Source organism: Hylobates moloch, unplaced genomic scaffold (assembly GCF_009828535.3).
Source record: "Hylobates moloch isolate HMO894 unplaced genomic scaffold, HMol_V3 SCAFFOLD_2, whole genome shotgun sequence".
Classification (NCBI taxonomy): domain Eukaryota; kingdom Metazoa; phylum Chordata; class Mammalia; order Primates; family Hylobatidae; genus Hylobates; species Hylobates moloch.
The window spans coordinates 82044318-82116406 of NW_026652277.1; positions in this window are offsets into that span (position 1 = coordinate 82044318).

Genomic DNA, 72089 nt, shown 5'->3' on the forward strand with positions numbered 1-72089 from the left:
TAAAGTAAAGTTCACAGATTGACTATTCTTAAATTTGAGAAGATAAAGGAGTTTGCTTTTTTTTTTTTGTCAGGCAGGAAGTTATACTTAATCTCTTTTAGGATTAGTTGCTTAAACTGGGTTGGGAATACCTACACATATTGGTCAGATGCTAAATAAATCTATAACAAAAGATCTTTTCTTGGGGATATTTTTATTTTTATAAAATTGATCACATAGTTGTAGATTTTTCCCTCTCAACTCTGAGGTTTTTTGGAATCTACAAAATATGAAGGACTCATTCTATACTGTGAAGCAATAAAAATGCTAGCGATCTCCTTAATACTTCTGTTTACTCGAATTACCCAACAATTATTTTAGTGCTTAAGATCACCAGATTATCATAATTCTCCTAGTAGTCTTTGGAATACTTGAAATAATGGGGGATTTCTATTGTTATATATTTATTTATACATAAGCCATATAGGTTTATAATCCAGCAAATAACAACTGAGTATGTGGAAAGTTTTCCGTTTGGACTTTCTTGGTGCTTGGCATGTTTGTTACACTGACACTCAGGTGAGATATCCCAAAGATTGTCTAGTTTTCAATGGATATTTATGCTTTTATCATTTCTTTAAAAAAAATCTTACCATGGGCAACAATTTTCCAAAATATTTTTACTGATTGTTGTCACTTGTTATTGAGCCTTCTTTTCAGAGCTACCTTTTTGAAACAGATATGAACTTTATGAGTCATTGGGTGATTTAAGTTAAAATGAATTTGATAGCTTTGGGGAAGTTTGCTCAAGGGAAAAAAGGAGACTATGTTTTTGTCTACAGGTATTGTCAAATCAAGACATAGGAGAGCCAACTTTATTCTCCCAGAACAGATATGGTCAAGATTGGTTTCAGCCTATCTTCTATCTTATATATATATATTTAAAAGAATTTGTTTTTTCCACAGATGATTTTGAATAAAAAGTTGTCAATTCTTTTCATCATTATTAATCTCAAGTCATAGTAGTAGAAATTGTCATTCCACGCTAGTCAGCTTAGGTCTATAATATTGCTTGCTCTAATAATTAATGTGGCAACACATTTCCAGCAGTGTCAATGAAGTTAATATTAAGTTTTAGGAAATCATTTCACATTTTAGCATTTCCAGGTGAAGATAGTGCAGTGAACTGAGTTTACACATTTAATAATATTAACCCCTTAAAAATGTATGTGAAATTACATTTCAATTTATCACAGAGATTGCATTTAATATGGTGAAGTGATGAAGATGCATTAGCTTAAGAAACTGTGCTCCATTTTTTATCCGCTTTGCAGAGAAAGACCTGGAAAGAATATGTGCAGAATAATCTAATAAATTTAGATTTAAACTTGGATGAGCAGTCCAAGATAAAGTATATTACCTACCAGCATTGTGCTATTGCCTAATGAATATTTGGAGGATATAATGTTCAGTTATTTATTACATTGATTTCACACACAAAAGTGTATCTTGTCAATCAATATATAGAAATTAAGACTCATCATTACTACTGTCTTCTGGAAACTGGAAAAGTACCAAAGAAATATGATCTTGTTATATCAATTCAAGAGTTTGAAGACTCCCTTTGTGATGTTGGCTGAACTTTGATGTGTATTAAATTATTATTTTTTCTGTTAGCTTAGGTTTTAAAGGGGCCTGACCGTTTGGACATGGCAAAATTGTTTTCATGAATACTTCAGAGATTTAAATATTTTCATTTACTTTCTGTATTAGTTCATTTTCACGCTGCTGATAAAGACATACCTGAGACTGGGCAATTTACAAAAGAAAGACATTCAATGGACTTACAGAAGCTGGGGAGGTTTCACAATCATGGTGGAAGGTGAAAGGCATGTCTCACATGGCGACAGACAAGATGAGAGATCTTGTGCGGGAAAACTCTCCATTGTACATCATCAAATCCTGTGAGACTCATTCACCACCACAAGAACAGCACAGGAAAGACCTGCCCCATGATTCAACTACCCTCCATCAGGTCCCTCCCACAACACATGGGAATTCAAGATGAGATTTGGGTGGAGGCACAGCCAAACCACATCACTTTCCATATTGCTGTATTCTGAGAAACAATATTTAGTCACTGAAAGATTTGATTAAAACACAATTTTGGTCAAATAATATCCATTTATTTTCGTGGGGGATTTGGATTATAAAGTTCCACAGTTGTTGGGTTATTGATTGTGTCACTATTCCTGACACTTGCCAAGCTCAGTTGGGATGGGTTGAGATAAAGCATAATAGTACAGTTATTTTATTAAGGGAGTTAAGGGGCTTGAGATTTTATATTTATTAAGGAAACTAACTGGAATCTAAGGAATAGGAGGATTTAGAAAGAAGTTAGCTGAGGCATTGATTATGATCTATCCTTGGGGGGAGTGGTATTTGATGAAAGTCTCTTTACTGGGTATATCCCCAAAAGAATATAAGTCATTCTATTATAAAGATATATGCACATGTATGTTCATTGCAGCATTATTCACAATAGCGAAGGTATGGAATCAACCTAAATGCCCATCAGTGATAGACTGGGTAAAGAAAATATGGTGCATATATACCATGGAATACTATGCAGCCATAAAAAGGAACAAGATCATGCCCTTTGCAAGGAAATGGATGGACTTAGAAGCCATACTCCTCAGTAAACTAACACAGGAACAGAAAACCAAACACTACATGTTCTCACTTATAATTGGGAGCTGAATGGTGAGAACACATGAACATATGGAAGTGGGGACAACACACACTGGGACCCGTCAGAGGTAGGGTTGCGAGAGGGAGAGCATCAGGAAGAACAGCTGATAGATGCTGGGCTTAATACCTAGGTGATGGGATGATCTGTTCAGCAAACCACTATAGCACACTTTTACCTATGTAACAAACTTGCACAGCCTGCACGTGTATCCCAGACTTAAAATAAAAGTTGAAGAAAAAAAAAAGTCTCTGAAGTATGACCAACCAGAAATGTAAAGACCAGCCAGAAAGAATCTTGATTGAAAAAAATATATGGAGGAACATGTTGTCCTTAAAATGTTGTCACATTGAAGTTCACAAATGGAGACAAATTTCCACTCCAGGGTGTGAGCAAAGTAAAAATGAACAGAATATTATGGTGATCAGAAACTTTGGGGAGCAATAATAATATAATTCATACCAGCTTCCTGACTTAGATCCTACATATTGGTCAGTTTTGTAAGGTTTTAAAGAATTTCATTCATTTATTTAAGGATTTTTAAAAATGTAATATTAGTCTTAGAAGGATGTAAAAGAGATTCAGAATATACCTCTCTGTAATATCCTATATAGAAAGATAGGACCTAGAAGAATAAGGATTTGCATTTTTAGGAGACCTCATAAAGTCTTTGAATTATAACTAAGTGTTGGTTTTCACAGTCAATGTTGGACTCTTCCAGATGGAGATTGGGATAATCTCACCGATTTCTAGCACCCTTCATTCTATGGACCATGCTGAGCTTCTAGCCCATTCGAAGCAACATCTTTTTATTTACAAAAGAATAAAGAGGAGAAAAGTGAGGAGTTCAGGCAGTATAAGAGATTTCTTCAGAAGTGCTGTCAAGTTGAAAGCTAGGCAATTTTTTCTTCAAATATTTTGAAAGCTTGGTACTTTTTTTAGGTTTATTCAAAAATTGAGTATTGTGAGAAGGACTCTCATAATAAACCTAAAGATACTATATTTAGTGCCTCATCCCAAATCTCATAGATTCAGAACTGCTGTTTGTTTTCCTCTTCTATGGTCATCCTTAGCCATGGCTTCCCACCCATTTCCTTCAGGTGAAATAAGAAATCTTAGTGATGTACTGCACATGTACCCTGAAACTTAAAGTATATGTATATATAAAAGAAATCTTAGTGAAGTAAAAAAAGATTGAAATCACTCAGAAACAAATGAAACTTGATACATGGGCCAGAAAGAATCTAAATGCCAAGGAGATTATGTAGCAGATGTCCTAAGGCAATTTGAGAAATTGATGCTGAATCCCTTAAAAGGCACAAAGGGTAGAATTTCCCAAAAAGTAGAATATTAGCATCTAGAATACAAGCTAGATAACTTATAGGAAGGAGGACATAGAGAGAACCTTTGAGTTTTTCTTCCCCTTTTCCCAAAATGTGTCTGAACGTTGAACCAGAGTCAGAGGCTTTCTCATGTTGTGACTGTAGGAAGCCAGACCACATGAACAGCTCCTCCTGCTATCACCTGGTCTCTTGCAAATTTCTAGTTCCTTGCTCCTCAAATAGTTCTGAGTTTAATAATGTTCAACTCAGGGCCTTGAATATTATAGATTTATATGCTGAGATTTTTGATCTACTAAATTTATTTCAACTGAAGATCAAATGCTTTTGGCTGGTGTTACAATTGGGCTTTTTTTTTTTCTTCTGGGAATAAAAAGTTAATGTCACCTCTCAATTCAGCTTCATTCTTCAACTCACCTCTCTCTGCTAATGAACACAGCCCAGGCTTTTCAGCCACCGAATTTCACCTTGCTGAGTTTTAGCAGACATCCAAATGCAAATTGCAAAATATCAATAGCACAGCTGGTGCTTGGGTTTATGATTGTAGTGAAAAGAGGAGAAATGGGAACCGTTCTTGCAGCATCTAATGTCAGAAGTGGGGCCCAATAACTTTTCTAGTTTTTCTCTTTTGATACAGCATTTATGTACAATGAAATGCACAAATCTTAAGTAGACATTCATTAGTTTTGATCAATGTATATATTTGTGTAACCCAAACTTTTTTTTTTTTTTTTTTACTACCACTCCAAAATGTCCTGGAATGCCCCTTCCCAATTAATCCCCTACCCACCCCTCAGAGGTAACTACTTTTCTGATTTTTTTCACCATAGAATAGTTTTCCTGTTATAGAACTTCATATAATTTGAATAATTCAGTATGTACTCTTTTGTGTAAGGCTTCTGTATTAGTTTTCTAGGGCTGCCATAACAAAATACCATAGATTGAGTGATTTAAACAACAGAAATTTATTTTCTGACTTTTCTGAAGGCTGGAAGTTTGAAATCAAAGTGTCAGCAGGTTTGGTGTCTTCTGAGGCCTCTCTTCTTGGTTTTCAGATAGCTGCCTTCTCACTGTGACCTCAGATGGTCACTCTCTGTTTATATTTTGTCCATGTCCTAATCTCTTCTTCTAATGACACCAGCATATTGGATTAGGGCCTATCCATGAGACCTTATTTTTCCTAATAACCTCTCTAAAGGCCCTGCCACCATACATGGACATATTCTGAAGTGCTGGGGATTATAACTTCAACATATGAACTTTTGGCAACACAATTTAGCACATAACAGCTATTTCAATTATCAAACTGTTTTTGAGATTTATCTGTGTTGATTTTATGAGTAGCTTGTTCTTTTCATTGCTGAGTAGTATTTTATTGTATGAATGTATCACAGTTTACTTGTTATTTTAACAGACACCTGGGCTATTTCCAGTTTTTGGTTATTGTGAATGAAGTGACTTAAACATTATGCTACAAATCTTTTTGCCAATGTATATTTTCATTTATTTTTGCTAAATACGTAGAAGTGGAATTATTGGCTATAGGAGCAAGTGTTCATTTAACTTCATCAAAAACTTCTCCCAAATTTTCCAGTGTGGTGGAAAATTTCTCACTATCGGTTTATGAGAATTGCAGTTTCTCCAAATCCTTAGCAACATTTAACTCTATAGGTATTTTAAAATTTTATTCATTTTGGTGGATGTATACTAGTATCTCATTGTGGGTTTAATTTGCATTTTCCCCCAATGACTAATGATGTATTAGGTTGGTGCAAAAGTAATTGAGGTTTTTGCCATTAAAAGTACTTTTTCATCAAACTAATAGAAACAAAATTACTTCTTTGTTTCTATTATTTGTTCCATTACCAACAAAATTACTTTTGCACCAACCTAATAGAATACTTCAGCATGTACTCATTGGCCATTTGTGTGTCAGCCTTTTAATTCACATTAAGTAGAGGGCAGCTGGGGGCACAGGCAACATTCATGTGAAGCAAATGTTCTCAGCAGGTTTATCACCTAAATCCTCGAAAGATCCAGTTCTCATATTTCACCTGATGTTTGTGACCTCTCTGATCATTTCATGTGTGACTTGAAGAAATTCAGGCATAAATTACCTAAGAGCATGACATTGACCTTAAAAAAAGAAAGAACAGAGTGTGTGTATGACACCACATTTTCAAATTTATTGGTGTTCCTTCAAATTACAAATATGTGAGAAGAAAGAAAGTACTGTAATTAAAATTGGCCTAGATAATAACTGGACAGGCAGTTGGAAAACCATGATGTTTAGATCTCTATTTCACCCCACTCACAATATAAATTCCAGATGGGTAAATAATCTATTTTAATTATTTTTAATCAAATGCACATTCATTTTTATGAACTCAAATATTTCTTAAAAGTTTGTAATGGAAATATTAGTCTTTTACTCCACCTCTTTTCTAGCCTCCAAGTCCTGTTATCCACAGGCATTTCAAATATGCTTAGCTTTTTTTTCTATATAATATGGCTATATCGCTGTTTTGGCTTATCAATTTTAGACATTGTCTGTTGACTTCCCTCCATAGTAAATGAAGCCTTATCTTTCTGAAACACCTCTCACTCCCCTTAGCCCTATCTCCGCCCCCCCAACATAATAATAGAATTTTGGTTAGATCACATCAGTGTTTAAATATTGTAACATGAAAATATTGTTTACTGCTTTAACAAAAGGTAGTTTATAAGAACATAACATTTCATTTATAATCTCTCATTAAGTGATTTTCTTTTGCTCAATTATATCCTTAAATTTCAGTTAAGCTTTCTGAAAGTATCTGAAAGTATGAATTGCTAGAACAAGGAAAATAATGGATAAATGCCAAAGAATAAAATAAGACAAGGATGAGTGGAGAATCAGGCCGTACTGGTACATGGGCTCAGCAGACAGACAGACTTGAGATGGAATTTCAGCGTTGCCTCTTGCTAGCCGTGTGACCTTGGGAAAATTATTGAACTTTCTAACTTGTCTCAGTTTCTTAATCTGAAACATGAGAATGATAGTAAATATAATTTATGGAATACCTATCGTGCACCAGGCATAACATATACGTGCAAAGAGAGAGAGAGGAGGTGCACCAGGTCGAAGGTGTACTGATTTTGTTTGTAAGCTATACAGCATCATTATAATGGAATTTCATTCATTAGAAGTGAGTCACTAAGTCTGGATCATGTTCAAGAGGAAGGAAACTAGATTTCACCTCTTGAGGGGGAATGGCATGCTTCTGGAACAGCATAGGGAACTAAAAATATTGTTGTGGCCATTTTTGGAGACTACTCTGTTTCTGTTTTCTGTGTGTTTCATAGTGGAAGGGAAGAGGTGAGGGCAGAGATTGATGAAAGAGAAGTCTAAAGAGGTAAGCAGTCGTCAGGTTATGTATGGTCATTTAGATCATTCTAACAGAGTTAGACTATATCAAGAAGTCAGTGTAACATTTGGAAGGGGAATGACATAATTAAATGAAAGATTTATCAAAATTATGTGGATTGTGGCATGAAAGAGGCAAAAGTGAAAGCAAGAATTTCAACTGGAGGCTGTTGTAGTAATCTAGTCAAGAGGTGATGCTGCCATAAACTGTTGATTTGGAGAAGGGTGGAAGACAGTTTTGAGATATTTTGGAGGTAGAATACTTAGTACTTAGAGAGTGACTGGGGCCAGAGTGATAGAAAGCTTTCTGTCTTAGGCAACCATAACAAAGCATGTTGGGGAGGGTGATATAACACCATTTACTAAGATGAGGAACACAGGAGAAGGAGCAGGTATGAGAGAGGGTGAAGAATAAAACATAATTTAGTTTTGTTTATGTGAAGTGGGGGCAACTGTGCAATGTCCTATTGAGATATCTTGTTTGTTATTAGCAAAAGCTGTGGAGCCCAGCAACAAAATAAAGTTTGTTATTCATCAGTCTATAAGCTTTAATTTAAGGAATAGAAGTGGTTGAGGTCACCCAGAGTTTGTGAAAAGTGAAAAGGGAGTTCTAGAAAAGACCCCTGTGAAACATTGCAACTTAAGAAAAATTATAGCTACCTAAATCTAAAAACTAAACATCTTACCAAAACTATACAGATAAGGAGAGCAAGTAAAACTCTGTGGACCCATGCCCACCACATAACTAGGAGATATAGCAGCATGATTTATAGTCCTTTGGGTATATACCCAGTAATGGGATGGCTGGGTCAAATGGTATTTCTAGTTCGAGATCCCTGAGGAATCGCCACACTGACTTCCACAATGGTTGAACTAGTTTACAGTCCCACCAACAGTGTAAAAGTGTTCCTATTTCTCCACATCCTCTCCAGCACCTGTTGTTTCCTGACTTTTGAATGATGGCCATTCTAACTGGTGTGAGATGGTATCTCACTGTGGTTTTGATTTGCATTTCTCTGATGGCCAGTGGTGATGAGCATTTTTTCATGTGTTTTTTGGCTGCATAAATGTCTTCTTTTGAGAAGTGTCTGTTCATGTCCTTCGCCCACTTTTTGATGGGGTTGTTTGTTTTTTTCTTGTAAATTTGTTTGAGTTCATTGTAGATTCTGCTTGAGTCTGGCGCCTTAGACCACTCGGCATAAATCATGCTGCTATAAAGACACATGCACACGTATGTTTATTGTGGCACTATTCACAATAGCAAAGAATTGGAACCAACCCAAATGTCCAACAACGATAGACTGGATTAAGAAAATGTGGCACATATACACCATGGAATACTATGCAGCCATAAAAAATGATGAGTTCATATCCTTTGTAGGGACATGGATGAAACTGGAAATCGTCATTCTCAGTAAACTATCGCAAGGACAAAAAACCAAACACCGCATGTTCTCACTCATAGGTGGGAATTGAACAATGAGAACTTATGGACACAAGAAGGGGAACATCACACTCTGGGGACTGTTGTGGGGTGGAGGGAGGGGGAGGGACAGCATTAGGAGATATACCTAATGCTAAATGACGAGTTAATGGGTGCAGCAAACCAACATGGCACATGGATACATATGTAACAAACCTGCACTTTGTGCACATGTACCCTAAAGCCTAAAGTATAATAATAAAAAAAAGAGAGAAAAAAAAAAAACAAAAAAACTAGGAGATAAAAGATACGAAAAATTTCATTTACATGACAGAGGGGAAATAAACTAACCAGCAAAGACAACTCTGGAGCACACATCAAAATGGAAATCAAGTGCAGACTTCATGGTAAAAGGAAGGCAGGGGTGTTTAGTGGTGATAAAACAATGAATTAAAAAAAAATCACCTCATATGTCAGAGTGCTGGCTGCAGGAATTCAAAAGGAAGTGGCTCAAAATGCAGGGGATCTAAGATGGAAATCTTGGAAGAGTCCCATTTGTGGGGAATTGAAAGGACTTGGTGGTGAAGAAAGAGAAAAAAATCAGTGGAAAATAGGATCCAAATAAACAAAAGAAGATTACTTAATAAAAAGTCAAACTGACCAGGCGCGGTGGCTCATGCCTGTAATCCCAGCAGTTTGGGAGGCTGAGGCAGGTGAATTACCTGAGTTTGGGAGTTTGAGACCAGCATGACCAATATGGAGGAACCCCGTCTCTACGAAAAATACAAAAATTAGCCAGGCATGGTGGTGCATGCCTGTAATCCCAGCTACTCAGGAGGCTGAGACAGGAGAATTGCTTGAACCCAGGAGGTGGAGGTTGCAGTGAGCCAAGATTGTGCCATTGCACTCCAGCCTAGGCAGCAAGAGCAAAACTCCATCTCAAAAATAAAATAAAATAAAATAAAATAAAATAAAATAAAATAAAATAAAATAAAATAAAATAAAATAAAAATAAAGTCAAACCAATTCTTCTCTTAACAAATGGCGCCATTTAATAAAATTACATTTTATTATATCAACAGAAGAGGGTGCTCTTGAACTAAAAAACTAGTAAGCCACCAAATGTCTCACATTTGTCAACACAGAATTCTTATTGTTAATCCAGAAAATATAAGATATTTACTGTAAACAACAAGCATAAAGGTTACTATATAAAGAAGATGGAAAATAAGAATCAAAATATTCCTACTGATGAAAATTCTAAGAAAAATCCATGAAGAGTAATAAAACTGAATTAAATAATATTATTTTCATATGTTAAGAAGCCCATCCCAATAGAAACTCAAATATTAATAAGGGGGCAAAAAAATATGAGAATTAAGCTAAATCCAGAAAGAAATAGGAAAAAAAAAGGATAAAAACATTTTAGGAATGAAAACTAAGGTACAAGGTAACCAAGAGAGAAAGGAATCAATGATAAATATCACAAGGGAAATTGAGGAAGAGAATTAAAATAGCCAAGAGAATGAAAATAACAAGAAAGGGAAACAATCAGCAAGTGATAGCTATAGAAGATAGGCAAAGAAGATCTCACATACATAGAATTGGAGTCTTTAAATCAAAAAAACAAAGCAATGGAATAACAGAAATGTTATTTAAAATTATTATTTTTATTATGAATTTAAAAACCTGAATCTACATATATAGGACTAAAAATGACTTAGAATGGTCAACTCAGAAATATGTGCAATGAAACTTTTAGACTTTAATGATTAAAAAATAATCTCAGGGGTTCCAGACAAAAAGACCATATAATTTACAAGAGAAAGAAAGTTTAAATCAGGGTTCTTGACAGCAAGATACAAAGCAAAACAACTTAAAAACAAGAGTTTTTAAAGGCAAGAACAGAAAGTGTGAGTGAAAGCTTTTATATCTAGACAAGTTAGTGTTAAACCACCAATGCTATATAAAAACAGTTTTGAAGATAAAGTGGTAGAACTCAAGGAGTGGTATATTCACAAATAGAACAAGAAGTTAAGCTTTATCCAACCAAGAGAAGACTAGAAAAACTCTGGCAAATGAACTGATAGTATACATGGAATATATTTCAATGTAGTCCTAACATTAAAACAAATAGTGGAGAAAGAGTATATAAGCATTATACAATCTGACAAAGTAGAAATAAGACAACTCCCCAGAAACATTATAGAGAAAAGTGAAGAGAAGGTGGAAAGAATAAACTTACCGTTTATAGGTAATATGTGCAGTCCAAGTATATCAATTAGAGTTGACAAACCAAACAGTAGAAGCCTCAGAAAGGCAAAAGTGGACTGAAGACATTACAAACAACATTAGAAAGAGGTAACCACTGGAAGAAGAGCAAAACCTTCCTAAATACCAAGAGAAAGAAACAGTAAATATTACTGATATGCCAGTAAATATAACATAAAATTGACTTGAGCCAAGATATATTGTCAGTAGAAAGAGCAAAGTATAAGAATTAAATATGGTATGGTAGCATTGTGAAGAAATATAAGTGAAAAAGAGTATGTAGTTTTTGCAAAAAAAGAAATTCAAGAAGAATGTCCCAGAATTGAATAAAAATGATTATATATTAGGGTTGGGTGCGAGTGGGACAGGATTGATAGGTTGAGAGTATAACTTTTTTGAGCTTACCTTTATATATATTTGAATCATGCAAAAGTTTGTAAATATGAAAAAATAAAACTTTAAAAATGAAGAAAAACTCAATACAAGTAGAAATAAATGAATCTTTTTGTCAAAGTGATAATACAACTATATATATGAGAATAATGGATTCAAGTAACTTGGATCACAGTACTCTGTACACTTTCAATTAAATATATTCTAAAGACAAAAAGAGTTGCAAAGAAATGTGAATCTTCACATGGTAGGTTTGTTTTTGGTGATGAGAATATAATAATATAAAACAATGTTTTGGTCAGACCTTGTGCATAGGGACAGTCATCCCATAAGATTATAATGGAGTTGAAAAATGTCTATTGCCTGGTGATGTCATAGCTATTGTAACGTCATAGTGCAATGCATTACTCATGTTTGTGGTGATGCTGGTGTAAACAAATCTACTGTGCTCTCAGTCATATAAAAGTATAGCACGTAGGATTATGTACAATACATAATACTTGGTAATCATAATAAACAATTATGTTATTTGTTTATATATTCACCATACTTTCATTTTTATCATCATTTTAGAGGATGCTCCTTCTACTTATAAGAAAAAAGTTAAGTAAAACAGCTTCAAACAAGTCCAATAGGAGGTATTCCAGAAGAAAGCATTATTATCATAGATAACAGCCCCATGCGTGTTATTACATCTGAAGACCTTCAAGCCAAACCAGATGTAGAGGTGGAAGACAGTGATATTGATGATCCTGATACTGTGAAGGCTTAGGCTAATGTGTGTGTTTTTGTCTTAGGTTTTAACAAAAAAGTTTAAAAAGTAAAATAAAAAAGTTAATAAAGCTGTAGAATAGGGATATAAAAAGGAAATATTTTTGTACAGCTGTATAATGTGTTTTAAGCTAAGTGTTACTACAAATGGACCAAAAAGTTGAAAAAATTTAAAAGTTTAAAAAGTAAAAATGTCACAGTAAGCTAAAGTTAATTTATTATTGAAGAAATAAAATATTTTAAAATAAATTTAATGTAGCTGAAGTGTGCAGGGTTTGTAAAGTCTAGAGTAGTTCATAGTAATGTCCTGGCCTTCACATTCACTTACTACTGACTCACTGACTCAGCCAGAGAAAATTCCAGTCCAGCAAGCTCCATTCATAGTAAGTGCCCTATACAGGAATACCCTTTACAAATTGTTTAGGCTGTATTTTTACTGTACCTTTTCTGTGTTTAGATACGTTTAGTTACACAAATACTTACCAGTGTGTTACAGTTGCCTACAGTATTCAGTAGCATGTGCAGTAACATGCTGCACACGTTTGTACTGTAGGAGCAATAGGCTATGCCAGATAGCATAGGTGTGTAGTAGGCTATACGATCTAGGTTTGTGTAAGTACACTCTATGATGTTCACACAGTAATGAAATCATTTAACAACTAATTTTTCAGAATGTATCACTGTCCTTAAGTGATCCATGACTGTATTGTAAGATAATGCCCATGATTAAGTCTATTGCTATTGTTGTAGGAAACTAATATAAAATGAGGAAAGGTGAAGAAGAATCCTGCAGTGTTAAATTGGAGGAGAATGTGAGGTGAATGAATTTTTAAAAATTAATTGTAGAAGGCTTAGTATGTTGTGTGTTGGTGGGTGGAAACTAGTTGATTACATTTCTTGATTAAGATGTAAGAGAAAGGGGATAGTGTACAGAGCAGGTTCCTGAGGGTATGAGAGGAATGGGAACCTGCATCTAAGTGAAGGTTAGCCTTAAATGGGAGAATAAATAACTCTTTGTATTAGGCCATTCTTGCATTGCTATAAAGACATACCTGAGACTGGGTAATTTATAAGAAAAAAGATTAAGTGGCTCATGGTTCTGCAGGTTGTGTAGGAAGCATAACACTAGCATAAGACATACCTGAGACTGGGTAATTTATAAGAAAAAAGATTTAAGTGGGTCATGGTTCTGCAGGTTGTACAGGAAGCATAACACCAGCATAAGCTTCCTGGCCTCAGGAAGCTTACAATCATGGTGGAAGGTGTATGCTTCGCGAAGTTCTCAGGAGCAGGCATATCATATGGTGAAAACTGGAGCAAGACTGAGAGAGCTGTAGGGAGGTGCCTCATATGTTTAAATAACCAGATCTGGACAGCACCACACCATGAGGGATCTGCCCCCATAATACAAATACCTCCTACCAGGCCCCATCTCCTGCACTGGGAATTACAATTAAACATGAGATTTGGGCAGTACATCCAAAGTATATCACTCCTCTATTGAGGCAGGAGGAAAAATGGAAAGAACAGAGACAACACAAATAAATGTATGGGTTTGTGTAGGAAGCTCAAGGATTTCTTGAATGATGGCTTCTGTTTTCTCTGGGAAGTAGAGGAAGTAATCAGCTAAGAATGACAGGGATGATGTGGGGGGATACGAAGTTTTAGGAGAGCATGGAAGGTTTGAAATACATTATGGAAGATGGGAGAGGGACTTGACTGGAGTATCATGAAAGGATTGCCAGATGCTGTGGATCTCATTGGAATTGAAGGTTATTAATTTGTCTTGGCACCAACAGACGTGTTGTTTTTTCTTTCGTTTTTTTCTTCTAAAAAATAATGGGATACACATGCAGAATGCACAGGTTTGTTACATATGTATACATGTGCCATGGTGGTTTACTGCACCTATAGACCCATCCTTTAAGTTCCCTCCTCTCCCTCCCAACCCCCAACAGGCCCTGGTATGTGATGTTCCCTTCCCTGTGTCCATGTATTCTCATTGTTCAGCTCCTACTTATGAGTGAGAACATGTGGTGTTTAGTTTTCTGTTCTTGTGTTAGTTTGCTGAGGATGATGGATTCCAGCTTCATCCATGTCCCTGCAAAGGACATGATCTCATTCCTTTTTATGGCTGTATAATATTCCATGGTGTATATGTACCACATTTTCTTTATCTAGTCTATCATTGATGGGCATTTGGGTTGGTTCCATGTCTTTGCTATTATAAATAGTGCTGCAGTAAATATATGTGTACATGTGTCTTTATAGCAGAATGATTTATATTCCTTTGAGTATATACCCAGTAATGGGATTTCTGGGTCAAATGGTATTTCTGGTTCTAGATCCTTGAAGAATCACCATACTGTCTTCCACAATGGTTTTACTAATTTACAATCCCACCAGGAGTATAAAAATATTCCTATTTCTCCACAGCCTCCCCAGCATGTATTTTTCCTGACTTTAAAAATAATCACCATTCTGACTGGCATGAGATGGTATCCCATTGTGGTTTTGATTTGCATTTCTCTGATGATCAGTGATGTTGAGCTTTTTTTCATATGTTTGCTGGCCACGTAAATGTCTTCTTTTTGGAAGTGTCTGTTCATATCTGTTGCCCACTTTTCAATGGGGTTGTTTGTTTGCTTTTTCTTGTAAATATGTTTAAGTTCTTTGTAAATTCTGGAAATTAGACCTTTGTCAGATGGATAGACTGCAAAAATTTTCTCCCGTTCAGTAGGTTGCCTGCTAGCTCTGATGATAGTTTCTTTTTCTGTGCAGATGCTCTTTAGATTTATTGTGTCCCATTTGTCAATTTTGGCTTTTGTTGCAATTGCATTTGGCATTTAGTCATGAAGTCTTTTTCCATGCCTATGTCCTGGATGATATTGCCTAGGTTTTCTTCTAGGGTTTTTATGGTTTTGGGTTTTACATTTAAGACTTTAATTCATCTTGAGTTAACTTTTGTGTAAGGTGTAAGGAAGGGGTCCAGTTTCAGTTTTCTGCATATGGCTAGCCAGTTTTCCTAGCACCATTTACTGAATAGGAGATCCTTTCCCCATTGCTTGTTTTTGTCAGGTTTGTCAAAGATCAGATGGTTGTAGATGTGTGGTGTTATTTCTGAGGTCTCTGTTCTGCTCCATTGGCCTATATGTCTGTTTTGGTACCAGTACCATGCTGTTTTGGTTACCATAACCTTGTAGTATAGTTTGAAGTCAGGTAGCATGATGCCTCCAGCTTTGTACTTTTTGCTTAGGATTGTCTTGGCTATAAGTGGTCTTCTTTGATTCCATATGAAACTTAAATCTAATTCTGTTAAGAATGTCAATGGTAGTTTGATGGGAATAGCATTGGATCTATAAATTACTTTGGGCAGTACGGCCATTTTCACGATATTGATTCTTCCTATCCATGAGGATGGAATGCTTTTCCATTTGTTTGTGTCCTCTCTTATTTCCTTGAGCAGCGATTTGTAGTTCTCCATGAAGAGGTCCTTCACATCCCTTGTTAGCTGTATTCCTAGGTATTTTATTCTCTTTGTAACAATTGTGAATGGGAGTTCATTCATGATTTGGTGCTCTGCTTGCCCATTGTTGTTGTAAAGAAATGCTTGTGATTTTTGCATATTGATTTTGTATCCTGGGACTTTGCTGAAGTTACTTATCATTTCAAGAAATTGTTTGGCTGAGATGGTAGGTTTTTCAAAATATAAAATCATGTTATCTGCAAAGAGACAACTTGACTTCCTCTCTTCCTATTTGAATACCATTTATTTATTTCTCTTGCCTGATTGCCCTGGCCAGAACTTCCAATACTATGTTGAATAGGAGTGGTGAGAGAGGACATACTTGTCTTGTACTGATTTTCAAAGGGAATACTTCCAGCTTTTGCCCATTTGGTATGATATTGGCTGTGGGTTTGTCATAAATAGCTCTTATTATTTTGAGATATGTTCCATCAATACCTAGTTTATTGAGTTTTTAACAAGAAGAGATGTTAAATTTTATCAAAGGTCTTTTCTGCATCTATTGAGATAATCATGTGGTTTTTGTAATTGGTTCCATGTGCTGAATTATGTTTATTGATTTGCATATGTTGAGCCAGCCTTGCATCCCGGGGATGAAGCCGACTTGATCGTGGTAGATAAGTTTTTTTGATGTTCTGCTGGATTTTGTTTGCCAGTGTTTTATTGAGGATTTTCTCATCGATGTTCATCAGGGATATTGGCCTGAAGTGTTTTTGTTGTTGTTGTGTCTCTTCCTGCTTTTGCTATCAGGATGATGCTGGCTTCATAAAATGAGTTAGGGAGGATTCCCTCCTTTTCAATTGTTTGGAATAGTTTCAGAAGGAATTGTACCAGCTTCTCTTTGTATTTCTGGTAGAATTCAGCTGTGAATCCATCTGGTCCTGGGCTTTTTTTGTTGGTAGGCTATTAATTATTGTCTCAGTTTCAGAGCTTGTTATTGGTCTATTCAGGGATTCAACTTCTTCCTGGTTTAGTCTTAGTAGAGTGTATGCATCCAGGAATTTATCCATTTCTTCTAGATTTTCTAGTTTATTTGCATAGGTGTGTTTATAGTATTCTCTGATGGTAGTTTGTATTTCTATGGGCTCAGTGGTGATACCCCCTTTATTATTTTTTAAAGTCTATTTGATTCTTCTCTGTCTTCATTAGTCTAGCTAGCAGTCTATCTATTTTGTTATTTTTTTCAAAAGGTCAGCTCCTGGATTCATTGATTTTTTGGAGGGTTTTTAATATCTCTATCTCCTTCGATTCCTCTTTGATCTTAGTTGTTTCTTGTCTTCTGCTGGCTTTTGGATTAGTTTGCTCTTGCCTCTCTAGCTCTTTTAATTGTGATGTTAGGGTGTCAATTTGAGATCTTTCTAGCCTTTTGATGTGGGCACTTAGTGCTATAAATTTCCCTCTTAACACTGCTTTAGCTGTGTCCCAGTGATTCTGATACATTGTCTCTTTGTTCTCATTGGTTTCAAAGAACTTCTTGATTTCTGCCTTAATTTCATTATTTACCCAGGAGTCATTCAGGAGCAGGTTGTTCAATTTCCATGAAATTGTGAGGTTTTGGGTGAGTTTCTTAATCCCGAATTCTAATTTGATTGCACTGTGGTCTGAGAGACTGTTTGCTATGATTTCAGTTCTTTTGCATTTGCTGAAGAGTGTTTTACTTCCAATTCTGTGGTCGATTTTAGAATAAGTGCCATGTGGCACTAAGAAGAATGTATATTCTGTTGATTTGGGGGTAGAGAGTTCTGTAGACATCTACTAGATCTACTTGATCCTGAGCTGAGTTCAAGTCCTGAATATCCTTGTTAATTTCCTGTCTCATTGATATGTCTAATACTGACAGTGGGGTGTTAAGGTCTCCCATTATTATTGTATAGGAGTCTAAGTCTCTTCATAGGTCTCTAAGAACTTGTTTTATGAATCTGGGTGCTCCTGTATTGGGTGCATATATATTTAGAATAGTTAGCTCTTCTTGTTGAATTGTTGCCTTTATCATTATGTAATGCCCTTGTCTTTTTTGATCTTTTTTGGTTTAAAGTCTGTTTTATCAGACTTTTTGCTTTCCATTTGCTTGGTAAGTTTTCCTCCATCCCTTTATTTTGAGCCCGTGTGTGTCTTTGCATGTAAGATGGGTCTCCTGAATACAGCACACTGATGGGTCTTAACTCCTTATTCAATTTGCCAGTCTGTGTCTTTTAATTTGGGCATTTAGCCCATTTACATTTAAGGTTAGCATTGTTATGTGTGAATTTGATCCTGTCATTATGCTGCTATTTGGTTATTTTTGCACACCAGTTGATGCAATTTCTTCATAGTGTCATTGGTCTTTATATTTTGGTGTGTTTTTGCAGTGGCTGGTGCCAGTTTTTTCTTTCATATTTAGTGCTTCTTTCAGGAGCTCTTGCAGGGCAGGCCTGGTGGTAATGAAATCCCTCAGCATGTCCTTTGTAGGGACATGGATGAATCTGGAAACCATCATTCTCAGCAAACTATTGCAAGGACAAAAAACCAAACACCGCATGTTCTCACTCATAGGTGGGAATTGAACAATGAGAACACTTGGACACAGGAAAGGGAAAATCACACACCAGGGGCTGTCATGCGGTGGGGGAAGGGGGGAGGGGGGAGGGATAGCATTAGGAGATATACCTAATGTAAATGATGAGTTAATGGGTGCAGCACACCAACATGGCACATGTATACATATGTAACAAACCTACATGTTGTGCACATGTACCCTAAACCTTAAAGTATAAAAAAAAAAAAGAAATCCCTCAGCATTTGCTTGTCTGGAAAGGATTTTATTTCTCCTTTGCTTATGAAGCTTAGTTTGGCTGGATATGAAATTCTGGGTTGGAAATTATTTTCTTTAAGAATGTTGAAAATTGGCCCCCAATCTCTTCTGGCTTGTAGAGTTTCTGCTGAGAGGTCCTCTGTTAGTCTGATGAGCTTCCCTTTGTAGTTGATCTGTAGGAAGTTCTCCTGGATAATATCCTGAAGTGTATTTTCCAGCTTGTTTCCATTCTCCTCGTCTCCTTCTGGTATTCTGATCAATTGTAGGTTTGGTCTTTTTATGATGTTCCATATTTCTTGGAGTCTTTGTTCATTCTTTTTCATTCTTTTTTTTCTATTTATGTCTGCATCAAACTCTGCTATCCTTTCTCCTGCTTGGTCGATTTGGCTGTTGATGCGTGCGTATGCTTCACGAAGTTCTCGTGCTGTGTTTTTCACCTCCATCAGGTCACTTAGGCTCCTCCCTAAACTGGTTATTCTAGTTAGCAATTCCTCTAACCTTTTATCAAGGTTCTTATCTTCTTTGCATTGGGTTAAAACATGCTCCTTTAGCTCATTGTAGTCTTTTATTACTCATCTTCTGAAGCCTACTTCTGTCAGTTTGTCCATCTGATCCTCCATCCAGTTCTGTGCCCTTGGTGGAGAGATGTTGTGATCATTTGGAGGAGAAGAGGCACTTTGGCCTGTTGGGTTTTCAGCATTTTTTCATTGATTCTTTCTCATCCTTGTGAGTTTGTCTAGTTTCGGTCTTTGAGGCTGCTGACTCCTGGATGGGGTTTTTGTGGGGGCATTTTTGTTGTTGTTGTTCATGATGCTATTGTTGTTCCTTTCTGCTTGTTTGTTCTTCTTTCAATAGTCAGGACCCTCTTCTGTAGGGCTGCTTCAGTTTTCTGGGGGTTCACTTCAGGCCCTATTGATCTAATTCACTCCTATGCCTGGAGATGTCAGTCAGGGAGGCTGGAGAGCTGCAAAGATGGCTGCCTCCTTCTTCTTCTGGAACCTCTGACCTCAAGGTGCACCAACCTAATGTCAGTAGGATCGCTCCTTTATGGGGTATCTGACAACCCCTGTTGGAGGGTCTCACCCAGTTCGGTGGTATGGGGATAGGACCTGTTTAATGAAGCATTTTGTCCATTGTGGAGAGGGTGTGTTTCACTGGGGGGAAACCCACTCATCTGGGCTGCCCGGATTGGTCAGAACTACCAGGAGGAGAAGCGAAGTCTGCTGGTCTGCAGAGACTGCAGCCACCCCTCCCGCTAGGAGCTCAGGCCCAGGGAGATTGGAATTCTGTCCCTCAGCCTCTAGTTGGACTTAGTGGAGATCCTGCAGGGAAGCCTCACCCGCTGGGGAAAAATAAGTCAGGTAGAGGCCTGAAGAGGCACTCTGGCCACAGCCTGCCACAGCTGGTGTGGTTTGTTGGGCTGTGGGGACATGTCTTGTGTCCAAACCCTCCAGCCTCCCTGGCTCCAGCAGGGGAAAAGCACAGCCTGGAGTTATAGAAATGGGTGCTACCCTTCTCCTTCCCAGGGAGCTTAGCGTGTTAGACAGTTGCGAGTCCCAGTTCTGGCTGCTGCCCCTCCCCGACAGAGCTCAACCGCTTAGAAGGCAGTCATCAGCAGGCTGTGCTGGTCGCCCCTCCCCCGGGGAGTTTGGTAGGCTTAAACAGATTCTAGCTGAGAGGCTGTAAGAATCTGTGTATTCCGGGGTTGAGACGGTAGGCCCGGTGGCGTGTGTTCGCGAGTGGGATCTTCCGATCTGAAGGTTGCACAGTTCTGTGGAAAAAGCACAGTTTCCCCTGCTGGGTAGCGCACTCACCCCCTGCCTCCCTTGGCTGGGGGGAGGGGATTCCCCTTCCCTGTGTGGCTGTCAGGTGGGCGGTGGCACCACACTGCACTTCCTTCTCTCAGTGGGTCATACCAGCCTTCTAGTCAATTTTGATGAGATAACCTGGATATCTTGATTGCTGGTGAAGGATTCACATGCTTATTGTGTGTGTTTTTTTTTTTTTTTTTTAATGGAGCCTCCAAATGCTGCTGCTTCTAGTTGTCTATCTTGGCCCTGCCACTCAAATTGGTATGTTTTCATGATATTCTTTGGCCAGGTTTTGCAGACTTAGAATATAGACAGGGTATATGTGTGGATTGGTCCAGGATTGGGGTTTTGCTAGTCTGCAGCAATTCGAAGGGCAGTGGGCTAGTGTTATGAGAATATTGGCAAGAAAATATTGATGTAACGAATTATACATTCCTAGATGAATAGGAAAGGAAATGGATACAGGAAGGTGGAGAGAGGGAGAAAGTAGAGTTATCAGGTGGTTAGAGAACTCAATGAATATGAAGAACATATATTGAGGAATTACTGAGTAAGGGATATGGTAGGAAATGGTAGGAAGTTGTGGTCGGAGAATGAGATGGCTGAACTTAGGTTTTCAGAGGTGGAGGAGTGATGCTATGGTGGCTGAAATAAAATGGAGAAGAAGTAACTGAAGATGAGAAGGTCAAGAATTATGAAACTTGGGTATTGCATGGACAGGATGTCATCCTGAATGATGGTAGGAAGTTGCGTGGAGAGAAAGACTACAGTTATGTGTGGAAGTGTTTAATGAATATGGGAAAATTGTCCATGGAATCAGCAGACACTCTGGGTCCAAGGGACGGTGGAATGTGTTATGTCTGGATAACTTGAACCTCCAAGGATGGAGGGATTTTGCATGAGGATTGGTGGTGATGAGGATTGGTTTGAAGCACTGCTAGGTGAAGACAATCTGAACTCTGCTTCCTTATTCTGAGATACCAAGGGATGTTGACAACCACATTCTTCACTTGGTGAGACTGCTGGAGAAGCAGTGTCCTCAGATAGAGAAAAGCTTTAATTAAGGCAAGAAGGTGGAGTGAGTTTAGTGGCAAGGCTAGGGATTGAGGGCTCCAAGAAACATAATGAAAGTACTGGGAATGGGAAGATGGTTAGAAGTTGGGGTCAAGAGAAGGAAGTCACAGAACACTGTCATAATGCACACTTCTAATTTCGTTGCCTAGAATGGGAATCATGACAGGCTAGTTCATGTTCTCCAACCACACATAGCTAGTTAAAGAAGCAAAGGCAAACTAAGACCTCTAAGATTTAATAGTAGCAGTGTTTAGTCATACTATACTGACATGCATCTTTTTAATGGTAAGTTTAATGCAAAATAAAGTTTTATTTTCTCAATAAAAACACATTTAAAGGAAGCAAATACTATAAAACACAATTTGAACTTTAAAATGGAGTTCAATGTAAAACCTAAGTCAATAATAGTTTCTAAAGTGTCATCTATAGGCATATATGCATTTATTTCAAAATTATCATGGCCAATGAAATTAAATGGACAGTGGCTTGAGAAAATTGATTTCTAGAAAATGAGTCATAAAGTTGGAACTCAATCTTATAGTAATACAGTGACCCAGAACTCCTAGTAATCTATAAAGCTATAACCAGGAAACACAGAAGTAAATGTCTCTTAGGAAATGTAGCTATAGAGTTCTTAAAACATGGAAAAACTAATGAAGCCACTGGGAGAAATTACTGAGGCAAAATCAACATTTAAACAATTTGTTATATTACAGAGGTCATATTGGAAAAAAGGAGACCATATTCTGATATATATATATATATATATATATATATATACATACATACACACACACACACTCTGCAATATATGCATACATATATGTATACAAGTATATACATATATACACACATATAATATATGAATCCTACATATAAAATAATTACATATATGTGTGTGTGTGTATATATATATATATACACACACACACATATACAATTTTGGCAGAAGTACTTGGCAGTGGCAGCCAAAAATCTTCTCAGAGATTAGTAAAGAGACAATAATTTCCTAAGACAGAAGGATTTATTTAAAAGCTCTTTATAAACATTTACCTTTAGTAACGTCTCCACATTATAGAAATAACAAATGGTCGGCATGTTAAAATCTAAAGCTTCTTTTAAATGCAGTAGGACTATGTGGGGACTTTCTCCTCTTTAAAAGTCATTTTCTTGAAGGGATAAATGTCACTATATCCTATGAACCTTATAAAATGTTTGACATTCATATGCACATATAAAGATACAAAAGGTCCTTTAATTCTGAACATTTTTTTGCAGTGTAGCATTAATGGATTCTCTTAATTACATTATTAGTATATACCCTCTATTTTCCGCTTCATTCATTCAACAGATGGTTTTGGGGTACCTACTCTGCCCCAAATACTGTTCTGTGAAATAGGTGGGAACATAATTTTGAATGATGTTAGTGTAAAATAAGATACAAGGTTTTTGTGGAAGACCTCTCTTCTGAGTTCCAGTTTTCTTCATAGCCATGCCACTTGGAGGATCCCCAGGCTCCTCAAACTCACTCTTATCTTGTAAGTGAAATCAGTGTTCATTCTACTAGGGAAGTGTGATTGTTTCCTTGTGTTCCTCTCTCACCTGTTAGAAGCTTTCCAAAATGTAAACCTGGCCACAATGCATCCCTGTTGCAACACTCCATGGCTCTCGTGCCTAAGGCAATAGTTTAAAAAATATATGTGAATGCACACAAAAAAATGAGTAAGCTTGGAGGAGAGAGATCATAGGCTAAAATGGTGACCACGACCATGGCATTTTTCCAAAATTTCATGATTTACCTTTATAATTTATAAAGTTTTGCATATTAATCTACAATGTATCTTTATTCCTTTTTCTATGTTTGAAAATTCTCACTGTTTAACATCTTCTCACCTATCTGAGTAAAATTTTCCCTCATAGGTCTTTCAGTACCATTGATTTACTGGGCAAATGGCTATATATATTCTCTGGCTTTATGTATTTCTGACTCATATGCTATAGTTGGAGAAATAGAGACCTAAAGGATATAGCTCAGATCTTGATGCACATCAGATCTTGATGCACAACATTCATGAGGAGGCAGTGTAGCCAAACACTTAGGAACCTGGGCTCTGGAATTTAATTCCTTATTTGAATCCTGACTCTGTTGTTTGCTAGTTGTTTGATCTTGGGCAAGTTATTTAACTTCTTTGGTTTTATTAAATAAGCCTTGTAATAGCATCGACTTTAGGGTTATTATTGAGACTATGAAATGATATAAATAAAGGGTTCAGCCTAGTGCCTGGCCATAATAAATGTTCAGGAGTGTTTATTCATCTCCTGTTAGATCCCAAAGAAATAACTTGCAATTTCTTTCACATGCCATAATATTTCATGTAGATCTGCCTTTGGTCTAGAATATTCTACTCCCATAATATTGTATATTGTATCACCAGGGAAGGAATAGAAGAAGAACATGTTTCTGTAACTTCCCTAAAGGAAGAAAAACAAACAAACATAAAAACCAATAACCCTGATATGACAGTTATAACATACATAAAATTCATTATGAGGATAGTAAAAAGTAAGTCATCTCTTTTTTTAATGTAATAGTGTAAAACTCACCTAGTCTTCATCAGAATAGAAAATAAAACGATGAGCATTCTATCTTGGGAGAGGTTGACTGGGTTTCACCAGGATCGCAGTATTAATGGCAGCGTTAAGCATGACAGCTATCACCTTATAGCCCCATCCCCATGTTGTGTTCTTCCTTGACTCATCCAACCTTATTCAGCAGTTGAATTTCCACTCTCCTCCTTCTTTCTCATCCCTTTGCCATCTTTTTCCCATCCCTTTTCCATCTTTAAGTGGAAGGTTGAATACATACTTTCCACTGAAAACAAACACACAGCTCACTAATTCACGTATCGCATCCTTCCTGGAGCCTTCACCGACATTAGAAGATCCTGATAAACTGACATAGTGAATTAGGACTCTTCAGCTTGAGAAAAGTTCTGCTTAGCCAAATAATGTTGGCATTTCTATATTGTGAACCTCAGAGTAACCTTTATACACTCTACCAACAGAGCCTGCATTTCCAGCGTACACCCTAAATCTTGGAGCCCCACATGGCTCAGTATCTACGTAGAATCACACACAAAGAAGCATGATCTGGCAGACAAAAAGTCACTTTATGGTATATTTTAACTTTACTTTTATCTCTCAACAAAACAACAGAGGAGTTCAACTCCTGTCTCAGAACAACTCTTATTGGTATCATTTCCTCCACTCTTCTGCTTTCTTACCCTTCACTTCATAAACTCTTATGTTCCAGAGTTGCTTATATACCAGCTTCTAAAATGCTGTCTTCAGCTTTAGTGCCAAGTGACTTTTTTTTGTAACTTACTACTTCATTCCATCTCTTTAGGTAGCCCAATTTAGCCTCTTCACCCTTTCATCTAATTACCTTTTCCTATCTCTTCTTTCTTCCTATTTTTTCTAATTTTGCTTCTCAAAATCTTAAGCATTCAAGTTAGCAAATACTCTCCTACAGATGATTAGTGTGACTAGAGAGATTGTGAGTTGAATGCAGATTAAAGATCTGGTCCCCATCCACATATTTATTTGTTTGTTCCTTCGCTGGGTTGGGAGTTTCTTGGGATGATGTCATATTCACCTTTGTGTCTGCAGTACCCAACATAGAGCGTGGCACAGAATGACACTCAAAAATTGTTGAGTAAATGATAAAAATTATTAATCTCTATAAAGGGCTTCTTAAATAGAAATTCATGAAAAAATAAACTTGGTTTAATCTGTAACATAACCAATGTACATAAACTTTAAGGGGCCTGTTGGGACTCTAAGTCTCCTTATCCATAGATTATTTGTTGTGACATCAATTGGCCAGAGCGGTCTTTCCACATTGTCATATAGTCTATTTCTTCACCTCTGTCTAGATACCATCTTTGTCTCTGGTATATCTGCTCATAGGTCATTGTATAAAAGCAGCATTTTAGTTGACAATTTGCATAAACTTTGTGAAACGTTCAAATTATGAGTTCAGCTTTAGCCACTTTTGGATTCTGAGTTTTGTTGAGTTAATAACATTGAAAAATTTGGTATGAAGTGGGGCCACTCAAGGTTGACATGGTGGCCCTTTACCACAGACATAGATGTGAAAAGACCTGGGCAAGAAAGCTGTGGGCTCTTCCTCACCTTCAGTTCAGCCTGGATGGGCTTTTCCCCTTCCCTTCCTCTGCCATCTTTGCAACCACAGCTCCTGTAATATTTGGGATTGGAGGCTCAAGAGAAAACAAGTATGTGAGGCTGTATGGCGAGGGCATTACAGAAACACTTGATTATTTAACTAGGACAAAGGCTCTCAGCATCTTCAAGATGAAGCATTATCTAGTGTTTTAGTTTAATTCAACAAGCATATAGTGCATGTAGTAAGAATAGAAATTAAAGTGAACTCCTTGAGGAGAGGGACTCTATTTATTTCTCTTTATATTGCCAACCAACCGTCCTGTGCTTGTTCACAGCTGCCACTTCGTAAATGTTTGTTGGATGAAAGAGTAAATTAAATTTATCCTTACCCTTATGGAGCATATGATATAATGCTGAACACACTGAAATTGGTATATACAGTAATAGAGGTGGAGCTACAGTATGACGGGAGCAAAGAGGATGAGGAGATTAATGGTTGGTATAAAAAATGTTCTGAAACCTTCCATATTATATGCCCAAATTCAACAGCAGCACTCATAAAATGAAAAGCCCTGTAATATGTTTATATGCCAAAATTTTGATTGTAGGTTGCTATGCACAGAGGGAAACTAAAATTAGAAAGAAACTGCATGGGTTTTGATATGAAGAAAGAATATAGTTTTTAAGAACATACTTAGGGGAAAAACCAAACCCAAAAGACGGAAGCAACCTCCATTCTCCTAAGGCATTGGGTGGAGGATCTTTAACTAAATGAGGTTCTCATGCAGATTATAATGGAGTAGGGAATAAAAGAACAAAGCAGGCTAGAGTGAGATGACATAAGAAGGAAGAAAAATGATCAAATCTGACAACTCTTGTCCAGAAGAAATGCCTTTACTTTCACTCCACAGCCTGAATATTACCTTCTCAGAAGGTATTTAGCCCATATTTATTGCAGTAAAACAAAAGAAACTCTACTCTCTTAAGCTCTTTTTAGTTTAAAATTCATTCCTTAAATCATTCATCTCTTTCTTCATTCAGGAACACTGGTGTATGAGACCCTATCCTGGTAAGTTTCGACATGGGAGTGCCTTTGGACCTTAGGTCAGGTCTCTGAATAACGTTTAAACCATGCTGATCCATTCAGATGAATTGAAGCAGGCTTTCCTAGGCCTCAATACCCAATTGTTTTGGTGTTAGAAACACTGTTTTACACTTGTATGATATTGACATGACTGTGCTCAGAGTGACAGAATGTTATGATGTTTATTTCTCTTCACTGTGGTTGACTCTTTATAGTCTATAACATGTAATAAAAAGTGAGATTTATTGTCTACTTTATATTGGGCCTTTACAATTAATCATTTAATACAAAGCATTAACCTTAGACTGAAAAACAACATTTCCATTTTTTATGTTACAGAGAAAAAAATGTAGTGACACGTTTAGTAATTATTGAAAGTATCTTAAGCTGAGAATTAAGACTTCTTCCCAGGCTTAGGCCGCATATGTTTGCTGTGGAGTGCACTGGCATCCAATCTTTTTGCTCTAGACTTTGGATGTTGAAATCTGGATTCATACTTGATGTAAACAGGATGAATCTCTTTTGCCTACAGCCTTTAAAATACGATTATCTAGTTCTGGTCAAAAGTCTCACCATTAAGTTCATTGTTAAACTGAATAAACTATCTGAAATCTGAGGGAATGAGAAAATGGCTATTTTGGGTAATTACATACTCTGTTGGATAACCAAACATAACATATATGGGCTCTTCAGGTTTCAAGTTAGTAGAAAGTAATGTAGCATTTTCTGATCAGACTGTTGGGATCTTTTGTTAGTTACAGCTCATGTTTACCTCTGTGACTAGCCTTCACCAAGCAGCCATCCCTTCCTTGAACAGATAGATCCCTCTCTCTCATGCCCCTTTCCTTGGTACATTCTCTTCCTTTTGTCCAGAAATACTTTTTCTCTTCTTTCTGTTTAGATGTCACCTCTTCTGTGAAGTCCTTATTTCCTTCACAAGAATCTCTCCCAATCCAATTGCTTGCTCTTTTATACTCCTATAACATTTTTTTGGTAATTTTTTCATAGTGGTAAAATATACATAACATACAATTTAAATTTTATCCATTTTTAAGTGTACAATTGAGTGGCATTAAGTACACTTGCTGTTGTGCAGCAACCATTAAGTACACTGACACTGTTGTGCAACAACCACCACCATCCATCTCCAGCACTCTTTTCATCTTCCCAAGCTGAAACTCCATTAAACAATACCCTATTAAACAATAACTCCCCATAGTTCTTCCTTTTAGCCCCAGGCAACCACCACTCTACTCTGTCTCTATGAATTTCACTATTACTGGAATCGTTCCACTAATTATCCCTTTGTGACTGGCTTATTTCACTTAGCTTCATGTCTTGAAGGTTCATCCGTGTTTAGCATGTGTCAGAATTTCCTTTATTTTTAAGGCTGAACAATATTTCTTTGTATGAGTATGTCACTTTTTGTTTATGCAGTCATTCATTGACAGACACTTGGTTTGCTTCCACCTTTTAGCTATTGTGAATAAGGCTGGTACGAACATTGGTGTGCAAGTATCTATTCAAGTTCCTGCTTTCAATTGTTGTGGGTGTATACCCAGGAATGGAACTGCTGGATCATACTCTATACTTAATTTTTGGAAGAACTACCATACTGTTTTATGTAGCAGCTGCACCATTTTACATCCTTACCAGCAGGGCACAAGGGCTCTGATTTCTCTATATTTTCATCAACAGTTTATTTCATTCTTTCCTCCTCCTCCTCTTCTTTCCTTCTTCTTTTTTTTTTTTTTTTTTACAATAGTCATCCTAATGGATGCGAAGTGGCATCTCATAGTGTTGATTTGTATTTTCCTAATTAACAGCAATGTTGAACATCTTTTCATGTGCTCATTGGCTATTTGGAAAAATGTCTTCTTTGGAGAAATGGCTGTTTAAGTCCTTTGCACATGTTTTATTTAGTTTTGTTGTTGTTGTTGTTGAGTTGTAGGCATTCTTTATACATTCTGGATATTAACCCCTTGTCATATAGGTGATGTGCAAATATTTTTCTCCCATTCCATGAGCTGACTTCTTATTTGGTTGGTAACACCCTTTGATGCACAAAAGTTTTTAATTTTAATTTTTATATAGGTTATTTATCTTTTTTTTTTTTTTTTTTTTTTTTTTAAAGACAGAGTCTTGCTCTGTCACCCAGGCTGGAGTGCAGTGGTGCAGTCTTGTCTCACTGCAACCTCCACCTCCAGGTTCAAGCGATTTTCTTGCCAGAGCCTCCCAAGTAGCTGGGCTTACAGGTGTGCACCACCACACCCAGCTAATTTTTGTATTTTTAGTATAGACGGGGTTTCATCATGTTGGTCAGGCTGGTCTCAAACTCCTGACCTCATGATCCGCCTGCCTCGGCCTCCCAAAGTGCTGGAATTACAGGCATGAGCCACTGCACCAGCCTATTTATCTTTTGTTGACTGTGCTTTTGGTGTCATATATAAGAAATCTTTAATAGATCTCATATTATGAAGATGTTCCCATGTTTTCTTATAGAAGTTTTATAGTTTTAGCTTTTATGTTTAGGTCTTTGATTCATTTTGAGTTAATTTTTATATATGGTGTAAGTTAGAGGTCCAACTTCATTCTTTGGCTTGTGGATGTCCAGTTTTCCTAACACTATATATTGAAAGCTGCCTTAATATTTTTCACATATATGTATAAGTTTTCCTATTTAAAATGATGTGTTTGTAAACTGGCTGTCATGCAGGGAGGGAAGCACTGATTTGCAGAATTGGTAATTTCCCTCATATGAATAGTCTACCATGGCCAAATTCAAGCTAAGATGATATCACTAAACAGGGAGTTAGGAAGAAATATTAGTTAAGGGGTAGAGGCTTGGAATTATTTTACTTTGTCTTTCTTGCGCCTGGCACATACTAAAAAGTCTCACTTCATAGATTCTTATTTGACAAATATTTCAGAGTGCTTTCTATGTGGCAGGTAATTGGGCTAGATGCTGGGTATACAATGATGAAAATAAAAGCAGAAACAACAAACATACATGGTCCCTACCTTCATGGATATTATAATCTAGAGATATGAGAAATAATTTAGAAGTAAACCAGAAAATAACTAATAATTACCCATTCTCAGCTGGGTATGTTGGCTCACACCTGCAGTCCTAGCACTTTGGGAGGCCAAGGCAGGTGGATTACCTGAGGTCAGGAGTTCGAGACCAGCTTTGCCAACATGATGAAACCCCATCTCTACTAAAAAGTACAATTAGCCGGTCGTGGTGGCGGGTGCCTGTAACCCAGCTACTCAGGAGGCTGAGGCAGGAGAATCCCTTGAACCCGGGAAGCGAATGTTGCAGTGAGCCGAGATCGTGCCATTGCACTCCAGCCTGGATGACTCTGTCTCAAATAATAATAATCATAATAACCCATTATCAGTAAGATAAAGTGCACAGTGACAGAATTGCTCAAGTATTCCTGTCTAAAGAAGAGCTGGGGGGAGAAAAGCAAGCATGATGCTCTATACCTGGAAGGAGAGATGGAAATGATTATATAAAGTGCTGAGGAAGGAAGAGTCTTTTAGGGAGGGGGCCAAGAAGTGCAAAGGCCTTGAGCCAAATGACCATAACCACTGAGTAAAGATCAAAGGAGGCCCATGTGGCTGGGTTAGAAAGAGGAAGGAGAGTGCCTTATGCTAAGATTAGAGAGTTGGCAGGGGCCATATCATATATGGCCTTGGAGGCCACTGTCAGGTATTCAGTAAAATGAAAAGTCATTTTTGGCTTCTAAAAAGACAGCGGGCATAATTGGATTTTTTAATACGAATTATTTTCTGTCTGTGTGAACAGAGTGGGTTTCTTGAAAGCCATTGATGAAGTGGAATTGCAGTAAAGAAGCTTTTGAAGTGCTGCAGATGACATAGAAAGAAGTGGGCAGATTTGAGACTTTATTTTGAAGGCAAAGTAGAGACTTGATGATGGATAACATGTCAAGGATAACATGTGAGGCAGTCAAGGTGTCCTTTAGTCCAGAACTTGGGGAAGGAAAGTTAAACAAGACATAGTTCATTCTTTTTAAGAAGCTGTGTGCCAGCCAGCCCTGAGCTAGGGACTTTGAGTGATATAAAAGAGGTAGATGTATTATTCATACACAGAAAGCATAAATCTTGCTCCTAGTGAATCTTTTTAAATAAATTTTCTATATAGTTTTACCCAAATCTGCAAACTATAATAAATCGGTGTATATAAAGGTGTAAACTACTGCTGTATTTGAGGTTGAGAATATTGGTGTGAAAAGAATTCTGACAGCAAAAATCCTAGTGGGTTGATTAGGAATGAAAGTTTCATAGGGGTTAAAGTGTCTGAAGAAATTACAAGACTCAGGGCAGCAGTTCCAAGATGGCCGAATAGGAACAGCTCCAGTCTACAGCTCCCAGCGTGAGTGATGCAGAAGGCGGGTGATTTCTGCATTTCCAACTGAGGTACCGAGTTCATCTTACTGGGGCTTGTTGGACAGTGGGGGCAGGACAGTGCAGCCCACCAAACATGAGCCAAAGCAGGGCAAGGCATCACCTCACCTGGGAAGTGCAAGGGGCCAGGGAATTCCCTTTCCTAGCCAAGGGAAGCAGTGTTGGACAGCACTTGGAAAATCAGGTCACTCCCACCCTAATACTGTGCTTTTCCAACAGTCTTAGCAAATGGCACATCAGGAGATTATATCCCATGCCTGGCTCAGAAGGTCCCATGCCCTCAGAGCCTCGTTCATTGCTAGCACAGCAGTCTGAGATCAAACTGCAAGGCAACAGCGAGGCTGGGGGAGGGGCACCTGCCATTGCTGAGGCTTGAGTAGATAAACAAAGAGGCTGCGAAGCTCGTGCTGGGTGGAGCCCACCTCAGCTCAAGGAGGCCTGCCTGCCTCTGTAGACTCCACCTCTGGAGGCAGGGCATAGCCGAACAAAAGGCAGCAGAAACCTCTGCAGACTTAAATGTCCCTGTCTGACAGCTTTGAAGAGAGTAGTAGTTCTCCTAGCATGGAGTTTGAGATCTGAGAATGGACAGACTGCCTCCTCAAGTGGGTCCCTGACCCCTGAGTAGCCTAACTGGGAGGCACCCCCTAGTAGGGGCAGACTGACACCTCACACATCCAGGTACCCCTCTGAGATGAAGATTCCAGAGGAATGATCAGGCAGCAACATTTGTTTTTCAGCAATATTCGCTGTACTGCAGCCTCTGCTGCTGATATCCAGGCAAACAGAGTCTGGAGTGGACCTCCAGCAAACTCCAACAGACCTGCACCTGAGGGTCCTGACTGTTAGAAGAAAAACTAACAAACAGAAAGGACATCCACACCAAAACCCCATCTGTACATCACCATCATCAAAGACCAAAGGTAGATGAAACCACAAAGGTGGGGAAAAAACAGAACAGAAAAGCTGAAAATTCTAAAAATCAGAGCGCCACTCCTCCTCCAAAGGAACGTAGCTCCTCACCAGCAACAGGACAAAGCTAGATGGAGAATGACTTTGATGAGCTGAGAGAAGAAGGCTTCAGATGATCAAACTTCTCCGAGCTAAAGGAAGAAGTTCAAACCCATCACAAAGAAGCTAAAAACCTTGAAAAAAGATTAGACAAATGGCTAACTAGAATAAACACTGTAGATAAGTCCTTAAATGACCTGGTGGAGCTGAAAACCATGGCACGAGAACTACCTGATGAATGCACAAGCTTCAGTAGCTGATTCGATCAACTAGAAGAAAGGGTATCAGTGATTGAAGATCAAATGAATGAAATGAAGTGAGAAGAGAAGTTTAGAGAATAAAGAGTAAAAAGAAATGAACAAAGCCTCCAAGAAATATGGGACTATGTGAAAAGACCAAATCTACATCTGATTGGTGTACCTGAAAGTGATGGGGAGAATGGAACCAAGCTAGAAAACACTGCAGGATATTATGCAGGAGAACTTCCCCAACCTAGCAAGGCAGGCCAACATTCAAATTCAGGAAATACAGAGAATGCCACAAAGATACTCCTCGAGAAGAGCAACTCCAAGACACATAACTGTCAGATTCACCAAAGTTGAAATGAAGGAAAAAATATTAAGGGCAGCCAGAGAAAAAGGTTGGGTTACCCACAAAGGGAAGCCCATCAGACTAACAGTGGATCTCTCAGCAGAAACTCTACAAGCCAGAAGAGAGAGAGGGCCCATATTCAACACTCTTAAAGACAAGAATTTTCAACCCAGAATTTCATATCCAGCCCAACTAAGCTTCATAAGTGAAGGAGAAATAAAATCCTTTACAGACAAGCAAATGCTGAGAGATTTTGTCACCACCCGGCCGCCCTACAAGAGCTCCTGGAGGAAGCACTAAACATGGAAGGAAAAACCGGTACCAGCCACTGCAAAAACATGCCAAATTGTAAAGACCATCAAGGCTAGGAAGAAACTGCATTAACTAATGAGCAAAATAACTAACATCATAATGACAGGATCAAATTCACACATAACAATATTAACCTTAAATGTAAATGGGCTAAATGCTCCCATTAGAAGACACAGACTGGCAAATTGGATAAAGAGTCAAGACCCATCAGTGTGCTATATTCAGGAGACCCATCTCACTTGCAGAGGCACACATAGGCTCAAAATAAAGGGATGGAAGAAGATCTACCAAGCAAATGGAAAACAAAAAAAGGCAAGGGGTGCAATCCTAGTCTCTGATAAAACAGACTTTAAACCAACAAAGATCAAAAGAGACAAGGCCATTGCTTAATGGTAAAGGGATCAATTCAACAAGAAGAGGTAACTATCCTAAATATATATGCACCCAATACAGGAGCACCCAGATTCATAAAGCAAGTCCTTAGAGACTTACAAAGAGACTTAGACTCCCACACAATAATAATGGGAGACTTTAACACCCCACTTGACAATGAATGATCTGTCAACATTAGACAGATCAATGAGACAGAAAGTTAACAAGGATATCCAGGAATTGAACTCAGCTCTGCACCAAGCAGACCTAATAGACATCTACAGAACTCTCCACCTCAAATCAACAGAATATACATTCTTCTCAGCACCACGTTGCACTTATTCCAAAATTGACAACATAGCTGGAAGTAAAGCACTCCTCAGCAAGTGTAAAAGAACAGAAATTATAACAAACTGTCTCTCAGACCACAGTGCAATCAAACTAGAACTCAGGATTAAGAAACTCATACAAAACTGCTCAACTACATGGAAACTGAACAACCTGCTCCTGAATGACTACTCGGTACATAACGAAATGAAGGCAGAAATAAAGACGTTCTTTGAAACCAACGAGAACAAAGACACAACATACCAGAATCTCTGGGACACGTTCAAAGCAGTGTGTAGAGGGAAATTTATAGCACTAAATGCCCACAAGAGAAAGCAGAAAAGATCTAAAATTGACACCCTAACATCACAATCAAAAGAACTACAGAAGCAAGAGCAAACACATTCAAAAGCTAGCAAAAGGTGAGAAATAACTAAGATCAGAGCAGAACTGAAGGAGATAGAGACACAAAAAACCCTTCAAAAAATCAATGAATCCAGGAGCTGGTTTTTTGAAAAGATCAACAAAATTGATAGACCGCTAGCAAGACTAATAAAGAAGAAAAGAGAGAAGAATCAAATAGACGCAATAAAAATTGACAAAGGGGATATCACCACCAATCCCACAGAAATACAAACTACCATCAGAGAATACTATAAACACCTCTACGCAAATAAACTAGAAAATCTAGAAGAAATGGATAAATTCCTCAACACATACACCCTCCCAAGACTAAACCAGGAAGAAGTTGAATCCCTGAATAGACCAATAACAGGATCTGAAATTGAGGCAATAATTAATAGCCTACCAACCAAAAAAAGTCCAGGACCAGATGGATTCACAGCTTAATTCTACCAGGGGTACAAGGAGGAACTGGTACCTTTCCTTCTGAAACTATTCCAATCAATAGAAAAAGAGGGAATCCTCCCTAACTCATTTTATGGCCAGCACCATCCTGATATGAAAGCCTGGCAGAGACACAACAAAAAAAGAAAATTTTAGACCAATATCGCTGATGAACATTGATGCAAAACTCCTCAATAAAATACTGCCAAACTGAATCCAGCAGCACATCAAAAAGCTTATCCACCATGATCAAGTGGGCTTCATCCCTGGGATGCAAGGCTGGTTCAATATACCCAAATCAATAAACATAATCCAGCATATAAACAGAACCAGAGACAAAAACCACATGATTATCTCAATAGATGCAGAAAAGGCCTTTGACAAAATTCAACAGCACTTCATGCTAAATACTCTCAATAAATTAGGTATTGTAGGGACATATCTCAAAATAATAATAGCTATTTATGACAAACCCACAGCCAATATCATACTGAATGGGCAAAAACTGGAAGCCTTCCCTTTGAAAACTGGCACAAGACAGGGATGTCCTCTCTCACCACTCCTATTCAAGATAGTGTTGGAAGTTCTGGCCAGGGCAATCAGGCAGGGGAAAGAAATAAAGGGTATTCAATTAGGAAAATAGTAAATCAAATTGTCCCTGTTTGCAATTGACATGATTGTATATTTAGAAAACCCCATCATCTCAGCCCAAAATCTCCTTAAGCTGATAAGCAACTTCAGGAAAGTCTCAGGATACAAAGTCAATATGCAAAAATCACAAGATTTCCTATATACCAGTAACAGACAAACAGAGAGCCAAAGCATGAGTGAACTCCCATTCACAATTGCTTCAAAGGGAATAAAATACCTAGGAATCCAACTTACAAGGGACATGAAGGACCTCTTCAAGGAGAACTGCAAACCACTGCTCAATGAAATAAAAGAGGACACAAATGGAAGAACATTCCATGCTCATGGGTAGGAAGAATTGATATTGTGAAAATGGCCATACTGCCCAAGGTAATTTATAGATTCAATGCCATCCCCATCAAGCTACCAATGACTTTCTTCACAGATTTGGAAAAAACTACTTTAAAGGTCATATGGAACCAAAAAAGAGCCCGTATTGCCAAGACAATTCTAAGCCAAAAGAACAAAGCTGGAGGCATCGGGCTACCTAACTTCAAACTGTACTACAAGGCTACAGTAACCAAAACAGCATGGTACTGGTACCAAAACAGAGATATAGACCAATGGAACAGAACAGAGCCCTCAGAAATAATACCACACATCTACAACCATCTGATCTTTGACAAACCTGACCAAAACAAGCAATCGGGAAAGGATTCTCTATTTAATAAATGGTGCTGGGAAAACTGGCTAGCCATATGTAGAAAGCTGAAACTGGATCCCTTCCTTACACCTTATACAACAACTAATTCAGATGGATTAAAGACTTACATGTTAGACCTAAAACCATAAAAACTCTAGAAGAAAACCTAGGCAATACCATTCAATACCCATAGGTATGGGCAAGGGCTTCATGTCTAAAACACCAAAAGCAATGGCAACAAAAGCCAAAATTGACAAATGGGATCTAATTAAACTAAAGAGCTTCTGCACAGCAAAAGAAACTACCATCAGAGTGAACAGGCAGCCTACAGAATGGGAGATAATTTTTGCAATTTACTCATCTGACAAAGGGCTAATATCCAGAATCTACAAAGAACTCAAACAAATTTACAAGAAAAAAACAACCCCATCAACAAGTGGGTGAAGCATATGAACAGACATTTCTCAAAAGAAGACATTTATGCAGCCAACAGACACATGAAAAATTGCTCATCATCACTGGCCATCAGAGAAATGCAAATCAAAACCACAATGAGATACCATCTCACACCAGTTAGAATGGCCATCATTAAAAAGTCAGGAAACCACAGGTGCTGGAGAGGATGTGGAGAAATAGAAACACTTTTACACTGTTGGTGGGACTGCAAACTAGTTCAACCATTGTGGAAGTCAGTGTGGCAATTCCTCAAGAATCTAGAACTGGAAATACCATTTGACCCAGCCATCCCATTACTGGGTATATACCCAAAGGACTATAAATCATGCTGCTATAAAGACACATGCACATGTATGTTTATTGTGGCACTATTCCCAATAGCAAAGACTTGGAACCAACCCAAATGTCCATCAGTGACAGACAGGATTAAGAAAATGTGGCACGTGTACACCATGGAATACTATGCAGCCATAAAAAAGGATGAGTTCATGTCCTTTGTAGGGACATGGATGAAGCTGGAAACCATCATTCTCAGCAAACTATCACAAGGACAAAAAACCAAACACCGCATGTTCTCACTCATAGGTGGGAGTTGATTAATGAGAATACTTGGACACAGGAAGGGGAACATCACACACTAGGGCCCGTGCTGGAGTGGGGGGAGGGGGGAGGGATAGCATTAGGAGATAGACCTAATGTAAATGATGAGTTAATGGGTGCAGCACACCAACATGACACATGTATACACATGTAACAAACCTGCACATTGTGCACATGTACCCTAGAACTTAAAGTATAATAAAAAAAAATGAAAAAAGAAATTACAAGACTCATACTGGTGGACAGGAGGAATCTGAGGTTCTTACAAGTATGGTCAACTAGAAAATCACAGAATCTATCTAGAGTGCTGCATGTGAGGTGGGTGGGAAGGTAGCTGGTTCAACTACAGAGCTGCTTGATCTAGGTTAGTGGAGAGCTAATAGGAACCGACATTACTATCATTAGAGCTTTTGGTGCTTTTCCTCCAGTTCAAAAAGTGCTTTCCCTTGATTTACCTGTTTGTCTTTACAATGAAATAGGTAAGGCACCAGGATATTTCCTTATTTTATAGTCTGGAGATGGGTTATTGCAATCGTAAGGTGTTTCACTCAAGTGTACATGTCCAGGGTTTATTAGAACTGGAATCCAAATCTCATTCTCTGAATTTATCTTTTTCATAAAAAACTTATTGTAAGTTATTAATATTTTTGAAACCATTACCAGGAAAGCAAATCTTGCCTTAAAGATTTCCCTCTGAATTAACTGCATGATTTGAAAGAGCTAGAAGCCCCTAGCTGCTATCTTCAACTTCAATAGATTTCACCAGAATGACTAAATAGCCAGAAAGTGATTTTTTTTTTTTTTTTTTTTGAGATAGAGTTTCTCTCTTGTTGCCTAGGCTGGAGTGCAATGGCGTGATCTTGGCTCACCACAACCTCCTCCTCCCGGGTTCTAGCGATTCTCCTGCCTCAGCCTTCCAAGTAGCTGGGATTACAGGCATGCACTACCACGCCCGGCTAATACTATATTTTTAGTAGAGGTGGGGTTTCCCTATGATGATCAGGGTGGTCTTGAACTTCTGACTTCAGGTGATCCACCCACCTGATCACCTCAGGTGATCAGCTTCCCAAAGTGCTGGGATTACAAGCGTGAACCACTGCGCCTGGCCAAAATGTGAATTTTATATGACAATAATTATCTCAATTCTCTTTAGGTCATTTTGTCTACATGATGGTTTTCATAAAGATTCTGAGGTTTTAGGAAGGTGGTATTTAACAGCAAACTTTAGAGAGCTGAAACATACTTTACATCATGACTGCACTTCGTGGGCATTATAATTTTGTTGATTTCTGATTTTCTTAATTAGATACCATATTCTATTTTAAAACAGTTGTGTGTAGCTCATGTGTGTCTGTCTATCTATCCATCCACAAGAATCATGCTTGCTTCTTTTAAATTCCACAAACATTTATTAAAAGTTCACTAGCAGCAGATATTATGACAGTGGACCCAGAAAAAAATTCTTAATCCAGCGTCGAACGTAATGAGTACAGTTAGCATGAGAGATAGCTACAAAATCAGTGAGGTGAGAAATCCCTGTGGTTGAAAGGACTAGGGAATATTAGGCATTTAAGCAGCATCTAGATTTTAGAAGAACAGATAGAATTTTGTCAGGTAGAGGTGAAGGTAGGACATGCCCATAAAGGAACAGTGAGGATAAATATCCAGAAGTGAGAAAATGATAAATGTATTCAGAAAACCAGGAACAATCAGAATTTACAGTTGCCTTTGATACAGGTTGGGTAGTAGAAGGTAATGCTGGAAAAATGTTTAGGTCAGAATAAAAAATGTGAACTTAATTTGGCAGGCAGGTGATGTTTAAATATATATGAAATTGAAATATATCTAAGATAGAAGACTGAGAAAAATCACAGTGACCTTGGAATATAGATGAGATTGGAGCAGAGAATATCACTTGCTGTGGGATGGACTAAGGAAGAGCTCTAAAAAACCAACTTGGTTTTAATGATGTGATCAAGGCTAATGGCAGATGACAGAAAGAAGGAATTGGTGGGATAGATTATTTTTAGTAATGTGATGCATAGCTGACTCATGGTCAGCTATGGTTATTTCTGCCCTAAGTACATTTAGTCGGCCTTTCTTTACCTTTATCAATGCCGTATGTTTTCCCCATGAGTGTAGTTTTCTAATCTGGCTGCCATCCTGTATGAGATCAAAAGTGTGAGAAGCAGAGGCCAAGCAGCTTTCACATTTTCCTCTGTTCACTGGGCTAATTTTGGTGAGCATTTCCTTCCTCCTTGACTGGTGAGGGCATTCTGAAGCTAAGGAGAAGGACAGCCTTAACCTGTTAAGGGGCATCCTTTAGTTAAGATCATATAAACCAAAAGGGTTAATTTGTGTAGAAGGAAAGCCCTGACGCCAGGGTAGGAAATTCTGATGAATATGAAGAGCTTAGAGGAAGGTCTAGAAGTCAATATCCAGCATATATCCTCCCTTCTCTGCAAATCTGGTGTCTTTTAACCTACCTAACGGTCCAGCACACACTTTTCCAGGATCTTCATGAGGCACATAGACCGGCACTTGATGTCTTGGTATTGAGTCAACAGCCATGCAATATTGTACCAGGCATGGGTTAATAACCTACTTCTACTTTGATGGTTGTTTTCAAAGTTCTACTCTAGTAAATCTTTCTGGTACCACGCCTCATTCTTATCTGTTCTCCTGGATCCGTGAGTCTGAATGTGTTTCCAGGTTCCTGACATATCACCTGATAAGTAACTTACTTGGATAGCCAGTATCACTGCTATCGTCTGAATGCTTGTGTTTCCCCCAAATTCACATGTTGAAACCTACCCGTGAAGTGTTAGGTTTGTAACATCTTGGTAGCTAGGCTGATGGTATTAGAAGGAAGGGCTCATTGCTTCTCAGCCTTTTGGCTAAGATCAAGTGTAGAAGGAAGGGCTCTTTCTAAGGTGATTAGATCATAAGGGCTCTGCCTTTATGAATGGAATTAGTTCTTTTATAAAAGAGGCTCCAAAGAGTTTATTGGTTTCTTCTAATATGTGAGGATGCAGCTAGAAGGTGCCACATATGAACCAGACAGTGGGTCCTCACCAGACGTTCAATCTGCCAGTGCCTTGATCTTGGACTTTCCAATCTCTAGTACTGTGAGCAGTAAATTTCTTTTGCTTAAAAGCTATCCAGTTCGTGGTATTTTGTTACAGCAGCCCAGATGGACTGAGACAATCACCCACCCTTCTTTTCCTGAAGCTTTTCTTTTTTTTAACCACCTGCTTAAGATGTCTAGCTGTCATTCTTTTACCTTGCTTCTCCTTGCTGCTGGATTATGAATGGAAAGGCCATATTCTTCAAGTCCTGCCACGTGAGAGCCTCCAGATACAGCTCCTCTATCACTCTGTCTACAAAAGGGTTGTTTCTTTCAAATCTGAGCCACTCGACACTTCTGATGTTCCTGGCTTTGTCTGCTGATTACTGAATTCAAACAGAAAAAATAAAGTTTCAAAAGTCAGGCCCAAGTGAGGAGCTATGGGGGTGTGGGACAATCTTATGCAAGATAGACGGGAAATGTAAAAACAAAAGCTGTCGACTTTATAATTTGCTCATTTTTCTTAACATAGGAAACTCAACCTTGAATCACTTTGAATCTCTTCTTTAGAGCAGAACTGGACTCCATATAGTTTTATAGTTGTTCTTTTTCTTTATTAAAATAGGGGTTTATTTTCATAGTAACAAAACTTGTAGCACAATATTCAGTCTGATGCAATATTTTCATCACCTAGAACTGCAAAAAGGAGATTTTCCCTGAAATGGTAGGAATATAGGGGTGGGCAGTGGTGGGAGTACTATTTGTATTTATGTAATGTGATTATCATGCATCTATGAATGCTCAACTTGGTTCTCCTTGATTATATTCATAGGTAATAGTGTTTTATCATTTATATTAGTTATGCAAATTGTTTACATCATGTATAGAGGTAATGACTCTGTGAGTGATGTATGTGTGTAGACTAGTGCTATTTTTAAAGAAAAAAATAAGTATTTGGAGCAGGCTAATCGAATACTGTGATTGTAGCCATCCTCTTCCTTTTAAAGGAAGAATAAATCATTCAGTCCTGAGAATCTTGCTGAGCCAGATCATTTCTCAAATACCCTTCTAGTTAGATGTTTTGATTTTTTCCTAGGTAAGGATGCTTGGCTCCAAAGAATTTATTGGTTTCTTTTGTTTTTCTCTTTGAGAAATATAGAAATCCAACTGTGTTTCTATTGAGGGAGTCAGGGAGGACATTTGTGTAGTTGGAAAATAACATATTTCAAGAAGGCTAGGCATTACTGAAACTCAAAGATGCAAATCTGAAAACACTACTCAATAGACTAGGAAACACTTATTCAGGGTAATCCTTGAGAAGAAAAAAATTATTGATCTGTAATAGGCAAAGTTACTAAGGTTGACAGTAGTAATGGTTGGTATAATAAGAATAATAATTGCCCCCCTGAGCTATTATGACTTAAAAAAAACCTGAAAATGCTTAATATTCTTATTAGAGTTATTAATATGAATATTGTGTTAACCGCTATGTCAAAGACAATATATTGTAATTTAAATCCTATTCAGTATTTCAATTTTTTTAATTCAATAAATGTTTGTTGAGCATTTACTTACTGTGTGTCAGATACAATGGTAATGCTGGGGATACAAAGGTAGACAGGACAAGTTCTCTGCTCTCATGAATTTCCCTGCAATGACACTAACCACTTAGGTACTTGTGGTCATTGATTCCTTTCTTTTCCTTTCCTTTCCTTTCCTTTTTCCTTTCCTTTCCTTTCCTTTCGAGACAGAGTTTCGCTCTTGTTGCTTAGGCTGGAGTGCAATGGAGTGACCTCAGCTCACTGCCATCTCTGCCTCCTGAGTTCAAGCGATTCTCCTGCCTCAGCCTCCTGAGTAGCTGGGATTACAGGTGCCTGCCATCACGCCCTGCTAATTTTTTGTATTTTTAGTAAATACAGGGTTTCACCATGTTGCCCAGGGTGGTCTCGAACTCCTGACCTTAGGTGATCCACTCTCCTCGGCCTCCCAAAGTGCTGGGATTACAGGCATGAGCCATCACACCTGGCTGGTCATTGATCTTAATAGAGTTACAGGAGTTTAATTTATTCACTTAGTAGGCAAATGATTATTGACAACCTACTATGTAGAGAGTATGCTGAGGATTCAGCACCAACAAAATGATCAGAGCCTCTGCCTTTATGAAGTTGACTATCTATTAGTGGATGGAGACAAGGACATAAGCTCTTAAAATACAGTGTCTTAAGTGTCATATGAGTGAAGTACCTTGTGGTATGGAGAAAATTTGAGGGGAATCTAACCATGCCTTCAGGAGTCAGCAAAGGAAAGGAGAAAGGTCCAAGCTGAGGCCCCAAAGATATATAGGAATTAGCCAGCACTTCAAGTACAGAACAGTTCATGAAAAGGACTAGAAACAAGAAAATTGAAGGAAATACAGTATTAGTGGTGTAGAGAACATCCAGGGAGGGGACTAGGAGTGAACTACGAGGCAGGAGACGTGGGATCATTAAGGACTTTGCACGCCATACTGAGGCACTGGACTTCATCCTACAGTTTAACAGGGAACAACTGAAGTGTTTTGAACACAGAAGAGACACAATTAGGAATAGCTCTGTGTAAAGAGTATACTTACATTACTGCTCCATCTTTGAAAGCTTCACAACCCCAAAGGATGGTTTTTATGTATGTTTTAATTTGGCATGGGATTCGGGCTCAGATGTTTCAACTTATCTGAAATCAAATGTCAATTTAAAATTACTGTTTACAGAGTAAACTGCCTTTTTAGTTTGGATGTTTTTCCTTGCTGCTTTGCCCTAGTAAGCACCATAATCTTGGGTCTCTATTTAGATGTCCCATAGTGGATAGTCTCCTCATTTAGAATGTAAGCGGGCAGGTTCTAGTGATCCCACAAAAGGCCAATGCTTGAAATGTTTGTTCCTGTTACTAAATCTATTCCAGAGATGCACAATTTCTGTCCAAAAATATTCTTTAATGCCTCCTGTTAACATCTGGGTGAGACCTTCATCTAAATACTAACATGTCTTCAGTATCTGCTAGTCTCCACTTTAATAGCAGAAGGTGGGGAGCCTGAGGCACACAGCCTCTGTCGGGGAGCACAGGGAGCTTCCAGGACTAAAATCCTGAACTGGAAAAATAGGGAAGTTGTGAAAATGAGGAAATCCGATTATTAAGTTTAGTTCATTACAAAGGAGTTAGAACCCTATGGCGGTTCCATTTGTGCAATGGAGATCCAGCTCTCCTTTGAATTTCTCGGTTAAGGTGGTTTATTGTTGTGCCTCTGTGGTAAGAGAACATTACTGTTTTTCCTGAAATAGGAGACAAATATCTATGTTCACACACAATAAGAAGTCTTGTCCTAAGTGTGTTTGATGCATAACTGGACTTTCAGTATGTGATTTTGGTGTGTCATGATGTTTTAATCTTTGGTGGTGTTTTATATCTGCCTTCAGAAGAAATCTTTCATGTATCACATGCAAACTGAGATTTTACTAATGTGCCTTCCTCTGTCCTCCTCTCTCTTCATAATAACCTAAAGAATGCTGCTTCTGGATGCAGTGCAGGGAGGCTCAGGGCTGACCCCACGGCCTGAATTGGAAGTGCTTTAAGGAAAACACCAATCAACCTCATGGTTAAAAAAACAACAACAACAACCAAATATAAGTTTCTCCAGGATTATACTGCTGACCTAACACAGACAATGGCATCTTTTACAAACTTGTTTGAATTACAGAACAAATGACAAAAGAGACACATACAAAAAAATAGCTGCTGCAATCTCTATTTACAATCTCCAAAGCTAAGAATATACTTGTGCTTTGGTAATTGTTTTAGTGTGTGGAACATACTCTCTTTCTTTTAAATTCCCATTCATCTTGAGCAACATTAGATTTTAAAAGTAAGAGATGAATGGATTTTTTTTTTTTTTTTTCCGAGTGACTACGCTGAGCCCAGCACAGCCATTAATACGGTCCCGGCTTGATACATGTCTTTAATCCAGCAAATTCCCCTGAAGAGCTCACCTTTTAGAAGGAGCTCTTGAAAAATAAAGCCATAGCTTCGCTATGCAAATACATGGACTATCTGCCAAATATCTCGATCATTTGCAAAGAAAATTACTGTTTAAAAAATGTAGAATCTCTCCACTAATAATATGAATATGCTATTTCTGTGTGCATAGAATGCCCTCTGATTCTGGTAGGGAAGCATAGATATATGAGTTTTCTTAGTATTAAATCTACATAGATCCTTTGGATAGCTTTAAATCAATCTTTGTGGTATGCTGATAAATGTATGTATAACAATCAGCTTTCCAAAAAAAAAAGAAAGAAAGGAGAGAGAGAGAGAGAAAGAGAGAAAGCCCAGATTTGAGTGTTTACCAATTCTCGTGCTATAAGTACACCATGACCTATTTCAAGCTACAAATGAGACATCATTGTATGCAGAATAGGGGGAAAAATATACATAATTGACGCCTGCAAGATACAGTGGTTCCATGTGACTCCAGCACAACACTGGCTATAACAACTAACAACTTCTCATGCTTCTGAACCCCGTTATGCAGCTCAATGCCATAGGCCTGGGTTTTGTAGAAGTGAATAGATTTTAGATAATTTTAAATAGTCTCTCTCTTTCTTCTATAGGCTTAAAAAATTAAATCATCTCTATGTAGCACACATAAGGGCAACACATTCTGCTAGATATTAGGGAAAATAGGAAAAGATGTAAGATAATGCTTATCCTTAAATTACTGTTGTGGGGTGGGGGGAGGGGGGAGGGCCAGCATTAGGAAGTATGCCTAATGCTAAATGACGAGTTAATGGGTGCAGCACACCAACATGGCACATGGATACATATGTAACAAACCTGCACATTGTGCACATGTACCCTAAAACTTAAAGTATAATAATAATAATAAAAAAATTACTGTTTCATTTGGTATACTAAACATAAATTCAAAATATAGAAATAGTATAAGTAATAGTTTAGGAAAATATAGATACATAACAGATAGATAATAGATAACTACCAAATGATATGTGAAGTCAATAATTAGGATATGGGAGCTTAAAAAAAAATCCTAAAAGAAGACGTTATAAGGAGGTATATTGGAGAGACGATGTATAAGTGGCATTTGGATGCATGTCAACATCTGAGAAAGTATGGAGCTGAGACAGAATACATTTTAGAAAATCATGAGTAAAGAACTAGGCAGGGACAGAGCATTAGTGTAGACATATTTTAATAACAATGACTGATAGTCACTGGAGTTACTCTGTGCCGGACACTGTACATAGCTTTATATAGAGTAGCTCATTTGATCATCACTGAAATCTAATCAGTCAGGTTGCTGGGAGTATTAAATGAGAAAATGCATGTTTCATAAGTGAAACATTAACCAAGTAGCCAAGGTTACTTGGTTGGTAGACAATGGAACTAGGGCTCGAATTTAGGTTTGACTGCTTCCAAAGCCCATAACCTGAAGCATATTGCTAAGGTTAACAATTTTCTGGGAAACAAAGACATGGAATTTTGGGGATAAAATTATAAAAACTTTGAATATCAAGCAAAAGAGTTTAAATGTTGTTATTCAGAGCCATATATTTTTGTTTTTTTAAGACAAAGTCTCACTCTTTTGCCCAGGCTGGAGTGCAATGGCGCAATCTCGGCTTACTGCAACTTCCACCTCTTGGATTCAAGCGATTCTCCTGCCTCAGCCTCCCATGTAGCTGGGATTACAGGCATGCACCACCATGCCTGGCTAAATTTTGTATTTTTAGTAGAGATGGGGTTTCACCATGTTGACCAGGCTGCTTGCAAACTCCTGACCTCAAGTGATCCACCCGCCTTGGCCTCCCAAAGTGCTGGGATTGCAGGCATGAGCCACTGTGCCTGGCCCAGGGCCATATTAAGTAGAAAACCAATAATAAAACCTTTAAAAACTTGACCAAAAAGTGAAATGTCTAAATGCCCTTTCCTTTCCTCCTGTAATATCTTTTCTCGTTTGATTTTGGAGTTCATTATGGCTAACTGGGACGTAATGTGTGCACAAGCCAAATATTACAAAAGTTTGAGATAATATAAGTTAGGCAAGTCAGTAGTTAGCTTTCAAAACTTGATGATACTTGAGCAGAATATATATGAAGATAAGGCTTCAACACCAGGAGTCTACTGCTTCTTCCAAACATTTCTTGAATTATGTTTATATTAACAGTTTGAAAAAAATGTCAAAGTACCACAGTTTCCTTTCATCCTCATGATGCATATTGACAAGAAATGAACGTTTATTCTTATTTGTGTTGATAAATTATTTGCAATTGTATAGAGAACTTTAGATTGTCTATTAGTTTTGTGAAACTCTTTTTATCCCCCACAGTCAGGAAGCTTTTGATAAATAGGAGTTTGGAGAAGAAGAAAAATACATTCTTTTGGATAAATGAAAGTATTCTGGCCTTTGCTCAGACAGTAAAGTAGAGGCACTGTTCAAGTTTTGATGAGATTCTTCTTGAAATGAAAAATTGCTTGTTTAAGTAAAGAAAGTCTGTACAGTTTAAAGTAACTATTCAGTATCCAAATCGTTAAGCAGATTGCCAAATAACCTTCTGTAAGATAGTTTTAGTGCCTATGAATACCTTTAAAATGAATGGAAGATGAATTTTCTTCCTTTCTTTGAAAAATAATGAACAGAATAAAATCAGTTTTTGATTTATGGATAATAAAATAGGGCAATATGTATGCATTTTTGTTTTGATATTTAAATAAATTCACTAACATTTTAATTTTATTGTTATTACTTATAACATAGTCCTTATCCTATTAGGCACTTCTTTCCTTTTTTTCTGTACAGAAAAGGAATGATGAAAAGAAATTTGCATTTTGCAATGATTGCATACACCAAATATTACAAAAGTTTGAGATAATGGCTTAGTAGTTGAGTAAGTATAACAGCCTTAAGTTAGAAAAACCATCAAAAAGGAAAAAGCATTACTGAATACTGAACGTTTGAAATGTTTGAGACATATATTTTGTGTCAGTGGTTTTAAAACTTTCTTATTTATATTGTGAACCCATCTCAGAATCTAACAGAAAGCATGTTCACAAAGATACACGATTTTTCATACTATTTTAAAGGATATGCTAATTGCCTGAACTCCATCTATAGATATTCTAGCGTCTAATAAGAATGTATTTACTTGGCACACCATCTTAGATCTAATTAATATCTAATATTTTGGTTTTTAATATCTGTCTATACAATAATTTCCCAGGTTCATTTTAGTACCTTTTCTTTTCTAATTATGTTTTTTTTTTTTTTATTTTTTAAAATTAATTTAATTTAATTAATTTTTTTTTTTTTTTATTACATTTTTAGGGTACATGTCACAAGTGAGTTTTTACATGTATCCAGTGCATGTTGGTGTTACACCCTTGATCATCTTTACATTGGTCCTTCTCTTATCTATCCTCCCTTCCCCCCCCCACAAAGTCCCCAGAATTTCCCTTCATGTGTCCATGTTTCTCATATTCAATTCCCGGTGTTTGGTTTTTTGTCCTTGCGATAGTTTACTGAGAATGATGATTTCCAGTTTCATCCATGTCCCTACAAAGGACATGAACTCATCCTTTTTTATGGCTGCATAGTATTCCATGGTGTATATGTGCCACATTTTCTTAATCCAGTCTATCGTTGTTGGACATTTGGGTTGGTTCCAAGTCTTTGCTATTGTGAATAGTACCGCAATAAACATACATGTTCATGTGTCTTTATAGCAGCATGATTTATAGTCCTTTGGGTACATACCCAGTAATGGGATGGCTAGGTCAAATGGTATTTCTAGTTCTAGATCCCTGAGGAATCGCCACAGTGACTTCCACAATGGTTGAACTAGTTTACAGTCCCACCAACAGTGTAAAGTGTTCCTATTTCTCCACATCCTCTCCAGCACCTGTTGTTTCCTGACTTTTTAATGATGGCTATTCTAACTGGTGTGAGATGGTATCTCATTGTGGTTTTGATTTGCTTTTGTCTGATGGCCAGTGATGATGAACATTTTTTCATGTGTCTTTTGGCTGCATAAATGTCTTCTTTTGAGAAATGTCTGTTCATGTCCTTCACTCACTTTTTGATGGGGCTGCTTGTTTTTTTCTTGTAAATTTGTTTGAGTTCATTGTAGATTCTGGATATTAGCCCTTTGTCAGATGAGTAGGTTGCAAAAATTTTCTCCCATTTTGTAGGTTGCATGTTCACTCTGATGGTAGTTTCTTTTGCTGTGCAGAAGCTCTTTAGTTTAATTAGATCCCATTTGTCAATTTTGGCTTTTGTTGCCATTGCTTTAGGTATTTTAGACATGAAGTCCTTGCCCATGCCTATGTCCTCAATAGTAATGCCTAGGTTTTCTTCTAGGGTTTTTATGGTTTTAGTTCTAACATGTAAGTCTTTAATCCATCTTGAATTAATTTTTGTATAAGGTCTAAGGAAGGGATCCAGTTTCAGCTTTCTACATATGGCTAGCCAGTTTTCCCAGCACCATGTATTAAATAGGGAATCCTTTCTCCATTGCTTGTTTTTGTCAGGTTTGTCAAAGATCAGATAGTTGTAGATATGCGGGTTATTTCTGAGGGCTCTGTTCTGTTCCATTGACCTATATCTTTGTTTTGGTACCAGCACCATGCTGTTTTGGTTACTGTAGCCTTGTAGTATAGTTTGAAGTCAGGTAGTGTGATGCCTCCAGCTTTGTTCTTTTGGCTTAGGATTGACTTGGTGATGCGGGCTCTTTTTTGGTTCCATATGAACTTTAAAGTAGTTTTTTCCAACTCTGTGAAGAAAGTCACTGGTAGCTTGATGGGGATGGCATTGAATCTATAAATTACCTTGGGCAGTATGGCCATTTTCACGATATTGATTCTTCCAACCCATGAGCATGGAATGTTCTTCCATTTGTTTGTATCCTCTTTTATTTCATTGAGCAGTGGTTTGTAGTTCTCCTTGAAGAGGTCCTTCATGTCCCTTGTAAGTTGGATTCCTAGGTATTTTATTCTCTTAGAAGCAATTGTGAATGGGAGTTCACTCATGATTTGGCTCTCTGTTTGTCTCTAATTGATGTGTAAGAATGCTTGTGATTTTTGTACATTGATTTTGTATCCTGAGATTTTGCTGAAGTTGCTTATCAGCTTAAGGAGATTTGGGGCTGAGACAATGAGATTTTCTAGATATACAATCTTGTCATCTGCAAACAGGGACAATTTGACTTCCTCTTTTCCTAATTGAATACCCTTTATTTCCTTCTCCTGCCTCATTGCCCTGACCAGAACTTCCAACACTATGTTGAATAGGAGTGGTGAGAGAGGGCCTCCCTGTCTTGTGCCAATTTTCAAAGGGAATGCTTCCAGTTTTTGCCCATTCAGTATGATATTGGCTGTGGGTTTATCATAGATAGCTCTTATTATTTTGAGATACATCTCATCAATACCTAATTTATTGAGAATTTTTAGCATGAAAGGTTGTTGAATTTTGTCAAAGGCCTTTTCTGCATCTATTGAGATAATCATGTCGTTTTTGTCTTTGGTTCTGTTTATATGCTGGATTATATTTATTGATTTGGGTGTGTTGAACCAGCTTTGCATCCCAGGGATGAAGCCCACTTGATCATGGTGGATAAGCTTTTTGATGTGCTGCTGGATTCGGTTTGGCAGTATTTTATTGAGGATTTTTGCATCAATGTTCATCAAGGATATTGGTCTAAAATTCTCTTTTGTGGTTGTGTCTCTGCCTGGCTTTGGTATCAGGATGATGCTGGCCTGATAAAATGAGTTAGAGAGGATTCCCTCTTTTTCTATTGATTGGAATAGTTTCAGAAGGAATGGTACCAGTTCCTCCTTGTACCTCTGGTAGAATTCGGCTCTGAATCCATCTGGTCCTGGACTCTTTTTAGTTGGTAAGCTATTAATTATTGCCTCAATTTCAGATCCTGTTATTGGTCTATTCAGAGATTGAACTTCTTCCTAGTTTAGTCTTGGGAGGGTGTATGTGTCGAGGAATTTATCCATTTCTTCTAGATTTTCTAGTTTATTTGCGTAGAGGTGTTTGTAGTATTCTCTGATGGTAGATTGTATTTCTGTGGGATTGGTGGTGATATCTCCTTTATCATTTTTTATTGGTCTGTTTGATTCTTCTCTCTTTTCTTCTTTATTAGTCTTGCTATCAGTCTATCAATTTTGTTGATCCTTTCAAAAACCAGCTCCTGGATTCATTAATTTTTTGAAGGGTTTTTTGTGTCTCTATTTCCTTCAGTTCTGCTCTGATTTTAGTTATTTCTTGCCTTTTGCTAGTTTTTGAATGTGTTTGCTCTTGCTTTTCTAGTTCTTTTAATTGTGATGTTAGGGTGTCAATTTTGGATCTTTCCTGCTTTCTCTTGTGGGCATTTAGTACTATAAATTTCCCTCTACACACCGCTTTGAATGTGTCCCAGAGATTCTGGTATGTTGTGTCTTTGTTCTCATTGGTTTCAAAGAATGTCTTTATTTCTGCCTTCATTTCGTTATGTAGCCAGTAGTCATTCAGGAGCAGGTTGTTCAGTTTCCATGTAGTTGAGCGGTTTTGCATGAGTTTCTTAATCCTGAGTTCTAGTTTGATTGCACTGTGGTCTGCGAGACAGTGTGTTATAATTTCTGTTCTTTTGCATTTGCTGAGGAGAGCTTTACTTCCAACTATGTGGTCAATTTTGGAATAGGTGTGGTGTGGTGCTGAAAAAAATGTATATTCTGTTGATTTGGGGTGGAGAGTTCTGTATATGTCTATTAGGTCTACTTGGTGCAGAGCTGAGTTGAATTCCTGAGTATGCTTGTTAACTTTCTGTCTCATTGATCTGTCTAATGTTGACAGTGGGGTGTTAAAATCTCCCATTATTATTGTGTGGGAGTCTAAGTCCCTTTTTAGGTCACTCAGGACTTGCTTTATGAATCTGGGTGCTCCTGTGTTGGGTGCATACATATTTAGGATAGTTAGCTCTTCTTGTTGAATTGATCCCTTTCCCTTTATGTAATGGCCTTCTTTGTGTCTTTTGATCTTTGTTAGTTTAAAGTCTGTTTTATCAGAGAGTAGGATTGAAACCCCTGCCTTTTTTTGTTTTCCATTTGCTTGGTAGATCTTCCTCCATCCTTTTATTTTGAGCCTATGTGTGTCTCTGCACTTGAGATGGGTTTCCTGAATACAGCACACTGATGGGTCTTTTCTCTTTATCCAATTTGCCAGTCTGTGTCTTTTAATTGGAGCATTTAGTCCATTTGCATTTAAAGTTAATATTGTTATGTGTGAATTTGATCCTGTCATTATGATGTTAGCTGGTTATTTTGCTGATTAGTTGATGCGGTTTCCTCCTAGCCTTGCTGGTCTTTACAATTTGGCATGAATTTGCAGTGGCTGGTACTGGTTGTTCCTTTCCATGTTTAGTGCTTCCTTCAGGAGCTCTTTTGGGGCAGGCCTGGTGGTGACAAAATCTTTCAGGATTTGCCTGTCTGTAAAGTATTTTATTTCTCCTTCACTTATGAAGCTTAGTTTGGCTGGATATGAAATTCTGGGTTGAAAATTCTTTTCTTTAAGAATGTTGAATATTGGCCCCCACTCTCTTCTGGCTTGTAGAGTTTCTGCCAAGAGATCCACTGTTAGTCTGATGGGCTTCCCTTTGTGGGTAACCCGACCTTTCTCTCTGGCTGCCCTTAACATTTTTTCCTTCATTTCAACTTTGGTGAATCTGACAGTTATGTGTCTTGGAGTTGCTTTTCTCGAGGAGTATCTTTGTGGCATTCTCTGTATTTCCTGAATCTGAATGTTGGCCTGCCTTGCTAGATTGGGGAAGTTCTCCTGGATAATATCCTACAGAGTGTTTTCCATCTTGGTTCCATTCTCCCTGTCACTTTCAGATACACCAATGAGACATAGATTTGGTCTTTTCACATAGTCCCATATTTCTTGGAGGCTTTGTTCGTTTCCTTTTATTCTTTTTTCTCTAAACTTCCCTTCTTGATTTATTTCATTCATTTCATCTTCCATCGCTGATACCCTTTCTTCCAGTTGATCGCATCGGCTCCTGAGGCTTCTGCATTCTTCACGCAGTTCTCGAGCCTTGGCTTTCAGCTCCGTCAGCTCCTTTAAGCACTTCTCTATATTGGTTATTCTAGTTATACATTTGTCTAAATTTCTTTCAAACTTTTTAACTTCTTTGCCTTTGGTTTGAATTTCCTCCTTTAGCTTGGAGTAGTTTGATTGTCTGAAGCCTTCTTCTCTCAACTCGTCAAAGTCATTCTCCGTCCAGCTTTGTTCCGTTGCTGGTGAGGAACTGTGTTCCTTTGGAGGAGGAGAGGTGCTCTGCCTTTTAGAGTTTCCAGTTTTTCTGCTCTGTTTTTTCCCCATCTTTGTGGTTTTATCTACTTTTGGTCTTTGATAGTGGTGATGTACAGATGGGTTTTTGGTGTGGATGTCCTTTTTGTTTGTTAGTTTTCCTTCTAACAGACAGGACCCTCAGGTGCGGGTCTGTTGGAATTTGCTACAGATCCACTCCAGACGCTGTTTGCCTGGGTATCAGCAGCGGATGCTGCAGAACAGCGGATTTTCGTGAACCGCGAATGCTGCTGTTTGATCGTTCCTCTGGAAGTTTTGTCTCAGAGGAGTACCCGGCCATGTGAGGTGTCAGTCTGCCCTTACTGGGGGGTGCCTCCCAGTTAGGCTGCTCGGGGGTCAGGGGTCAGGGACCCACTTGAGGAGGCAGTCTGCCCGTTCTCAGATCTCTAGCTGCGTGCTGGGAGAACCGCTGCTGTCTTCAAAGCTGTTAGACAGGGACATTTCAGTCTGCAGAGGTTACTGCTGTCTTTTTGTTTGTCTGTGCCCTGCCCCTAGAGGTGGAGCCTACAGAGGCAGGCAGGTCTCCTTGAGCTGTGGTGGGCTACACCCAGTTCGAGCTTCCTGGCTGCTTTATTTACCTAAGCAAGCCTGGGCAATGGCGGGCACCCCTCCCCCAGCCTCGCTGCCATCTTGCAGTTTGATCTCAGACTGCTGTGCTAGCAATCAGCGAGACTCCGTGGGTGTAGGACCCTCTGAGCCAGGTGCGGGATATAATCTCCTGGTGTGCCGTTTTTGAAGCCCGTCGGAAAAGCGCAGTATTAGGGTGGGAGTGACCCGATTTTCCAGGTGCCGTCTGTCACCCCTTTCTTTGACTAGGAAAGGGAACTCCCTGACCCCTTGAGCTTCCCAAGTGAGGCAATGCCTCACCCGGCTTCAGCTCACGCACGGTACGCTGCACCCACTGTCCTGCGCCCACTGTCTGGCACTCCCTAGTGAGATGAACCCGGTACCTCAGATGGAAATGCAGAAATCACCCGTCTTCTGCGTCACTCACGCTGGGAGCTGTAGACCGGAGCTGTAGACTGGAGCTATTCCTATTCGGCCATCTTCTAATTTAGGTTCTTAAAACATTTCATTACAGAATGTTTTTCAAAATTTTTTTGCAGAACCAAAAGTTTATAAAAACATATTTTATTCACTGTCATTACTCCTATATTTTTTATGGACACATTCTAAAATTGTGAAGCTTTAAATTTTAAGCTTGTACTTCATACAAGTTTACACTAGAATCTAGTTTATGAGAAAAGAGTGAGCTACTTTATTTTAACGTTTCTGGCCATATTGTTTTATGATCTTTCTGGTTAGCTTTGCACTGGATCATGAAACAGCTGTGGAGCTGACATTTTCCAGAGTATCAGACAGAGGAAGGCAAGGAAACCTTTAGAGTGGTATCTGGGCATTAAGGTTTTAAAAAGCACAACAATTAAAGGATTTTCTCAAAATTGACGTCTCAATCACAAAAGCCAACAGCGAAAAGCTCTAGGGCTTAAAACAAGCAAATAAAAAGCTGTTTGGACCATACTTGGCAGCCAGATTAACTTTAGTACAACAATGTTACAATTGCAGCTCATTTTGCATTGGCTTTTATTCATGCGCTTTTTGGTGAGAACAAGACAGCTGTGCCTTTGGTAAGTGTTGCCCAACCCACCACCATACGCACCATCCGAGGGTCCTGGCAGGTGGATTCATCACGTATTCTGCCACATTGTGCATGGGCTTCATTCAGTAATCTGTAGGAGTGATTAATTTATGAAAGAGAGAGAGAGGGAGAGAGCATATGTGTGTGTGTTTGTGTGTGTGTGTCTGTATAATTGATTCACAGGCATGTAGACCAGAGCAAGGACCAGGAAACTACACTCTAGGTAAAATCACTCCTTGCCCAACCTATTCAAGCTCTTCTATCACATTGATTTCTTTTTCTTATCTCCTCCTGGCTCTCCTCCCCAGTGTACCCACAGTTGTAAGTCAGTCTTTTGAAGCAAAGATGAAGGCAATGTCTAGTACAGCCTTACTCGGATGAGTCTTCCCCGTGTCTGTTTCCCTGGCCTTTTTTTCCCTCTTGGTGTCACAATGCATCCCTGCTCTTAGTGGTAACAGATATTAGATTACAGTCCCACTGGTTTGCCACTTCCTTCATGCTCAAGACAATGAGGCCTGTAAAAGAAAAGACGGTTACTTGGGCAATTAAGTGGTTAGGCATTGCTAACAATCTTGACTTTTTATGCTGTTGACTATACTTGTGCTTGTATGAAAGAGAATGAGGAACTGTCCTAGTGTTCTGGCGCAGCACTTCTCTGCTTTTGATACCAGTGCAAGAGTGTTTGAGGCTGCCAGTAACTGTCCAATTTTGAACAGTTACGGACTTTTCTCTTGTACTTCAATCTTGAATTGGCTCTCACTCTACTGATTTCTTGTTCCTTTATATGGTGTTCTCATACATGTGCTCCATACACATATTTTAACAGGAAAAGCAAGAATAGTTTGTCTTCTGAGATTGACATCACCTGCTGATAGGATACAGGTTAATTTAGTTGGTAGAGAAATGCGCAAAAAGGAAAAGCTTTCTTCAACGAGATATAATGCACCAATTCTACCTTTATCAGTAATCTGTTGAATGGCCTTGGGTAAGCCTCTTAATCAATTCTGCTTCTGTTTTTATCCTCTGTGAAAAAAAGAATTATAAAGACATCCTGCAGCTGAAAGGAATGTTACAGAATGATCTTAAAACACTAGAATATTAAAAGGAGGAGCACTGAGCATTCACGGTGCTGCTAGTTCCAGAGAAAGCTTATGCTAAATCCCCAGACAGTTTCAACTCTTCACTGTCTGGATTATTCAAAGCATGTTCAGATGTTTTTGGACAAATAAAACAATGGTTGAATAATTAGGATATAGTAAAAATGGTACAAGTGTATGCTGGTTAAGTCAATCTGGTGAAGAGGTTAAGGAAACAGATCTGCCAAATTCTTTTAAAAACCTAGTATAAATGAAAGGCATATTTTAAAACAAGGTATTTACAGATGATGACATCTAATTTATTAAAATCTCATTGCTCGTGGGAATATGTGCTTGCCAGTAAGAAGATAATTGTTTAAATATATGATCTCATGGAATAAATATGTGGTATAGATAGGGTTATAAACAGGAACATTATTTAAATATACACTGGAATTTGTTATTATACTCTTTAAAGATTGGACTTTAAATGTTTTAACACTCAAGGATATTAAGCTGCTGATGGTAAAATTTTCACATTGGTACTTTCTCCACATTCATATTTCTAATCAGTAAAGGAAGCCAAGGGGTAAAATTTGTAATTTACAAAGTAGAATTCTGTGAGATTGAAGCAGCCCTTAATTCTAGCCATCTCGTCTTTTTCTGGAAGGGTGTTGCTTCTGGGTGTTTGAAGTGTAAATCTGGGAACTCTTTAGACTTAGAGCTAAGAGAAATGGCCTTAGAGCCATTTCTAAGGTAACCAGCATCCAAAACACAGACAGCTTTATAAGTCAGAATTAACACCTTGAATTGTTTCTCAAAGCCAAATGGAAGTTCTCAAAACTTCTGGAGCCCAGTTGATGTCACCGTATTACCAGTTTCCTGGACAGATGTAGCTCCAGCATTCTCACCAGTTAAAAGTTTCTCTCTCTTTCGTAGGCTTGTGTAGTTCTTGAGAATAGCTGTATGTAGGGTATCTAGTTATAATCCAGCTAAGAAATTAGACTGCCAGAGGTCAGAGTGGCCACTGTGAAGCCAATTTATTTTCTTTCAAACGAGACCAGGCTACCCCTTAGAGCTCGATCCACATGTTTCTGGCCTCTTTCTGGGAGAGGGCAAAAATCCATACACCTGATTACACACTCAAGCTCTCGTCAAAATAACTCCAGTCTAAGTCAGCTTGATGAGTTCTGATAAGGCCATTGATTGGGTTTGAGGGCCAAGATCAGAAGCAGCAGGACAAGGATGACACAGGGAGGAGTGGTTTGTTTTGGAATTCTTGGTGTTTCAATTCTGATACTTTTCAAGGGAAAGAAAATGATCACTAAAAGAGTAATAGGTAGACAAAGTAAGTTGCCTTGGGCAAATGTGGCCTTTGCCCTGAATAATTAGGTTTTCTCTCTATGTGTTTATGTGTGAACCTAGTAATCCAAGTAGCAAAATGGGCTAACAGCATTGCACATTTATCTTCATCTGTTACATGAGAAAATGGTAGGGTAACACAAATGAAAGAGGTTTTAAGGAAACCAGTTTGGCAGGGCCACATTAATATTTAAGAGTTGATTAACACAATATCCTGCTTTAAGTTTAGTCTGAAATAACTTGGAAAACTTTCAGACTGATCAAGTAGTATAAAATAAACATAACTTCATTCTCTTGGCCACAAATTTCAAATTCTGTGATAAGATAACCTAAAGAGCTTTATCCCTTCTTGATGCATTTCCCAATTTTATCTTGAATTCCAAATTTAAAGAAACCATCATTATTGCCTAAGTTTTGTGGGGTTGCTTCTATTGCTGTCACTTGCCAAGTGTAATCAGTGAGTTTACTAGTTGAACCACAAATACATAGTATTAACCATGTTCTAAATATTTAAAAAGTGAAAGGAGATAAGGGACTTGCTGTAAAGTCTTTGTCATTTTCCTGTGAAGTGCCAGCCAAAAAGGCACTTTTCTAAGAGGGAAAAAGAAAATACTTGAGAACTTAAACTCTTTGGCAGTGCTTAAGCTTTTCCTGAATTCCTTCATTAGAAGAACTCTGTGGCATGGCACCTACTGAATACTTTTATGGTGTTTTCATGGCATTTACACTCATCCTTAGCTCTCACAGAGCTTTCTTCGGTAACCAGGTCTTTTGGGACAGCAGACAGGAAGAAGGATAATTATGAAGAAAGCCAAGTTCACAAAATTGCTGAGATAATTTAACTTCTTACATGGCCAAACCCACATAAGATGAAGTCATTTGCATGCTGCCTAGGACATGCGTTTTCCATAAACCCTACCACTGACTCATGGTGCTTAGTCATCAACATTCTAATGTCCCCACCTGTAAAACAAAGATAAGAGTATCAGTCTCATGGACAGTGATGAGACGAAACTGCTTTTAGAGGACTTTGACCTTGCCAGTAAGTGAAGTTCACATAACTGTGTTCTTTAGCAGAAAGGTGTTTTATTAAAGAAGCACATGGACAAGCAACGATCTCTGAAATGTTTTCAGAGCTTCTCTGGTGTTACATGCATAGTAAATATTTTCTTTAAATTAGATGAAAAATGTGAGTAGTCCTTTTATATACTGTCATGAAATTGCTCTCTTTGTGTTATGTTACATAATGATTTCCTTTCAGTTTTGTGATTCTGCCATTTTCTGGTGAGTTATTGATATTTAATCCTCCCGCTAAGACCACAGCATTTATGTGGAAGCTCCCACTCTGGCATTTGCAATTCTCCTTATCCTGATTTTTAATTTTTCTACAGCACTTCTCTTTCTCTTTCAATATACTTTATGAGTAATTTATTGATTGATTACATTAAATGTTTGTCGTTATCATCCCCCGTTGGAATATAATTTCTAGGAGTTTACACATTTCTGTTTTGGTTAATAACATATCCCCAGTATCTAGAACATCTCCTGACATAGAATATTGGTTAAATAGTTCCACTGAATAAATGAAGTATTTGTTTGGATTCCAGGGCTTCCACTCAGTTTCTACAACTTAGAGCTGAAATTTGACTCAGGTTTCTGAACTAATCTGGCCCTAAATCCATCCACTAACACTTTCTTTCTTCCCTATCATCCTGCCTTCCTTCCATCTGTCTGTTCTCAGCTTCCAGTCTATTTAGGATTTACTCTTTCCATCGCTACCGGGAACAGTGGGAAGAGAGTATCGCTCTCTCATTTGCTTGGTTTTGACACTTGCTTTTAGCTATTAGTTGTGATTCTCTGACTAAGGGCTACTACAATCTGGTGAATCATTTATCTGAAGAAGAATTATAGAGGCACAATCAATAAGTACAAAATGGCTGCCAGTGCTTCATGGGGGAAACGTATGTGTGGATGCTGGAATTGATAGTCCGTGGGACAGTGTGTTACAAAGGGCCCTTCTGGCATCTGATTATCTTTCAACAAGAAAAGCATGCATACCGATCATGTTATTATGTGGCCTTTTAAACTTTCAATTCATTTCAGATGTGGCTTCAACTAATGTGTCATCCAGAGTTTGTTCGCCTGTTGGATGATTCATTCATTGATCTTCCAAACAGATGGTGGGTAGGGGAGAAGACAGTTGAAAAAGAAAGGAAAGAAAGAAACAAAAGGGGAAATAATGTTGACATGAAGATGTCTGTTTTGTGATTTTTTTATCTCTTAAAAACTAGAAATGACTATCTTGGTTTCTTCTGTGAAAAATTCAAACTAGTAATACCATAAACTTGAAGTAAGTTCCATGGTTTAACTGAAATATCAGCAGTATTGTTTGTTGTATGTTTGTCGTTTTCATCTAAATGAAGATGATATTTATATAGGACAGTGAGGCTAGAACATAAGTAATACATTGGATTTGATGACTCTGGTTGAAAATATTAAACATTTGGGGTAAAAAGGGGTCACATCATGAATGGTTCTTTACTTTGTACTCAAAAGAGTCAGGCCATAGAATTTATTGCATGTTTTATAGAAAGCCAAAAATTGTGTTTTTTGTCAAGACACTTCTTTGTGATTCATTCAACAAACATGACAGTACCTTCGAAGTACAAGGCGCTGTGCCTAGGGCTAGAGCAGGAGAGAGAGATGGGATGATGAGAGCTAAAATTTTGCCTGTTTCTTTAAAAAATTATTTTTAAGCCTCACTAAACTCTTCAATGCAGGTATTATGTTTATTTTCTAAGCACAAAAACTGAAGATGAGAAAAGTAATTATTCGAAAGTCACATTGCCTATATGTGGCAGAAGCAGTATTCAAAATGGTGGCACTAAACCTATGGTATTTTGACGAAGCCACCTTTGAAATATTCACAACCCAGAAGAGACAATCTCTCTCTCATTCGCTCAACTTCTCTCTGTCTCTGACTCACTCAATCACACACACACACACACACACACACACACATACACACACATGCACCTAGAATATAAGGGAAGATGTAATACCTGAATAAATAAAAGAGGGGCAAATACTCACTTATTTGATGATTTTGAGTATATAGATTTGAAGGGCTTCCTTAAATGCCTGGACATCTGGCTGAGTACAGTAGTTCATGCTTGTAATCCCAGCACTTTGGGAGGCCAAGGCGGGAAGCTCACTTGAGCTCAGGAGTTTGAGACCAGCCTGGGCAGCATAGCGAGGTCCTGTCTCTATAAAAAAATAAAAAATTAGCCAGGCATGGTAGTACATGCTTGTAATCTCAGCTACTCGAGAAGCTAAGGTAGGAGTATTGTTTGAGCCTGGGAGGTTGAGCTGCAATGAGCACTCTAACCTGGGCTACAGAACAAAACCCTGTCTCAAAAAAAAAAGCCTGGACATTTGCCAACATTTCACATTGTTGTCTGGTTATTCAGTGACATGCGTGTATTCACAACTATCCACGTCTACTTTGTGCACATGCTAAGTACTGAGATGCTGACATACACACATACTTAAGACGTACTGTTACCTTTGAGTCTTAGTTTTATGCAAGACAGTGATATATCAAAAAACTCTTATAGTATTGGCCAATTATCCAATTCTTCTGAAAATATACCAGGTAGAAAAACAAACTGCCTCCTTCAACAGAATAAAGAAGGTACATTTGGTGGTTAAAATGCTATAATCCTGTATGGAAAGGAAAGTGGGGCTTAAGTAGTACAATGAGGCTTAACTGAGGACAAATATATTCCATTCCATTTTCCTATCCTTCCCTTTCAAAGCATTGCTTTGAAGCTCTGTCTCCCTCATTGTGTTCATATTTTGCATCCCCTGGAAAAATATTTTTTTCAGAGCTTACAGATGGCAATTAGATGACAGGATTGTGGGAAATAATTATTTAAAAATGCATAGAACTTTGAAATCCTTGGAGAAAAGTCATTGCATGGCTATATAAATCATGGATGGTGGTTACACTACAGTCACTCAGCTCAATATAGCAAACTATTAGTTTGCATTTCCAAAGTAATATCTAGTTGAGGGAATGGCGAATACTCTGTCAAATACTAGGAACAATCATGTTTCACTAGAAACAATGTCAATTTAAAATATCTTACGATTTTAGAGAAGTGTGAAAAAATATACATCTTAGAATTGGTGAAGTAGGGTGTAGATTCAATAAAGTTCTCCAACAAAACAGAACTGATAGGATGTGTATGTATATAGAGAAAGAAAGATTTATTTTAAGGAAATAGCCCGTGTGACTGTTGAGGTTGGCAAATCCAAAATCTGCAGGGTAGTTTGGCAGACTGGAGACCCAGGGAAGAGCTGCAATTTGAGTCCAAAGGCAGTCTCCTGGCAGAATTCCCTCTTCCTCTGAGGAGGTCAGGCTTTTTGTTTTAAGGCCTTCAACTGATTGGTTGAGACCCACTCACATCATGAGGTGTAATCTGTTTTACTCAAAGTCAACTGATTTAAAAGTTAATCTCATCTAAGAATATCTTCATAGAAACATCTAGAATAATGTTTGAACAAATATCTGGGTATAGTGTCTAGCCAAGTCGACATAAAATTAACCATAACGGCCGGGCACAGTGGCTCACACCTGTAATCCCAGCGCTTTGGGAAGCCAAGACGAGCAGATCACAAAGTCAAAATATTGAGACCATCCTGGCCAACATGGTGAAACCCCATTTCTACTAAAAATACAAAAATTAGCTGCGCATGGTAGCATGCTCCTGTAGTTCCAGCTACTTGTGAGACGAGGCAGGAGAATTGCTTGAACCTGGGAGGCAGAGGTTGCAGTGAGCCGAGATCATGTCACTGCACTCCAGCCTGGAGACAGAGCGAGACTCCGTCTTAAAACAAACAAACAAACAAACAAAACAATTAGCCATCACAGGGTGACATCAGGAAGTACGGGGAGAGTCTCTTCATTGACAGAAATGTTATTACTAGAAGTCACTCCTAAACAGAGTCCAGAGACCAGATGGGACAGAACAGCGAGAACTTTGCTCTGCCTTTCAAGGCTTCTGTAGGGGTTGGAGTTTATTGTCTCTGATCTCTTCAGGCCCTTCCCTCAGAGAGAAACATCCATAACACACCAAACCCAGACCTTAGAGCCCAACTGTGGTGCAGTATGAAGGGGAAAAGTCTGTCCTTTTCTCCACATCACTAAAGTTTACATTTTTCTGTTTTCCTAACTTAATAGAGGCTAGACACCCAAGGGGAGGGTGGGAGATGTAGAGAGAAATCACGTATGCTTCAAATATATGAAATATGGTGTTTTTTTAAGTTTCAGTTATCTCTTCTTAGTTGGAACTTGTGTAAGTAGACAGACGAAGGGTAGGGGGGGATGGAGAAAGAGAAATTGTGGGGGAGGAGAAGCTCAGACTCAACACTGTCTCCACCCACCCTCCTGTCAGATTACACTTCAACCCTAACCCTAACCTCAGTCTCCCACCACTGAGCCTCTCTCCAAGCCCTCCTGGATCCACTGCTCTTCCTGTTGCTAATGCTGCTAAGGTCTATTGTTGGAAACAGTAATTCCCTGTTAAATATTACCTACATTCAATATCTTTCCTTCTAGCCTATTGCACAATCCTTGAACCACTGACTCACACTTGCTTTACATAAGTATATATATTTTGGTTAAAATCATAGACTTTGAAGTCACCAAATTTCTGCCTCACCTCTTGTGTTCAGTTCTCTCATCCATAAAATTGAGATAATGATAGTTCTTATGCAATAGGTTAGTTAGGAAGAGTAAATGAAACAGGATAAGGAAAATTCTTAGTACAGGGCCTGGCAAGAAATGAGCTCCCAATAGTTGTTTGGTATTATCATTCTCTTTTATCTGACATAGTTTCCCCATGAGATCACAATGCTGATTATTTGAAAACTGAACTGGTAAACAGATTACAAAGATGAAGAAGTAGGGTCCCTTCTTTTGGCCAGCTCCAAGGATAATTGGAGTGATACTATGATGTGCTTCTGTTCGTTTTCATCCATGTCAACCATGAAAGACAGCGTTGATCTCAGCCTGAGGTAGAGGTCAACTATCTATGCGGTGAGAGTAACAACAATGATATAATGACAATCCAGGTAGCCTCTTGGCTTGATGTGGCCCATGGACATGTTTTGTGTGGCGAAGGGTTTTTGGTTTTTGTTTTGTTTTCAATGAGGCAGCATGCCTTTAGACAGGGCCAGTGCTCTCTCCAGCCACTCTCTATTGCCTTGTAACCATAGTATCACACATTCAAACATATTTACCTGTCCATCCACGTCATTGTCCTTGAAGTTGTGACCTACTACTATACATCATAGGGAGATATAGTAAAGGTTTCAAAGCAGTGAATGGTTCAATGTTCCTCACTCTTAAAAACATAACAAACAGCACAGTTAAAAACAAGTCCTATTTAGGAAATGAGGTAAGAAGTGAAAACCTAATCATTTGCTCATCCTAAAGAAGCATTCTTAAATTTGCATATATGTGTATTATTATTATTTTCTTAAATTATACTTTAAGTTCTGGGGTACATGTGTGCAACGTGCAGGTTTGTTACCTAAGTATACATGTGCCATGTTGGTTTGCTGCACCCATCAACTCGTCATTTGCATTAGGTATTTCTCCTAATGCTATCCCTCCCCCAGGCCCCATCCCCTGACAGGCCCCAGTGTGTGATGTTACCCTCCCTGTGTCCATGTGTTCTCATTGTTCAGCTCCCACTTATGAGTGAGAACATGCTGTATTTGGTTTTCTCTTCTTGTGTTACTTTGCTAAGAATGATGGTTTCCAGTTTATCCATGTCCCTGAAAAGGACATGAACTCATCATTTTTTATGGCTGCTTAGTATTCCATGATGTATATGTGCCACATTTTCTCTATCCAGTCTATCATTAATAGGCATTTGGGTTGGTTCCAAGACTTTGCTATTGTGAACAGTGCTGCAATAAACATACGTGTGCATGTGTTTTTATAGTAGAATGATTTGTAATCCTTTGGGTATATATACAGTAATGGGGTTGCTGGGTTGAATGGTATTTCTAGTTCTAGATCCTTGAAAAATCACCACACTATCTTCCACAATGATTGAACTAATTTACACTCCCACCAACAGTGTAAAAGCATTCCTATTTCTCCACATCCTCTCCAGCTTCTGTTGTTTCCTGACTTTTTAATGATTGCCATTCTAACTGGCATGAGATGGTATCTCATTGTGGTTTTGATTTGCATTTCTCTAATGACCAGTGATGATGAGCTTTTTTTCATATGTTTGTTGGCTGCATAAATATCTTCTTTTGAGAAGTGTCTGTTCATATCTTTCGCCCATTTTTTGAAGGGGTTGTTTTTTCTTGTAAATTTGTTTAAGTTCTTTGTAGATTCTGGATATTAGCCCTTTGTCAGATGGATAAATTGCAAAATTTTTCTCCCAATCTGTAGGTTGCCTGTTCACTCTGATGATAGTTTATTTTGCTGTGCAGAAGCTCTTTAGTTTAATTAGATCCCATTTGTCAATTTTGGCTTTTGTTGCCATTGCTTTTGGTGTTTTATTCATGAAGTCTTTGTCCATGCCTATGTCCTGAATGGTATTGCCTAGGTTTTCTCCTAGGGTTTTTATGGTATTAGGTCTTACATTTAAGTCTTTAATCCATTTGAGTTGATTTTTATATAAGGTGTAAGGAAGGGATCCAGGTTCAGCTTTCTTATGTGTATTATTTTAAGGGATCATGTGTGTTCTGAGTCCAAGGAAATCCATGGTAAAAGTAATGGGAGCCTTTGGATAGTGTGAGTTAGACTTTAACCTCACTCCCATTTAGGGTCTCCCTTTAGGTTTTCCTAGGATTCCCCCAGAGTGTCTTACAAGTGCTTAGACATAGATCCTATATGACACACTATAGCATGTGTCACTTTCTACTTTCCTGCCCCAGTGCCCTTAAGCGAAGGTCATGTCAAACAAAGCTGGATGAAATAACCTCCTTCTGTTCCCTCCGTAAGCTTCCTTTTCTAGTATATGTGCTGCTGAAGCGAGCACCATAAGCTTCCTTTTCTTTTTTTTTTTTTTTTTTATTATACTTTAGGTTTTAGGGTACATGTGCACAATGTGCAGGTTTGTTACATATGTATCCATGTGCCATGTTGATTTCCTGCACCCATTAGCTCGTCATTTAGCATTAGGTATATCTCCTAATGCTGTCCCCGCCCCCCCCACCCCCCACCCCACAACAGTACCCGGAATGTGATGTTCCCCTTCCTGTGTCCATGAGTTCTCATTGTTCAATTCCCACCTATGAGTGAGAACATGCGGTGTTTGGTTTTTTGTCCTTGCGATAGTTTACTGAGAATGCTGTTTTCCAGTTTCATCCATGTCCCTACAAAGGACACGAACTCATCATTTTTTATGGCTGCATAGTATTCCATGGTGTATATGTGCCACATTTTCTTAATCCAGTCTATCGTTGTTGGACATTTGGGTTGGTTCCAAGTCTTTGCTATTGTGAATAGTGCCGCAATAAACATACGTGTGCATGTGTCTTTATAGCAGCATGATTTATAGTCCTTTGGGTATATACCCAGTAATGGGATGGCTGGGTCAAATGGTATTTCTAGTTCTAGATCCCTGAGGAATCGCCACACTGACTTCCACAATGGTTGAACTAGTTTACAGTCCCACCAACAGTGTAAAAGTGTTCCTATTTCTCCACATCCTCTCCAGCACCTGTTGTTTCCTGATTTTTTAATGATGGCCATTCTAACTGGTGTGAGATGGTATCTCACTGTGGTTTTGATTTGCATTTCTCTGATGGCCAGTGATGATGAGCATTTCTTCATGTGTTTTTTGGCTGCATAAATGTCTTCTTTTGAGAAGTGTCTGTTCATGTCCTTTGCCCACTTTTTGATGGGGTTGTTTGTTTTTTTCTTGTAAATTTGTTTGAGTTCATTGTAGATTCTGGATATTAGCCCTTCCTTTTCTAAATGCAATGCCTCTGTAAGTTGACATCAGCATCTCTTTGGGACATCCATACCTATGCAGATGCTGAAACCACTCCAAGATACACCAGTGCCACTTCCCTGCCAGGCCCATTACCTCTGCCCCCACATTTCCTCTGGATACTGCAGCCTGTGTGTTTGGGCATGAATGTGCTTAAGTCATCCAGGTACCCAAACTATGCTATCTTCCTCACAGATATGGAGTAATCACCACCTCCCACAGCCACTTTTGTGTCACTGGCTGGCACATAGGCATCACCAGAGCATTTTCTAAGCTCCAGTGCTTTACAGAGTGAAGGGAGACCTTCTAGGTTTTCCCAAAACACGTCTGCTCCCTAGCACCTAGCTGTTTGTGTGTGATGTCAGACCTAAGAGATAGACACCATGTAGCACTAAGAACTGAGTGATCCTCAGATACCTGAAGTTTAGCTAGGTTAAGTTTACTTGCCTGATTCTCCTTTCCTGCAGGATGAGTTTTTCCTTCAGAGGCTACTCTTCGATTTAATTAGAGTTGTACTGGTCTTGTCCCATCAGGGCCATAAGTGCACACATGTACAACAGAGTACTCAGAAACATAAGTGCACATATGTGTAACAGAATACTCAGAATAAATCAAATTTAAATCCTCTTATAGGCTGGAAGGTCTTTTAAAATAAGCTCTACTTTCTGGTGCCTCAAAGATGAGCTAGCTGATCATTCTCCTTTGGGTAGATTCCCTTAGTCTGAGAAGAACCACCTGGATGTATTGCATGCAAAGCTGATACTCCAGTTCAGGGAGAGCATATAATGGGACTAAATTGAACCAGGCCTGGATCCAGCTCTATAGATGGATAGAATCCCCATACCCCTCTGTGAAACTCAGTGCCCTAAAGAGATTGGAGATTACAAGATACAAATTCTGGAAAAGTACTTGCTACACAGGGGCTTGTGGGGTGGAAACTCTTCAGGTCCCAGGTCTTCCACTTTGTGTTTTAGTTTTAAAAACATATCCAAGGGACTGGCAGTAACCTCTATTCAGGTGAGATGGCAAGTAAGACTAAAGAGCTGCTCTGAAATTAGTCACCAAGCAATAGTCCAGGAAAGCTGGAGGGAAATGGATCCATACTAGCTTTGTAGATTGCACCCAGGATGTGGGTTGTGAGAGTGGCGACTGGCTCTGGGATGTTCAGAGTGGTACTGGGATCTCCTCTAACCCACTTCTAGGGTGCCACCACATGCTTTGGAGGAAGTGGCTGCTTCTGAGTGACAGGCAATGGCTAATACTCAGCACTGTACACTTGGCAGCTGGGCTAATTTTGAGTGTAAGCTTACTGCTGGGGAGGGTATGTCCTCCTTCCCACAGGAATTCTGTGTCTTGGTAAGGTTTCAACACACTAGTGAGTAGAACTTGAATTAGAATGTCTTGGTTTTGGCAGTCAATCTGCACTTCAGCAAAAATGAAGTGAAATAGGGCATACTGCCCCCAATAGCTCCATCATGCACATGATGACAGCTTCTGTGAAAGCTGCCAAGATTGCTCAGCTTCAGAACAATGCAGAGGTAGCTCTCAATAGCTTTACACTCAGTAACATGAAAAGATAAGGTTTTATGCAGCACTATTCACAACAGCCAAAAGCTACAGACAACCCAAATGTCCATCAGCAGATTAATGGATAAAAATGGGGTATGTAAATGATGAGAACTTATGAACACAAAGAAGGGAACAGCAAACACTGGGGTTTACTTTAGGGTGGAGTGTGGGAAGAAGGAGAGGAGCAGAAAAGATAACTATGTGGTTCTGGGCTTAATACCTGGTCGATGAAATAATTTGTACAACAAACCCTTGTGACACAAGTTTACCTATAACAAACCTTCACATGTACCCTGAACCTAAAATAAACGTTTAAAAAATGTCATATGTACATACAATGGAATATTATTTGGCCTTAAAAAGGAATAAAATTCTGATACATGCTATAGCATGAACAAACCAAAAGGACATTATGCCACGTGAACTATCACAAAAGAACAAATACTGTATTATTCCACTTATGTAAGGTGCCTAGAGTAGTCAAATTCATAGGGACAGAAAGTAGAGTGGTGGTTACCTGGAGCTAGGGGCAGAACGGAATAGGGAATTATTGTTTAATGGGTAACAGAGATTCTGTTTGTGATGATGAAGTTCTTGAAATAGACAGTGGTGATGATTGGAAACAATATGAATGTACTTAATGCCATTGAATATAGGTAAAATCTATATTTTACCACAGTAGAAAATTTTAAAGAAGTAAGGTGTTAGAGGTTGGATTGGTGGATAACTGCATTTATTGCTTCTCTGATCCTATGGGATCTAGAAATCTATGTAACTTGAATATCAAAGCAAATCTGATCTTATTTTTACTTATGAGTTAGTGATGTCAGGAGAATTCTGTATTACAAAAATCTGATGTACAAAAATACAAACAGAAATGAGCATCCTTTAATTTGAGAGATTTCTTCAAGCCTTTAAGTTATTTATTTTAGATGGATCCCCATCCATGTACCTTTGCTCAACTGTCCCCAGACCAGGTAAGGTTCAAAATCCAAATATAACTACACCTAGGAAATGACTGTGAACCATGTCCTCCAAATTGTTCTGCCAGCGGTACTGTGTGGAATTTTTAGGCTTCTTATTTCCGTACTCAGTTCCCCTTCCACACCAAGCCCGTTGCCCAATCCTCATATCGTAGGGGGAATATGAACTGTGTGGGGATTTTGTTAACATGCATCTTCTGATTCAATAGGACTTAGACTGCATTTCTCACCAACTCCAAGTGAGCATGCTGGTCTGAGAAACACCTTTTGAGCAGCAAGGCCCCGGTCATGCTCCCTTTTGTGTCTGGTGGGTCTTTTTTTGTGTCTTGGTGTGGGTGTTTTTCTTTCACTGGAACGCATGCCACCTTGAAGGCCGAAACTTGGACTCACAACTGTGTATCTCTTCCAGCCTCCAGCATGATGCCGTATGCAGACATAGAAGCCCACAATACTGGTGCAATGATTAGTGTCAAATTACAAAAATGTAAACAGCAAATATAGAAAGAAAAGAGGAAGAAAATATTAATTAAAAAATAAAAATGGAAAAACTGTGAATAGTGTGTGATATCCCAGATGAATAGACTTTCCTAAGTAAAAGAAATGAGCTTTATAATACTTCAGTGCTCACATGGCCTTGATTAAAAAGTTTAATACTCAGGAAAATATGTAGGAAAAAGTACAGATGATTTTCTTATTAGGCTGACAAGTGGCATCTTTGAAAGGAATTTTATCTTTCAAATTTCAAAAAGGCTTGTCTCATTGCACACATGAAAATCAAACCAATTCTTGCCTGTCTAAATTAATTTCCAAGGATTCTGTGTGTGGGGCACCATATAATAATTCCACAATATTTAACATAGTGCTTTGTCCTTAAGCAACTATGAACAATTCCTCAGCACTGCTGTTCTTCTTTGGAATAAGTCTACATGATAGGCCTCAGGAAATAAATACAATCTTAGAGTGTAAGAAAATCAGTTAATGAAAAATATAATCATGAGTGAAACTGATCCTTGTTGATGTATAAAATAAATTTTATGCTACATAGTTATAAGGTTGCTGATGAGAAATATCTTGAAGTAGGTTGTGAATTTTAAGTTTGCACAAGTTTTGTTTTTTCAGAATCAAAATGTATTTCATTCTGTGATCTTCCTGTGATGCTAATTCTTCCGGGGTCACAATTTTTTCTTGTATTATTCAGTGGGCAGATTGATTTCTCAATATGTGCTATTCTACAATTGAGGTGCTTAAATCTTCGCCAGCAGTGATCTCTTCCATTTTCTGTAGCACATAAAGTGAAGTATAATACTCATTTTTCTACATCAGACAGGTCTTTCTGATACAGCTTTCTTCACAGGCACCACTAACAAAAGTAGAGGCCCTTATTCATCCCTGTGTTTACCATAGGGAGGAATGTTCAGTCCAACCCATCTACTTAAAGCAGATCTGAGGACCAGAGAGCCTCCCTCCCTGATAGTTTATTATGTCTTGATCTCTGTAAATTGGAGGCCGTAAATTTGACAGCAGCATTACAGCCTCTGAATTGAATGTATAATTTAATTTATAAACTCATGTTCTCCATTTCAAGAATTGTAACAAACAAAGTGTGTGCTGATTTTCTAACATGAATTAGTTTTTTGGTTAGTTTGAGAATTGACATGGTTTGAGCCTTTAATACATATGAATTCTTAAACACTTGTTTCTTTAATCTGCTAGTTCTCATCTCTCTCTCACTATTTATTTGAAAGGCTTTGAAGTTTCTTATTACAAATTACATGAAACATTGATTAACCCCATAGATTTATTTAAGTGCTTTTGTTATTAGATATTTTAGAGAGACTCACAGAGCAGAAGGGCAAAAATTCTGTAATTAATCAGGATTGCCTGGCTCTATTGCTACAGTGTCAGTGAATTGGTTCCCAGTAGGAGAGTTAATAGAAAAACATTCAATTTTAAAATGGCCTGGATGCATCAAAGGGATTAAGCTGTAATACATTTAATCCCTGTAACTCAAACAAAGAGAAAATTTTCCTGAGCAATGAACTGCATAATGTGTTTGTGGGGCAGCAAATGATAATTGTGGAACATCAGCTAAACAGCCAACTTTGTAGCTCAGCCATTTCGCATGGCACATCCAGAGTGACGACCCAGGGGATTTAGCAGCTTTTAAATGCTAGCATTTGAGTGAAACTAAAATGGGTGCTATTTTGGAAACTCCTAGTCTCAGGAATTCTCAAGCTATCAGAGATCCTACTGACAAGGCTTTAGGTTAAAACTCCAAGGCAGGAATGGCAATTATGTGGTACACAGCCCACAACATCCCCCAATACAGGGCTCATAACAGACATTCCTCTTCCCTTATACACCCTTTCCCATCAACGAATGTATCAAATTTAATCTATTTGCCATCCCTGTTCCAGGTCTTTTGTAAGAAGAAAAATAATATAAATTATTTAATCTCCATGATCAAATTTCTCAGTTTCCAAACATCTGGTAGAGGATGTCAAATAGCATATAGATACAACTTAACATGTATATATTGTTAATAACCTGTATTTATTTTGTTTTGGATGGCTTCTGAGTATTATCTCTTAATTCAACTTTTTCTTTTGAGAAAATTGTAAATACACATGCAGTGGTAAGAAATAGGCCAGGCGTGGTGGCTCAGTGCTTTGGGAGGCCGAGGTGGGAGGATCCCTTGAAGCCAGGAGGGATTTCAGGATCACCCTGGGACCCTCCACCTCCACCATCTCTACTGAAAAAAACAAACAAACAAAAAAAAAAAAAAAAAAGGAAGAAGTAATAAAGAGTTCAGAAATATCCTGTGTATTCATTTCCCAGTGTCCCACAATGTTAATATTTTGCAGCACTAGAGCACATTTTACAACCAAGCTATTGACATTGATAGAGTCAAGAAATAGAACATTTCCATCACTACGAGGATCTCTTATGTTGCCAATTATAGCCACAGCCATTTCCTACCTGGCTGCCTCTTCTCCTTAATCCCTGGCAAAGACTAATCTGTTCTTCATTTCTATAATTTTGTCATTTCAAGCATGTTGCAAAAATGGAATCATGCAATATGTAACTTTCTCTGACTGGATTTTTTCACTCAGCGTTAATTCACTGGAGATTCATCCATATTTTTCTGCATGGAAAATATACTTGTTTGTTTTTTTATCGCTGAGTAGTATTCTATGGTATAGATGCACTGGAGTTTGTTTCATCATTCACCCGTTGAAGGGTATTTGGGTTTTTTCCCGGTTTAGGCTATCATGAATAAAGCCACTAAAAAAATTTGGGTACAGGATTTTGGTGTGAACCTAACTCTGTTTCTCTGTGGTAAAAAATGTGCCCAGGAGTACAATCTCTAGGCCACATGGTAATTGCATGTTTAATTTTTAAAGAAACTGCCAAAATGTTTTGTAGAGCAGCCATAGCAGTTTAAATCTCCAACAGTTGACCTGTCCAGTTTCTCTGTATCCTTGCCAGCATTTGGTGTTGTCACTATTTTTTTATATAAGCCATTATCAGAACACCTATCAAGGTGTTCAGTGATAGCTCATTGTGGTTTTTATTTGTATTTCTCTGCTGGTTATTGATATTGAATATTTTTTCATGTGCTTATCTGCCATCTACATATCCTCCTCAATAAAATGTCTTTTCATGTCTTTTGCCCATTTTATAATGATATTTTTTGTTGCTGGGTTTTCGGATTTTTTTTTAAGTTAACATATCTTTTAGATCCTAGTCCCTTGTCAGATATATGATGTGCAATTACTTTTTCCCAGTCTGTAGCATGTCTTTTCAGTTCTTAACAGAGTCTTACATGAAGCAAAAATGTGTAATTTTGATGAAGTTCAATTTATCAGTTTCCTTTTATGTGCTTTTGGTTTC